The sequence below is a fragment of the Choloepus didactylus genome, chromosome X (genome assembly GCF_015220235.1).
Source record: "Choloepus didactylus isolate mChoDid1 chromosome X, mChoDid1.pri, whole genome shotgun sequence".
NCBI classification, from domain to species: domain Eukaryota; kingdom Metazoa; phylum Chordata; class Mammalia; order Pilosa; family Megalonychidae; genus Choloepus; species Choloepus didactylus.
Window position 1 is genome coordinate 169,990,384 of NC_051334.1, and position 72,089 is coordinate 170,062,472.

Genomic DNA, 72,089 nt, shown 5'->3' on the forward strand with positions numbered 1-72,089 from the left:
CAGCAGATGGGCTTTCTCGAAAGATCCCTCTGGCTGCAGAGAAAGTAGACAGCAGGGAGGAGCCGGCACGTGGAGGCCCCTGGTGGAGCACAGGCAGGAGGCGAAAAGGCCTTGGCTGGGTCTGACGGGGGAGCGGCGACAAGGGGCCAGCTGGTGACACTGTCGTGAAGATGATCCCAGGACCCTGACCAAGAGTGAGGTGGTGCAGCAGCAAACTCAGATGCACACGCACCCAAACCATGACAGGAGTCCTGGCACACACTTTGGAACCGTTTCTGCCCACTCCTGCTACCCTGAGTTTGCCCTCTTGCTGACCTCTGAAGGCCTTCAGGTTGAGTTCTTCTGTAGTGTCTCTGCACTAGCACATGCACATCAACCCCGTAGCTCATTATTTGTGCAAAGATTTCTATACCACGAGGCTCCCCTGCCGTTCTCCAAGGAGGCAGGCCCAGGGCCAGCTGTGGCCTTGAGCACAGCATCCCCAGCAAGGACCCACTTGCTGGGGTGGGAACATATGAACAACTGAGGCAGTCTAGGGGTTAACAGGCTGGACCCAGGACTTCCTGTAATGTAGGAAGCCACCCCAAAAAATAACAGCCCACTATTACAGAGACTCTGTCATTTTGAGCAGTATCAAGTCACAAGCATCATCAAGAGAGCTTAAGAGTGAGAATGTGGGCCCCAACACTTGATTCACAACATCTAGAAGACAGAGCTGTCCACTGCCCCATAAGGTGGCTTTGTTGTGAGCCCCCAACCCCACTCTGTCCAGCCCAGCAAGACTCCAAGGAGCTCCTTGCTAATAACTCAAGGACCTGAACTGAGGGTGTCTTAGAAAGACTCTATTCACCTCCTCATAACAAAAAGGAAATTGAGGTCAAAGCAAGTAAGTGGTCTGCTCAAAAGCACATGGCTAGCTGCTCGCTGAACCCCAATTTGCAAAGAACATGTCCCCTTCCCTTAAAAACAAATTATACTCTGAGAAATAGAAGGCCCACACAAATACACCCAACTGATTTTTGACAAAGTTACAAAAGCAATTCAATAAAGGAAGAAGAGCCTTTTCAACAAATGATGCTACACCAATTGGACATCCATAGCCAAACCAACAAGCCTCAACCTAAATCTCACACTTCCTATAAAAATTAACCCAAAATGAGGTTAAAGCATGGGAACGTATAACACAGTGAATCTTGGGGTGGACAATATCTGTGCTTAACTGTACAAATATTAAAAAGTTCTTTCATGAGCTAGAACAAATGTACGACACTATTGCAGGGAGTTAATAACAGAGGGATATGTGGGGAAAATGTACCTATTGCAAACTATGGAATATAGTTAACAGTAATATTTTAACATTTTTTCATCAACAGTAACAAATGTATTACACCACTATTTATGGGGGCAAAAGGATTTGGTTTTCTTTTTTATTTTTATTTCTTTTCTGGAGTAATGAAAATGTTCTAAAATTGCACAACTATGTATGCACAACTATGTGATGATACTGTGAGCCAGTGATTGTATACTTTGGATGGGTTGTATGGTGCGTGAATATATCTCAATAGAATTGCACTTAAAAAAAAATCAACCCAAAATGGATCAAGGGCTTAAATGTGAAACATAAAACTATAAAATATTTAGAAAAAGAACACAGGAGAAAATCTTCAGGATTTATAACTAGGCAAAGAGTTCTTAGACTTGAAACCAAAAGCGCAATTGATAAAAGGAAAAAATGTTAAGCTGGACCTCATCAAAATTTAAAACTTTTGCTCTGCAGAAAACACTGTTAAAAGGATGAAAAAGCAAGGACTACCAACTGGGAGAATATATTTGCAAACCACATATCTGATAAAGACTAGCGTCTAGAATATATGAAGCGCTCTCCAAAACTCAACAGTGAAAACAAAATCTAATTAGAAAAATAGGCAAAAGACAAGAGATATCTCTCCAACAAAGGTACACAGATGGCAGACAGGCACTTGAAATGATGTCCAACATTAGTAGCTACTAGAGAAATGTAAATTAAAACCACAATGAGACATCACTTCACATCTATCAGAATGGCTAAAATAATAAAACTGAAAACAGAGATGTGAACAGATACTTGTACGCCAATGTTCATAGCAGCATTACTTGCAATAACCAAAAAGTAGAAACAACCCAAGCGTCCATCAGCAGATGAATGGATCAACCAAATGTGGTCTAGCCATACAATGGAATATAATTCAGTCCTAAAAAGGAATGATGCTCTGAAATAAGGTACAATATGGATGAACCTTGAAGACATCATATTGAGTGAGAGAAGACAGGCACAGAAGGACAAATATTGTATGATTTCACTGATAGGAAACACCTAGGATAGACAAACTCATAGAGATAAAGTAGATTATAGAGAGGGAGGGAGAAAGAGAGGGGAGAGGGGGTTGGGAAGGAGGGAAGGAGAGGTGGGTGAACCCAATTCCAAAAACCTACATATTGTGCAATTTCATTTATATAACATCATTGACATGACAAAATTACACAAATGGAGAACAGATTAGTGGTCACCAGGGATTAAGGAGAGGGTGGGGGCTGGAGGGAAGTGGGTGCAGCTATCACAGGGCAGCATGAGGGATCCTTGGGGTGAAGGACAAGCTTTGTGTCTTGACCATATCAATGTCAATATCCTGGCTGCGACACTGTATACAGTTGTACAAGGTATTACCACAGGGGGAAGCTGGGTAAAGGGTATTTGAGATCTCCGTATTATCTCTTACAACTGAATATAAATCTATAATTACCTCAAAATAAAAAGTTTAACTTAAAACAACCAGACAAGTTATATGAGAGCCAGAACAACAACAAAAAAAGCACCTTTTTTCAACTTCCGTGTCCACCTGTGACTAAAATTTGTTGGGCTAGGAATTCTTTCAGCATATGTTCATTCTAAATTGATATTGGCAACTTTATTGGAGTATTAGGCTTTTTTTTTTTTAACTCTTACTGATTTGTAAGTATTCTTTTCTTATTAAAGATATTTTAATATTATTTACTGCTATATAAGTTTCAAATATTTCCCCAAATATTTAATGGACCATTTTACTTTCTCCATCTTTTTGTTAAGATGTGAAAAAGTTAAATGTTTATATAGAAAAAAAATCTAAATTAGTTCACCTTTTTCTACCTTTGCTTGTGTGTTTGGAAAAATCATTGCATATTGCAAGATCAGATAATAGTCACTCATATTTGCATCTAGTTCTTAAATTTTTTCAATATTTAATTTCCTAACCATCTCACAAGTAACTTGTTGTTTCTGTGAGCTAGAAATATTATTTTCCAAAATATCTCATTGTCTAAGATAGTCTTCCTTAGCTTATTATGTTAAATGAAATGCTTAAACCTGTACCCTCTGTAACTGGATCATTTATTGGTACTTTTGATAATATTGAGACTGAAACTGTTCATAGGTTTTGACATGAATTAAGTACTACATCATTATAATTATTGCTTTTTTGTTTTTTTGTTTTTTTTAACATTTTTTATTGTGAAATATAACATACTACATAAAAGAGAGACCTTTCAAAGTACGATTTAACAAGAAGTTAGAGAGCAAATTTCAAAGAATGTTATGGGTTACAGTTCCACCATTTCAAGTATTTCCTTCTAGCTGTTCTAATACTCTAGAGACTATATATATGTATATATATATATATATATATATGTTTTGTTTTGTTTTGTTTTTATAAGATTCAGTATTCATAATCCTTTGTTAGATACTATCTTGTCTGTTGCTACTCCTTCCTCTAGTTTGATCACTGTCTCAATCATCAAGGATATCTGGGCAGTGACCACCTTAACTTGCTCTTATTGAAAAGGAGTGTTGACATGGCGAAGGGTGATGCATCTGGTTGATGTTCTTCAAGAGGCTGCCTCTGGGTTTTGGGACAGGAACGCTCTGGAGAATTTAAGTTTCTGAAAAATAGACTGAGTGAAGCCTTATAGAGTCTCAGATAGGGACTTTGGTATTCTTTAGGATTTTCAGGACTCATACAATCTCCATGCCATTGATTGGGGCTTGGCATACTGTGGCCATTCGGAATATCTGGCTGAATCTTACATAAGAGTAACCCCCAGGTTAGCCTCTCAACTCTATCTGAAATCTCTCAGCCACTGAAACCTGATTTTGTTCCCTTTCTTTACCCCCTTTTGATCAAGAAGGCACTCTATCCCTTGATGCCCAGGCCAGGCTCATCCCTGGGAGTTGTGTCCCACATTGCCAGGGAGACTCACTCTCCTGGGAGTCATGTCCCACATATGGGGAATTATTGCTTTTTTATATTACTTTTAATGTATGGTGGTGCAAGTCCTGTGTTACATATATATTTTTAACAATTTCATGGGTATTTTTCAACCATTTGTTTTTTTCTAAATAATATGTGCAAAAGGTAATAGTTAAGATTGGGTGTATAACATCTCTCCAAAGAAGATACACAAATGGCCAGAAAGCACATGAAAAGATGTTTAACATCATTAGCCATTAGGGAAATGCAAATCAAAACCACAATGAGATATCATTACACACCCATTAGAATGGCTGCTATTTAAAAAAAAAAATGAAAAATAACAAGTGTTGGAGAGGATGGGGAGAAATAGGAACACTCATTTACTGCTGGCGGCAATTTCAAATGGTGCAGCGGTTGTGGAAGACAGTTTGGTGGTTCCTCAGAAAGCTAAGTATAGAACTGCTGTATGATCTGGCAATTCAGCTACTAGATATATACCCAGAAGAACTGAAAACAGGGACTTGAACACCGATATTTGCTCAATGCTGTTCATAGCAGCATTATTCACAATTGCCAAAAGATAGAAGCAACCCAAGAGTTCATTAACTGATGAATGGGTAAATTATATGTGGTGTATACATACAATGGAATATTATTCAGCCATAAAAAGGAATGGAGTCCTGATACATGCAATGACATGGATAAACCTTGAAGACATCATGTTGAGGGAAATAAACCAGCCCCAAAAGGACAGATATTGTTTGATCTCACTGGTTGGAAACAATTAGAATAAGCAAACTCATACAGTCAGAATCTAGAACATAGGATACCAGGGGATGGGGTGGGGATAGGGAATGGGAAGTTAAGGCTTAAAATCTACAGGGTTCCTATCTGGAATGAGAAAAATGTTTTGGTAATGGATGGTGGTTATGGTAGCACAACATTGTGAATGCAATTAACAGCCCTGAAATATATATCTGAATATGATTAAAAGGGGAAATGTTAGATTATATATATGGTATGGTATAAAAAAATTTTTAAATAGCCATGAAACTACACTACACAAACAGTGAACCTTAAGTGAAACCATGGTCTTTAGTTAATAGTACAATTATAAAAATGTGCTATCATCAATCATAACAAATGTTCCACACCAATGCAAGGTGTTGGTGGGGTGGTGTATGGGAATCCTGTATTTTATGCATGATTGTCCTGTAAAACCACAACTTCTCTAATAAAGACAATATGTTTTTTTAAAAATATTGTAAATATAGATTATCAGATTAAGCTTAAAAACTTGTAACTGCATACTACTATTTAAAAGTCACAAACAAGAAAGGTGACCCTCAAATCGATATATAGATATTAATAATTTTGTATCTTTCTGAATAGGCAGTTAAAACAAATAGTGATTATAAAATAATTATAGAAAAAATAATGCATCATGAAAAAACTCTCAAGAATATGTTGATCTTACAGTGCTCAAGAATGTGCTGAAAAATTCTCACCTGAGTTACAAAAGCATATATTCGAATAATGGCAGGAAAGTTCATTGTTTCAAGTTAGAAAGACTTAGTATAATTAAAAGACCAGTCATTTTTAAATTATTCTCTACATTTAATTTAATCTCAATCAAAATCCCAATAGATTTTTTGTAACTTAAAAAAAAAAAAGAAAAATAAATGATTGAATATACCCATGAAATTGTTAACAAAAATATGTAACATAGGACTTTCATGCATTATTTTGATTTTTGTAATTCCTTGCAGTGTGTGTGTGTGTGTCTGTGTGGGCTCATAAGTTTGTTTATACTTCTCTCTGAATAAATACACTGTTTTCTTTATTCTTCTTTCTGTAGAATTCTAGAAGGCAATCGACAGTTTTTCTACTGACGGTCACTTTTATTTTTATTTTTTTGAAGAATACACTTTAATCCGCTGTCTTCACTGGTGATCATAATTAATATATTTTTATTTTTCAACATGTTTAAATTTCCTCACTCTTCCTATTTCTTAGTTATTGCTGATATTCTTTAGGATTTTGCACTGGAATTCTAATTAGGCTATCATTTCTATGGATTTTCAGGAATTATTGTGACATCGTTATTCAGTTTTAGAACAGTATGAATGAAATTCATGTCGACTTTATTCTGTTACAGGTTTTGGTATTTGCAACAAGTCTTTCCTACTTTGACTTTCATATTCTTGACTTTTATTTTTATTTATTAGTAGGGTTGTTAGTGTAATTTATTTTTCATGGATGATGTACTAACCAATCTGTTACATGTTCTGTAATTTGCTTTTGGTTGTTTCCTTTCCTGAATTATAACTTGGATAGGCAGCGAATCATTGGGCCAGGAACTTTTTTCCTCCACAATTTATTAATATGGGTCTAATGTCTCTGGTACTTAATATGGTGGGAAGAGATTTGGACCTATCTGACTTCTGTTCTTTGGTGCACTTTGTTTTTCTGACTAGATTCCTGTCAACATTAGAACAGAAACATTTTTTTAAATTCAATTTTATTGAGATATATTCACATACCATGCAGTCATAAAAGAGTACATTCAGTTGTTCACAGTACCATTATATAGTTGTGCTTTCATCACCAAAGTTAATTTTTGAACATTTTCTTTATCACACACACAAAAATAATAAGTAAAACTTAAAGTGAAAAAAAAACAACTAAAGTAAAAAAGAACACTGGGTGCCTTTTTTTTTTTTTGCCCCCATTTTTCTACTCATCCATCCATACACTGGACAAAGGGGAGTGTGGTCCATATGGCTTTCCCAATCCCATTGTCACCCCTCATAAGCTACATTTTTATACAATCGTCTTCAAGATTCATGGGTTCTGGGTTGTAGTTTGATAGTTTCAGGTATTTACTGCTAGCTACTCCAATTCATTAGAACCTGAAAAGTGTTGTCTATGTTGTGCGTAAGAGTGCCCACCAGAGTGACCTCTTGGCTCCTTTTGGATCTCTCAGCCACTGAAGCTTGTTTCATTTCCTTTCACATCCCCCTTGTGGTCAAGAAGACGTTCTCCATCCCATGATGCCGGGTCTAGATTCCTCCCCGGGAGTCATATTCCACGTTGCCAGGGAGATTCACTCCCCTGGGTATCAGAGCCCACGTAATGGGGAGGGCAGTGATTTCACCTGCCAAGTTGGCTTAGCTAGAGAGAGAGGGCCACATTAGAACAGAAACATTTTGTTAGGAGAGGTGGAGGTGTGGGGTCTTGGGACCAATTTGCCCTGAGTCAAATAAGCCCCTACAACCTCCACGCCATTCTGAATTCCAACGCAGGAACACGTACAATATCCACACCAGCCTTCTCTTCTCTGACCTTCTCATTTCCCTCTTTTTTAACAATATAAATTTATTTGCCATAGCCTTCTCTCTTGAGGGAGAGTTTCTAAACTTTGGCCTTGATTCAATATTAAACTTTGTGGCATTGTTCATTCTGTTTTTTATTTGCGTCTTACAATCCCAGAATGGAAGTAGGAAGAGTGGAGGAAGGGGGAAGGGGGCATTGGAAGAGCACGAGGCCTCTCCAAAGCCAGCTTTCTCACAGCGTTTCCACCTAGTTCCATAAATGTTGCCAAGTCTATGAACCAGAGATAATACGAGTCAGCAGGGTTATTTGATTTATGACTGATTATGGGAATTCCCAGAATTGAATTAAACTAAAGGCCAGCCAGCTAGCTTCCCAGAGTACCAGCCTCAGAGAAATAAAATATCATTAGATTAAAGTGATCAGCTAATTCTGTTTTTTTGCACATTACTTCTTTTTTTTTTTTTTTACTTTTTTTTTTTTAATCATCATTTTATTGAGATATATTCACATACCACGCAGTCATACAAAACAAATTGTACTTTCGATTGTTTACAGTACCATTACATAGTTGTACGTTCATCACCTAAATCAATCCCTGACCCCTTCATTAGCACACACACAAAAATAACAAGAATAATAATTAGAGTGAAAAAGAGCAATTGAAGTAAAAAAGAACACTAGGTACCTTTGTCTGTTTGTTTGCTTCCCCTACTTTTCTACACATCCATCCATAAACTAGACAAAGTGGAGTTTGGTCCTTATGGCATTCCCAATCCCACTGTCACCCCTCATAAGCTACATTTTTATACAACTGTCTTCGAGATTCATGGGTTCTGGGTTGTAGTTTAATAGTTTCAGGTATCCACCACCAGCTACCCCAATTCTTTAGAACCTAAAAAAGGTTGTCTAAAGTGTGCGTAAGAGTGCCCACCAGAGTGATCTCTCGGCTCGTTTTGGAATCTCTCTGCCACTGAAGCTTATTTCATTTCCTTTCACATCCCCCTTTTGGTCAAGAAGATGTTCTCCATCCCACGATGCCGGGTCTACATTCCTCCCCGGGAGTCATATTCCACGTTGCCAGGGAGATTCACTTCCCTGGGTGTCTGATCCCACGTACGGGGGAGGGCAGTGATTTCACCTTTCAAGTTGGCTTAGCCAGAGAGAGAGGGCCACATCTGAGCAACAAAGAGGCATTCAGGAGGAGACTCTTAGGCACAAATACAGGGAGGCCTAGCCTCTCCTTTGCAGCAACCGTCTTCCCAAGGGTAAAACTTATGGTAGAGGGCTCAACCCATCAAACCACCAGTCCCCTATGTTTGTGGTCATGTTAGCAACCATGGTGGTGGGGTTGGCGAATACCCCTGCATTCTCCACAGGCTCCTCAAGGGGGCAATAAAAATTATTTTTTTTTTTTTTCCTTGTTTGTCTTTTTTCTTTTTTTTTTTTTTTTTTTTAACTTTCCCTTCTTTTTTCAAATCAACTGTATGAAAAAAAAAGTTAAAAAGAAAACAAACATACAATAAAAGAACATTTCAAAGAGACCATAGCAAGGGAGTAAGAAAAAGACAACTAACCTAAGATAACTGCTTAACTTCCAACATGTTCCTACTTTACCCCAAGAAAGTTACATAATATAGCAACATTTCAGTGAACTTGTTCCTACTACATCCATCAGAAATTAACAGACCATAGTCATTTCTGGGCATCCCCAGAACGTTAAATAGCTTATCTGTTCTTCTTGGATTATTGTTCCCCCTTCCTTAATTGCTCTCTACTGCTAGTTCCCCTACATTCTACATTATAAACCATTTGTTTTACATTTTTCAAAGTTCACATTAGTGGTAGCATATAATATTTCTCTTTTTGTGCCTGGCTTATTTCGCTCAGCATTATGTCTTCAAGGTTCATCCATGTTGTCATATGTTTCACCAGATCGTTCCTTCTTACTGCCGCGTAGTATTCCATCGTGTGTATATACCACATTTTATTTATCCACTCATCTGTTGAAGGACATTTGGGTTGTTTCCATCTCTTGGCAATTGTGAATAATGCTGCTATGAACATTGGTGTGCAGATATCTGTTCGTGTCACTGCTTTCCGATCTTCCGGGTATATACCGAGAAGTGCAATCGCTGGATCGAATTGCACATTACTTCTTATGTGGCCAGAGAAATGTAAATTGGTTACTCCCGTGAAGTAGATATAGTGGCAATATTAAAAAAAAACACTTCTTCAAGGCTTCTGGCTGACTGTCAAATGTAGGCACTTGACATTCCCCTGAAATATTCTGTTTCAATCATCTGAAATCATTCAAATAAATAATTTATGGGACAGTGTGATTTGCTAGAAACAGATTTTGTAATTCTATCCACTTAGTGAGGATGTGGTTAATTTACCCAGTATTATTCTACCAGAAAAGTTAGAATATTACATTGCATGCATGAAATACATGAATGATAGGTATATGATCACTTGTTCTAAACTATTTTTCTCAGCCTCTATTTAATAAATAGTGGTCAAATATTCACAGAATATGTTCTGAAGATGTAGCAAATTATTAGAATGCCCATGACACCCACATGCTTTGGTTTTAGCTTTAGTATACTGTTTTTCCTCCCTTTATTTACCTCCACCATGTTTCTGTGAAAAGAGTTTCTTCTTGTCTCTTCTGAGAATAGGACTCCATCAAATAGCTTTCAGTGGTAGTATGGAGTTCTTATTTCTCAAAGATATTTCACTGGGATATTTGGAATCATCGGGATTGCAGTTCAAAGCATGACTGCATTCTTCAGTAGCTGAGACTTTGGATGTGCTGTTTTCTAAACCTCCTTTCTATGTATGTGAACAGGCAGTAATAATATCTACATCACAGGGTTATTAGCCCAGTCCCCAGCACTTGCAAGCATTCAATGAATAGTAGCTGTGGTTAGTATTTACAAAGTAAGAAAAATATGTCTCAGGGACTAAAAGCCACATATCCTTTTCTGCATGTACTCTCCCATAGTACTCAATAAATAACTATTGTACTCAATAAATAACTATGTACTCAATAAATAACTATGTACTCAAAAATACATAGGTATTTTTGTATTTTTGTAGGTCAAAATTTGTATTTTTGTAGGTGGAAAAATTTGTATTTTTGTAGGTGGAAATAACTATGTACTCAAAAAATAACTATGTACTCAATAAATAACTATTACATGGAAGATAAATGGGTGAATGAGTGGCTACATTAATAAACAGATAACACACGGCAAGGCATAGTCCTGGTGGGACAAGAGCTGTCCACCTTCCCTCTATGTTGCAAGCCACCTTTTCAATGTGCCCATAAAGATGAATTTCAAATACTCAGTTAAAAAGTAATTGAGTTATTAAAAAGTCATTTACCCTAGACAGTTCCTCCTCTGCACCCCTTCTGGTCCTCTAAACCAGCCAGTTCTTAAACATCTCTTCTTAAAATCTGACCCAAAGTTCCCTGCCTTGAGCCTGTATTGGATCTTTGAGTATTGAACTTTGACTTCTTGGTGACTGAATGTTAACCCTGGTTTTCCCCAAAGCTCCTGGACTTGGCTTAGTCTCAGTGGGTTTTCATTGTGTTAGTTTCCAGGTTGCTATGACAGATACCATGCAGTGGGTTGGTTTAAACAACAAGAATTTGTGGCTTCACTGTTTTAGAGGCCAGAAGTCTGAAATCAAGATGTTGGTAAAGCCGTGTTTTCTCCCAGGGTTGGTAGTGATCTGGTGACGGCAGTCCTCTGTCATGCGGCAATGTCCTTGACTTCTTCCTGTGTAACATTTTCTCCGCTTCACTGTGTCTGAATTTATTCTGCTTGTTAAGGACTCCAGAAATACAGATTAAGGTTTACACTGATTCAGTGTGGCCACACCTACACAGGATCTAAGAAGATCTGATTCACAGGTAAATCCACCCCTTAACTGATAATACATCTTCCACGGGTCCTATTGCAGATGGATTCACACCCACAAGGATGCAGATTAAGATTTAGAACATGTCTTTTTTGGGGTACATAATTCTTCTACCACATCCATGATCTGAAACACAATAGGTCATTCAGCTGAAACATCTGAGATCCTGTTTGTTTCAGAGGAACAATATTTCCTATTTAGAGACTAAATTTTGGTATATAAGCTATGGTATTTCATGCAGGAAGTGTGGTATTATAGGAATTAAAGGAATCTTAAAAGTGGATATGCATTAAAAACCTATTTAATACAAATTTAAATAAAAATCAAAGAAAGCATCATTCATTACTTTGGATCAAGTAAAAACAATTGGGGTTGCTTGAATGGGGGAAAGTAATGCATTATAATAAAAGCTTGACTATTTATTGACAAATAAACTAAGTCAGTTTTACACATTGATTTCTAATTATTATATCAGAATTTGCAACACATGGACTTTTTCTAAAAACTGTCATAAAGGGAATCACTTTGCAATAACAGCAACATTCAGGAAATTGCCATCTGCCCAGCCATCTTAGCTGATCTGCAGATGGGAGTGTAGCAAAGTCCCTCATCTTCACAATTTATTTTCACAGCATCCTACTGCCATAGCTCTTCAGAAAATACCCATTGGTATCTTCTCCTTGGTACTGCTGTGTCTTTTATTTCCAAATTTCACCTTCTGCCTCTACATCTGGACTAACTCCCACTCTGTCAAATGAGTCCTGGTTCATGACAAATAGATTTTCACAATGTGAGAGAGCTTTGAAAACCTTCACTTGAAATCTGCATGGCTTGGCTTGTAGATTGTGGCCTCTGGAGCTGTGACATCATCTGGCAGTCAAAGCTGGAAGATCATGTTGTCAATTACTGTGAGAACTCCAGAAAAATAATTTTCACTAATTATAGTAATATGATGTTTAAATATATTATTTTAAAATATCCTTTTACAATACTTTCAAGTCTCCTGATTTCTTACAGACATTCCCTGTTCCCCTTTGGGTCACTTGAAATCTACTCCTAATCCATTCTCTTGGTGGGTATCCCACTGGAACCAAACCATATTTCTCCCCCAGTGGGGGTGATTTGTGCAGAAGTATAGCTCATGCTTTCTAAACCTCAGCACTGTTGTCATTCAGCTTCAGTATTGTTTTGTTGTGGGGGCCTGTCCTGTGCTTGTGGGATGTTTAGCAGCATCCCTGGGCTTTACCCACTAGATGCCAGGGGCACCTCACCATCCCCCAAGGTGTGACAACCAAAAAATATCTCCAGGCATTGCCTCGTGTCCCCTGGGGGATAAAAATGCCTCTGGTTGAGAACCATTGACCAGTTTAATGTCCTTACCAGCAGGTCTGAGCACGGGCGGCTTGACTGGGCATCACATCCAAATAGAGAAAGTATGCATAGACCGCCCACACTAAGACAAATTTTATTGTTCAATTAAAAATCCCTCCTGGGGTTGCTACAGATAGCTCTCTAGACTGTTTGCTACCTGACCAGGCATGAAAGTTCATGTGCCTCAGCACTCTGTGACAAGCCAAGGTTGGCAGCAACATGAAATTATGTAAAATTAATCATACTTTTTTCTGTCTCTCAATACTATGAGCTCCATATACACATATTGATTTCAAAAAATCAGTTCAAACAAATAAAAGTCTATCTCTGAAAAATATTCTTAAAGGAGATAATTATACCAGTGATTTATCTATCCATCCTTGTTTTCTTTTTTTATTAAAGTTTTTTAAAATCAATGTTCCTTTTGTCCTTTAGGAAACTGCTTCTTCGTTCACACCATTTAGCAACTTCAGTTTCTTTGAGCAATGTATAAATCTTCTTATTTTGCAGAACTAAAGGTTTACTTATTTCCCAAGTTATTCCTAGTGACTGGGTGTATCTACTTTCATTGGCATATCTAAATTGGAAAAACTATTTTTAATTATTCAAAACTAATTTTTCCGGAGTCCTTTAAAATTTCGATTGGTTTAAAAGAAATTTAATCCATGTATAATAGTTTTTACTTAAAATGTTTATATTTTGACATTATCTCAAACTTAAGCATAGATGTTAAAATAAAATACCATGAGCTCTTATTTTCCTAAACCACTTGGCAGTCAGTTGTTGACCATAATTGAGTGTAGGTTTCCTACAAAAAAGGATATTCTCCTACATAATCAAAATACAACTGTCAAAATCAGGAAGTTCACTTTGGAACATTATTATTAGAGACCTCATTTAAGTTTTGCCATTCATATTAATAGTTTTCATAGCAAAAGGTTAAGTGCAGAATGCCTTTAGCTACCAATCTGGAAAAGTTGCTCAGCCTTTCTTTACATTCATCACCTTGACATTTTGAAGAATACATGCCAGTTAATGTTGTGTAATATGCTTTGATTGGATTTGTCTTGTGTTTCCTCATGATTAGATTTGGGTTATGCATCTTTTGCAAGAATATGACGAATGTGATTCTGTGTTCTTTTCCCATCATCATACTTGGTGGTAGATTCATATCTTGATTTATGATTTTACTATTGATCATTTGATTAAGAAGGAATCTTCCAGGTTTCTCCATGTAATCTTTTGTGTAGAGGCACTTGGAGACCGTGTAAATATTCTGTTCCTCATCACATTTTGTACCCACTAGTTTTAGTGTCCCTTGACATTTCTTGAATGATCTAATTATTGCAATGACAGATTCTCTTTTCCCTATTTATTTCTTTATATTACCATGGACTCCAATTCCTAATCTATTTAATGGGTTATACTTTATTACTGTCATTATTTACTGTGATGCTTATTTCCCACTGAACCCAACAATGCATTCATCCAATTCTTTCATGAATTCACTCATTTTTAGGCAACAGCTCTTCTAGATTTTTTTCTCACTTTTTAGTCTTTCTTTGTCTTTTCTATATTATAAAATTGTATGTCTTGCAGGAGTAATGCAATGAATCTCTTCAAATTCCATTACCCTTTCATTTAATGTGGGAGAAGAACAGATTCCCACCCCACCTGGGTTTCTCCTACAGCAGTATGGGGCTGCTTTCAGAACTTACTGATGACCTGGTGATCCACAACCACAGCATCGCAGAAAGTCCCAAGACATGAAGAAATATCACACCAGTTCTCAACATACCATATTCGAATTTCTCCCGGCTTTGTGCCCTGAGACCACTTAATTTTCAGGACTCTCATGGCCAAAGGGTTTCTAGCTTTCCCTCACATCACATGCTCACCCCTACCAGGCTGACCTAGGGCTTTATTCATAGCTATGCTGTTGAGTCAAATATTAACTTGGTAAGGGCTGCTATTTTGGTAACTTGCATGCTTGTTTAAATTTTACATGTTTTTAGTGGCTGGAGCATTACCTCAAGCAGATGGAGCCCCATGAAGCTGCTATAACTGTGGTCAGAATTTCCTTTCAATGATCATTGACTTTAGAATGAAAGTGCTTGGAAGTAAAAGTACCATGGGAGTAGTATGGCAGCTGAGTTGAACCGTCACTCACATTACTTTCAGATGTGTAAGAGAAAAAAGTAACTGTGGTCAGTTCTTGTTATTCACAGTAGTGATGTTCTAGAAAGTCACCGTGAAAACTGAATTAGCAAACACAGAACCATTGCTCCTATGGGAAATACAGGATTTGGTACCTGTGAGTCTGTGGTCACAACATTTTAATCAACCAGTCAACACATAACCATATTTTATGTGTTTCTGTTAAGAGACAACTAACATATATGTGATTCATTAACACTGAACTCACTGCCAACAGCACTATAACCCATGCCTGAATGAATCTTATCTAATACACATATTTTCTCTGTAAGCCTGCTTGTGCTTTGGAACACTAGACAGCACACTCGGGGGCTGTTTCCTTGTTACTAAAACAAATACCATGCAATGAGTTGGCTTAAACAATGGGAATTTATTGGCTCACAGTTTTGAGGCTCGGGGGGGTCCAAGTCAAGGCATCATCAAGGCAATGCTTTCTTCCTGAAGACTGGCGTTCTGGGGCTTGCTGCCTGTGATCCTTAGTCCTGAGCTCCTCTGTCACATGGCAATGCACATGGCAGCCTCTCTTGGCCTCTCCTTTCTCTTCTGGGTTCTATTGATATGCAGCTTCTAGTTGCTCTGTCTGTGGCTTTCTCTCTATCTGTCTGAATTTATTCTGCTTATAAAGGACTCCAGTAATAGGATTAAAACCCATCCTGATTGAGTTGGGCCATACTGTAACTGAAGTAACCTCATCAAAAGTTCCCACTTAGAATGAGTTCACACCCACAGGAATGGACTAAGTTTAAGAGCATGTTTTTCTGTGCTAAGTAGCTCCAAACCACCATGGGGGCCATTTTAAACAATGAAATCATCCACAAAAAGTACAAAAGTGCAAAAACTGTGACACTAAGTATACTATGAAAGGGATACTTGTTTATAGTATGAGTATTGAAACAAGAAGACAGTGTCACCTTGTTCTACCTCAGCTTGGAATGTATGCATCCTGTGATGCAAATTTTTCACTGCTCTGAGAATGTCTGCAAATGAGTATAAAAGTCAAATATGAACTTGATTTGAAGATTACAAATAAATTTCAACAAGTAGGTGAATTTACAAACATGTAAGCTGCAAATAAAGAAGCCGAGCTGTAATTTATTTATCTCTCTCCCTAACCCACCTTGTAGCAGAAGAGTTGACACTTGTGGACCAACAATAACTCAACCTCCTCCTTTCTGAACATTGTCATCAACATAAGTTCCAGTCCAATCATAAACTTATTTTAAAAACATACGACCTTTTAGTTCTCTGTGAGGGATCAGATCTTTCTACACTATAGCTAGTAAACAAAATTTCCAGTTAAAATTATCTTGGTCTCTTCCTATTTAAACAATTTCCTTTCAGTTTAAATATTGAGTCTAGTAAAAGTTGAATTCCCTATCAGACCTGCTTAACAATTGCTCTGGGAGTCTCAGTCCTTTTGATAAAAGCTCAGTTCTTGAGGGTTCCATTCTCCATCATCTTCTCCTAAGATGAGGCTGGATGTATTGTGGGGCCTCGTGTCATCAAGTGGGCTGAGGGTCCCAGGCTCTTGCTGCTCGTTGGACATGTGTGGCTCATGGCCACTGCATGGGCTTGTTTGGGACCCAGCCATAAAGAGGCTTCTGCATCTGGTGTGCAAGTTCATTGCTGACATAGTTCATGGTCTGGACTTCTCTAGCTTGTTCAAGCCTCCTGGTCTTCCCTGTGGTTGTAGGTGCAGCTCAGCTCTTGCTGCCACTGACTGGTCCCCCGAGTTCTGGCAGGAACCCCCTTCTACTCCCAGCCCCAGCATTCTGCCCTGCCACCTGTTGCTAGAGGGGTGACTCTGCCTGTCACAAGCCCTGGGAAGCTGCCAGCTGCACAGCCTGTCATCTGAACTCCACCCCTATGGAGCTGGGGCATGGTTGGAGACTTTTGTGCCAAGTCCGACATGTGTGCTTTTTGCTGCAGAGAAGACACCTGTGTGGTGGTCCCTCCCATCATCCCAGGGAGGGGACAGCACTACAGCCTGCTCCCTCAGCATTGCTCCTGGTCTGTCTGTCCTCATCGCCACCCTGTCACTGCGAGGGAGAGTGAAGTATTCGCTTATTGCCAGCTTGACTCTCATGCACTTCTCCTGCTTACACGGGTCTAGACTGGAAGTACAGGTCATTTCTTCGCCAGTGTGGGTGGTTCTCAAGCTTGACCATGCGCTGGAATCACCTGCACATTAGAATCTCTAAAAACTTCACAAAGTGATTCTAATGTGTGGGCACGGGTTGAAACCACTGCTCTGCAATATATCCTGAGTTCTCCCCATTCTTGGCATAAAATTAAAATCTATTATGTCTGCGTATCTATCCATCTATCTATATCTATTAATCATCTAGCTAGCTCTCTTTCTTAGCTGTCTACCTACCTAACTACCTGTATCTTTCCATCTGTCTTTGTATCTGCCACATATCTATTTAATCATCTATCAAGAGACACCACCAGGGTTGCATTGTGTCACATGGAAACTAAAGAAATTTTGATTTCAAAATTCCTTTTCTTCCTTTTGGTGAAGCATGTTTAGTAAGAAAAACAAATACTCTCTGTTAGTCAACAGTTCATCATGGACCCTTCATTTGCCTTGGTGTTTTACAGCAACAGGACAGCGCCCCCTCCTTTCCTCGCATCCCTCAGATGTCTCCAAATGTTTCAGGGTAGCTAGGGCGATGGATCACTCTCATAAAGGTAAATACAGAAAGTGCATTAATAGAATTTCCAGAATGTAACCTTTATAACACTGCTATTATTGATTTCATAGCGAGTGAGGCATTTCTAGGTCAAATGTACCTTTATTTGAGTTGTATACATCGAGGGTTGTAAGCCATGGATTATAGAACCAATAGGGAGCTAATAGAGAAAGGAAGTCTGTTTCAGAGAGACAGAAAGGTGACAGAATTGACTAGTGATTTGACCAGAGGCACTATTTAAGTGGAAGCCAAGTGGAAGGTCAAGGCAGGGAGGATTGGGAAGTTTACACGGTGACTTAAAATCAGGGGCCTAAATGTCATAAAGGAGATTTCAATAGGACAGAAAAAGAACAAAGAGATAGGACTGTTAAAAATTTTTTTTCTCTAGATGGCTCTGTGGAGGGATCATCTCACCTGACTTCAGACTAATGATTGAAGTACATTAAGGAAGGGGGTGGAGTATCTGCTGATTGGTCAGTGATGTTAATTATTCATTGCTTTGTTTCACCCCCTTCCCTTCTCCCCTGTAGTGAAAATGCATCTGGCAAATCTAACATCGTCCATTTCCTCCCTCCCTCTCCCTCCCTCCTTCTGTCTGTCTCTCTCTCTCTCTCTCTTTCTCTCTGTCTCTCTCTCCTTACCTCCCACCCCTCATATGCTCAGGAACAAAGTCCTGGGCATTTTTCCCTCATGATTTCCCACATCATCTTTTCTTTCCATCACAATTAACCTAAGGGGCTTGTAGGAGGTATACATATTTATTATGCATTACAATGCTTTCAGTGATTATCTTTTGCAGTGACTCTTCAACACAAAAAATGAAAAGAGTCACATATAAGAATAAGCACTATTGCATAAACTCACTTTTATTGTTTTTTATGATTTGAGAGATATTTTAACAGCCACTAGAATGCCCATCAGTGGTCGTCAACCAGAGGTGATGTCCTCCAGGGATTTAGCAGTGTCTGGAGACATTTGTAGTTGTCACATCCTGGAGGAGGATGAGGACAGGGCTACTGCATCTAGTGAGTAGAGTCCAGGGATGCTGCTAAACATCCCACAGTGCCCAAGACAGTCCCTACAGCAAATAGTTATCCAGTCCTAAATGTCAATAGTGTGGAAGTTCAAAAACCCTGTCCTATATAAATAATGTTGTCTTGAGAAAATTTTACATTTCAAAGTTCTTTCCATGTTTTCTGAGGCCTTTCAAAAACTGTTCTTCTTAATTGGTTACTTATGATGCTTTCAAGATTCAAATTGTTTCTGACTCAATTCAGCCTTCTCTATTTCATTGTTTATTTTTCTCTTCCATGACATTCACCATTTGCCCCAGATTCAAGAGGGGGAAAGAAGAGTAAAATGTGAAACTTATTTTGGGTCACTGACTGCTAGGATGGAGGCCCAAGCCTAATTATTAGTTGATATAGGTTGTAGAAATAGTTCTCATGTTGACACTGGCTATATTTATTTAATTTAGTTATTTTGGAATGTGTAAATATTATGCAGTCAGTATGTCTCATAGGACTAGTTCCTTTCACTTTAAAAAAAGTACAACTGAAGTTGATATCGTTTCAGCTTTCATTATCTCCTCTTTGTGTACAGTTGAACTTTCTCAGGAAATACCAAGTGCAGTTGTCCTTTGAAGAAAACAATAGCTACATCCAATCTAGATAAAAATGAAAGCCTTATAGTAGGATATTTTCATGAAATTTATTGTTTTTTACCCATCATATCAATGTATTATGCATAGAAATATGTAGTACCATATGACGCACTTCATGACTTCTTTTGGTATTCCAAAAGGATTATTTTCCTTTTATTGTTTTCTACTTAAATTTGAAGACACTGTGTGTGCTTTGGGGCAGTGTTTTGCCTACAATATAAGCTGGACCTTTTTCTAAATATTCTTATGTTCATTGATACATACAGGAAATATATATACACACACACACACACAGATGCCTCAATTTAAGAAAAAAAATCTGATTAGAAGTAGGTCCATATTTAGACCTTATCTTGATTGTCAGACTCCATAGATGTGGGCTGGTTTCTAGTGCACCCTTACAGAATGGCCGTCTCCTGTTTTCCAGCTTCCCACAGTACACCAATTAATAATTGTGACTTATACTCAAGCAACCAACATCCTTACCTAAACTGTTAGCTTCAGCAACTTTCTCTCCTGTTCTTATTTAAATAGATCCCGTGATTTGGTCTCAAAGACGTAAAACCACCTGGAATCCCTTCCTCTGGACATTAGAATAAAAATCAGTAAAATATTTATCATTTACATGTGATTTTGCCAACTTTGAGTGGGTCAGCCTCTCTCTTGATCTTTGAAGGTTTTGAGATTCCAGGAATGGACCACACAGGAGCAAGATGCCAGCTGACCCTTACTTTTCCCAGAACATCAACGAGTACCTTGCATATATGCATTGTTTTATATTGTATTGAATATGCTACATTGCCTCATTTGATTCTTCCAAACAACTATGGTGCATTACAATTATAATACTAAACATAGAGAAAATATGGTGCAGTCAAGTAAAATCAAATAATAGGAGGTGGGCTACGTAGGCTGGAACTCAGTTCCTCCAAAGCCAACTCGAAAGCACTTTCCCTCTGTCACAGTGCCTCTCTCCCTGAATATTTGCCTAACATAGGGAACACTTAATAACTATTTTTAAATGAATGCATGCTTGTGCTTGCAAGCAAGAATCATTGTGGTTTTGTTGTTCTAGTTGTTTTAAAATAAAAGCTGACTTTGTTTAAGACACATACAAACTGGCAAGAGAGATTAAACTAAGTTTCAAGACAGGTTTAAATCCCAAGCCTGCTGCTAACAAGATGTGCGAGCTCAGGAAATTTCCTTAACCTCTTTGGCACTCACTTTTTTTATTTTTGGAAAAAATAAATTGGGGAGAGGCATTTGAATAGACACCATGCAGGATCGTTTTCTTTCATAAATGTCTAGGGTCTTAAATTTAGCTGAACAGAACAAAGCTTTAATTCAAAAAGTTTTTGTACAATCTTGAAAGGTAATTCAGTTTTGTAATTGTGTTTATAAATCAAGCATTCTTGATTTGCAAATTTCAGACATCTTGTGTGACAGTTTTTCTTGGTAAAATCAAATTAGTTCTTGCTTATAGAAAACTCCCAGGATTAGCAAATGTGCAGTTGATGGTCTGTCCTGATAGATGAATTATGTTAGGTAATGCTGGGTCTTTCTTGGAGACTCTTATTTATGTATTTTTGCTAATTCTGTTCATTTGGTTCTATATATTCAAACTGCAACATTTTTCACTTATGTCTGATGGAATGATTCAGTTATGGGAGAAAAATGTAAAGCTTATCCTTTGATTGACAGTTCTTTAAAATTTTATTTACATTATCCATCCAGACATCTGCTGAGTCCCCGCTAAGGACCTGGCACTTCCCCAGGCTCTAGGAACTTAGAGACAGTCAGATGTGGCCTCTGGCTTCAAGGAGTTCCAAAGAATGAAGAGGTGACTTCTCCCTGGTGCTTGAGAAGATGCTTAGGAAATATTTCATAGCTCAGATGGTATTTGAACTGGGTCTTACCAGACAGAAAGGGTATTCCACATAGCAAGGTGAGTTTGGTATGGATAGCAATATGAATAATGACACGGGTGCATGAAACAATTGTGAATTTAAGAAAAGGGAAGTCATCAGTATGTCACATGCATCAACATGCAAAGGTACATAGCAAGAGAAGAGGCTGTAGAAGCAGGTAGGGACAGACCATAGAGAGCCAAGAATCCATGTTTTATGCTTTAGCATGTAGACCTTGAGGAGCTAGTGAAGAGCTTAAGTTGGGGAGTCCCACTCTCAGGGCTGTGTTTTGCAAAGTCTCTCTACTGGCAGCATGGAAGATGCAGTCTGGAGGCCAGGATACAGAGCCTTGGAAAGCATTTAGGACACTTTTGCCATCATGCAGGATGAGAACCAGAGCTAATATGATAAATGTAGGATTGGAGCAAAAGGGATGAGGTTGGCACATGTTAAGGAAAGTTAATAGGACCCATTTATCAATTGGAGATTAGGTTTTAAAGGAAGACATTGTGCTTTGAGATGGTGATTACTCAGCTAGTAATTTAGATTTTGTCAGATAGATATAGAATGTCACTAAATAGTTAACATAATGTTATTTGAAATTAAAGATAAATCTATATGTACTCTGACTTGGTCATCAAAAGCTGAAGGTCTGATTAAAGAACAAAATGCTTCTCTGTAATATAAAAAGATTTGTTTTAATAGTTCCAAAGGACATTGACTTTAACCTTAAGTCCAAAATATGCTTATCATTCACAATATCTGTTAGAATATTTGTTGCAGAAACCTAGTTTTGGTCACTTCAAATTACAAAACATGTTTGCTCTAGGAGTTTGAGTTGACCACTAACCTTGGAGGTAGTTAAGTTTTTGTTTTTTTTCTTCCCCAAGGGACAGCACTAACGCAGTCCCCCACTACGACAATTATACAGTCAAGTTTCCCACATATGGGGAAATCGCAGGGGTCAGCACATCCAGAATGCAATGGACAAGCCTCGCCCTGGGGAAACCACCTACAGAATCATGGTGTCTCCTACACAGGTAAGTATGGAGATACTTAAGTTTTGATCACCTCACTGATCTAGAAAACTCAAACTAAGCCATTTTTTTGGTAGAAATGTTATTTTTCAGCAAAATTAAGTGATTCTTAAAAATTAACTTGAAAATAAAATACAGAACCTCAATTTTTCATGTCCAGTCCCAACACAAACGAGGAAAATGACATACAAAAGGAATTTCCTGCCCAGAGGCAAAGGCAGAACTAGAACTGTGGCCAGCCACATCTTTAATCATTCATCCTTCCACGCATCCATTCCTTCATTCAGTAATTAAATTTTTGCAATCAGAAGCACATATGATTACAGCAGTGGACCAGCAATTGTGTTAGGCTCTGGAAAGAGGAAGAAAAACGACACTATTTTGTGATCATCAGTTCTAAAGGTGATGCCCCCAGAGGAGCATGCATATGTCATAAAGAGTTCCTCATCAGAATTTTTTGAGACTCACTGCATAATTCCACAAAGAAGCATTTACCAAGTTTTCTTAAAGTTTAAGGGTTGCGTGGGTTAATTTACTCACTTGTTGAAGTGTGGAACTCACTTGGTGAGAACTGGTAAAGCCATAATGAGCCTTTTTATGTTCTGCTCCAGGAGCTTTCCCAGGTAGAGTGCCTGAGAGGCACCTGGCCCAGGGAAGCTGGGGGCCCCTCAGTATCTTTTGGAATGATGTGTTAACAGTCCTTAGCTGCCAAGTAGGAGCCCCACATCAACGACCTGGCTTGAGGTTTCAGCCTCCACTAGCCAAACACCTGAGAGGAGTCTTGAGGTGGTGAGCATTTGAAAGTTCAAAATGCTCATTGGTGGTGAGCGTTTGAAAGAGATGGAGACCACTCTCTCCTCAGGCTTGCTGGAGGAGGAGCTTTCAGTCTGATTCTTGGTAGCTGTTCTGTAAAAGCAGCATGAGAAAAGGAGAGGAAATGCATGGAATAGGGAGTGTGAAAGAAGGTGAGAGCTACAGGAAACTGGGGGGAGAACAGAGGTAATTGAGTATTTCAAGTGAGTAATGACAACTAAAATAATTGAAATTCATTGGAGAATTCACTAGTTCCACAGATTTAAGTATAATTGACAAAACATTTTAGGATAAAAAAATCAATGTCTGTAATATACTCTGTTCCTTTTGAAGCCTTCAGAAAAGATACTGGACTTCCTGTTTTTCCCATATACTACGCAAATGCATCCTAAAGCATTTAATGAGGCAGATATGGAGCTATATAGTTATTAAATATGTTTTTACATTTTATGAAATTATATTTGCAGAGTGAAACTTTCATGGATTTGTAACAGTTTCTTGCTCAGCAGTGTCGGTTCTTAGATAAGTGGTTATCAAACACTATTGATGAATTTCAGTAGATGTTTTAGGGATGACTAAAAAAGTGTCTTTCTTTTCCTTTTGTTTTACTTTGTACTTTTACTTTTAATGAGCAGAATTTCAAAACCTAGACGTCATATATGTAAATACAATAAGTCCTTCATCATTGTCACATGTGAGTTTCTGAACTTACTGAAATCATTTTTGGAAACTCTCATGATTTCTCTAAAGTGTTATTTTAAGAAAAATATTGATGGTCTTTTTTGTATTGAAAATTTTATTATCTATCATGTTAGTCCACCATTTCTGCCAGTGTTGCTTTGCCCAGAATGATTTTTTACTGCATCATAAGATCAAATCCACCCAAAAAGATTGAAGTATGCAACAGTTAATATTCTAAAGAACACAGCTCAGGTAAAGGGCAAAGTAAAAGAGGAGAGCATCTAAAAGTGATTGGCGGGAGGGCAGCATTGTTAAATATGTAAAGCCCTGAAGAGGACTGCTGGAGGGATGTGACTGAATTTGATGTGTAAGATTCAGAGTGTTTGCCAAAAACCATCTCTTTTCCTCCACCTTTGAGACACAGTTTGTAAATGATTTAAGGTCTTGAGTTGTTATCAAGTCATGCTGGGGATAAAAAGAGCAGCTCTTTTAGAAGCAATAACTCTCCTGCTCATACATCAGATTGTATTCTTCCCTCTCCCATTCTTTGGATGTCCACTCAACTATCTTGAGTAGCACCAAGATGGCTCCATGCTGCTCCATTCCATTTCAGGTGGGGAAGGTCTTCAAGTAATGCTTAAGGAGGAGAAGCGGAATTTGTCAGATTGGAGTAGGTCTATTGAAGTGTTACTGAAGCAAAGTGATTTTGGAATGTTCTAACTAGCCAGTGCTGACATTCTCAGTCTCAGTGTGGCACAAATAAAAATTGTGGTGTGTTTAATATAGTACCTTTCAGTCAGGTGTTTAGTATTGCATTTGGTTTCATGAGATTTGGAATTTTTATAGTTATAGTTACAATAAGAGATTTCAAGGGAATCATTTTTATGGTATGTATTTTACTTCTTACTCATAGCTTGGCTTCTAATTCTATTTATAACATTCACTTAGCTTTAACTTTGTGAATAAAGTTGAAATATTTTCAAGGCTGTCTTTGTATTTTAATTGTTCTTGGCTTCAATAGCATATGGCAGAGCCAGGCAGAGTAGAAAAGTAAGTCTTAAATAAAAATCAGAATATATTGGATTAGCCAAATGCTTTCCCCTTCAGTTAGTTAGGAAATATTGCCAACATTTGAAACAAATTTCTATTGTTTTTTAACTACAATCTCTTTTCCATCACTTCATGAAATATGCAACATTCATCACATGCATTAAGAGAGATGGAGATATTTATACTGCAAAAGTAGTCAGACATGCCAGATGGATTTCAAATGGCCATAGCAACAAGTTATAGAATCATATAGGTAGGAAAGCAGCAGTCATAAGTCATGATATTCATTATGCACTCACTAAATGGGGTGGTGGTAAGGGGAAAGGAAAACAACACAAAATTACAATTTTTAATCTTTGGAAATTTATATTTCTTAGAAGGAAAGATTACACAATGCCATTATTGGAAATGATTTTTTTTTCTTCCAATCTAAATTCCTAAAAAAAAAAAAATCCCTACAAAGTCCTTCCTTTGAGAGTTGAGGAACTCATTACCTTGTGAGACAACCATTTCCATCTTTGAACAGCTTTAAATGTAAATAAATTCTTACTTATTCTGAAACAGTCTATCTCTCTACCTCTCTGGAGTTCTTCCTTCTTGTGCTACCCTTTCCAGCAACACTGAAGACTTTCAGAACTTGTCTAAATGAAACAACTTCTGATATTTGAGAATTTTTGTTGCGTCTGCTCCGGGACTTAGCTCTGTTTTCCAGCTCCTCTTCCTAAGGGGAGGTCTTCCCACCCTCCCACTATTGAGCTCCCTTTCTTAGTCTTCTGCACAGCTTGCCAACCTCCACCTCAAACTGCTAGAACTGAGTTCAGCATGCTAGGGACAGTCTGAAGAGGTGGTGTGAATTAGAACTACTAATTTTTTTATTCTGATATTCATAGTTCCATTAACGAAGTCAGAATTGCATTAGCTTGAAATAATTACACTGTTGATTTATAGTTAACTTATAGCGAAGCAATTTTTAAAGTAATTTTTATATGCCATTTCTCCCATATCTAATATTTATGGGTTTGCATTATAAATTATGGGCTCAAGACTTTACACTTTTCTGATTATGTTAACATCATATCTCTGAGTAAAACAATGTTTATTAAAATCAAGTAAAAAGAAAGTAATATAAAAAATTGGAGGGTAGCAGGATTGAGAGTAGCCTTCTTTTTCTTTTTTATTGTTATTTTGGAGTTTATATTACTGCTCATTAATATTTGTGCCCTCACATAAAAAAATCATGCTGGTATTAGGATTTTGATCTAAGTTGTTGAGATCAAAATTCTCTTTTCTAACCCATGGATTATTCTTTCTAGATCTTATCATTTTGAACATCCATATGCATATCCTTATCCACTTTGACAAAACTGTTAAATGGGACCAAATCAAAGAAAGAATCCATGGCCCACCTCTCCACACCTACCCACAAGTCATTGTCAGCTACAGCACTGTGTGTTTATCATCATCTGTGGTTGGGTTAGGTAAATGTTATCAAAATCAACTAACAGCATTTCATAACCAACAGTCTGAGGACTTAACACTGGCTAGCAGGAAATTTTTACAAATCTGTAAAACATTCACTCTGAAAAACATTAGTTCTTAAAATGTATAAACTCAAAAATGGTAACAAAACAATTTCAGACCAACTTGTCTGGGGAAAGCATCAGACCACTGCCAAGGCAGTTGAGTGTGAGGAGGAGGGAGAATGTTTTGCAGGGCTAAATAGTGATGAATTCTAACTTCTGCACTCTCCACATCACCATATCCCAAAAGTCTAAAGATTCTGGGATCAGAAGCTCAGTGCCTGCCTGATATGGGGGTGCCCTAGTCCTCTGATATTCAATGCAACATTCTTTCCATTCTCTCAGATGCCACAATTCCTAAAAGACACACAACTGCTTCAGAACGCTTATGGCCAAGACTTCAGCATTTTGGTGTGCTATTTATCTAGGCCAGGGGATGTGGATCAATTAAAAATAACTAGAAAAACTCTTAAAATAATCTTACTTGAGCCTTCTAGGGAAGATGGTGGACTCACTCCTCCTCCAAAACAGCTGGTAGACAGGCTGGAACTGTATGAAACAACTGTTCTGGGGAGCAGGGTAGAGCATCCAGGAAAGAGTGGGACTAAGAGGCTGAGAAACTGCAGCAAAGAGCTGTAACTAAATTGCTCCATGGCAGCTTCCAGTGCCCATCTGGCACCCTCGAGGCTGGCTGCCTTGGCTTCAGTCCATGGCTGGCTGCTGTGAACAGAGAGGGTCATGGAAGTCCTCTTGCCCAAGAACAAAGTGGGCATGGCCAAGCACTGATGGCGGCTTTGGATCAGTAAATTCTGATCGCTGGGTCCCAGCTCTGAGCTGCTGTTTCAGGCCACCCACAGCATTGTTTCAACCCTGCCCCTGATGGGGCAGAGGTAATGTAGATTTAAAGGTGCAGGGGCCTTTTAGGGCTGTGGGGAACAGTTTGCTGAAGGATGCCATTATGCTGGGCAGGCCAGGAAAGTTGTCAAAAGGCTTTTGGCATCTTTTGTGACCCTCTCCCCAAGACTTTTTGGAGTTGGTTTGTACCCCCTTCGTGGATCTCTGGCCCTGTTTTGGCTGAGAAATACTGACTTGGGAAAGTCCTCTCTGGGGTGACTCTTCTTCCAGAATTTGCACTCCAGGCAAAAGCAGCTAGAGGCAATGAAAGGAGTGAAGGAAAAAAAAAAAGCTATAGAGGCAAAACAGAAACAAAGAGAACAGTTAAAGATACCTGGAGAAGGAATAGAGGAAGCTTTCCCCTGGGGGTGAAACAGTTGCACATATAATGCAATTTTAAAAATTGTACTGCATATTCAGGGCAAGGATCAGACAAAGAAGAGTGAAAAAATCTCATCAGTTGAGAATGGGCAGTTCTAAAGATTTAGAGTAAGTTGAACCAAGTGTCAAAGAAGAACCTTAACACAAAGCCAATCAAAAATAAAACCCCAGACAAGAGAGAGAAACATCAGCAAAAAATTACAAGCCATACTAAGAAACAGGAAGATATGACAATGTCACAGGAACAAATTAAACCTTTGCAGGAGACACAGAATTTGAAACAACTAATCAAAGTTGTTCAAAGAACTCTCCTAAATCAATTCAAGGAGATGAAAGAAAATATGGCTAAAGAAATAAAAGATATTAAGAGGACACTGGGTAAGCATGAAGAATGATTTTAGAGTATAAAAAGAAACATAACAGAAATTATGGGAATGAAAGGCACAATAGAAGAGATTAAAAATACATTAGAAGCATACAATAGTTGATTTGAACAGGCAGAAGAATCAACGAGCTAGAAGACAGTACAGTTGAGATAGACTATTTTTTTTGAAATATAGTAAGAAACCATACAGTGATCCAAAGTGTACAATCAGTTGTTCACAGTATCATCATATAATTGTACATTCATCACCACAGTCAATTTTTGAACATTTTCATTACTCCAAAAAAAAAAATAAAAGTAAAAAAGAACATCTAAAACAACCCATCTCCCCCATTCATCTCCATTATTCATTTACTTTTTTGTCCCCATTTTTCTGCTTATCTGTCCATACACTGGATAAAGGGCATGTGAGCCACAAGGTTTTCACAATCACATGGTCACACAGTGTAAGCTATATAGTTGTACAATTATCTTCAAGAATTAAGGCTATTGGGTTGCAGTTCAACAGTTTCAGGTACTTCCTTCTAGCTATTCTAATACACTAAAAACTAAAAAGGGATATCTATATAATGCATAAGAATAACCTCCAGAATGACCTCTTGACTTCATTTGAAATCTCTCAGCCCCTGAAACTTTACTTTGTTTCATTTCTCTTCCCCTTTTAGTCAGGAAGACTCTTAATCCCATGATGCCAGGTCCAGACTCATCCCCAGGAGTTATGTCCCATGTTGCCAGGGAGACTTACACCCCTGGGAGTCATGTCCCATGTAGGGGGAACAAAATAGACTTTAAATGCAAACTGTTATAAGAAACAAGGACAGTAAAAATAAAAGGGGGCAACCATGAGGAAATAACAATCATAAATATTTATGCACCTAACCATGGTGTCCCAAAATACATGAGGCAAACAGTGGCAAATCTGTAGGGAGAAAGAGATGTCTCTAAAGTAATAGTTGGAGACTTTGATACACCATTCTTATTAATAGATAGAACATCTAGAGAGAGGATCAATAAGGAAACAGAGAACTTGAATCATATTATAAAAGAACTCAAGTGCTCATGGATCTTTCTCCAGGACAGACCATATGTTGGGTCACAAGTCTCAATGAATTTAAAAATATTGAAATTAAATAAAGCACTTTCTCTGACCATAATGGAATGAAGCTGGAAATCAGTAAGGTGGAGAACTGGAAAACTCACAAATGTAGGGGGGTTAACCAACACACATTTTTAAGCAATCTGTGAGTCAAAGAAGAAATTGCAAGAGAAATCAGTAAATATCTCAAGATGAATAAAAATGAGAACACAACATACCAAAATTTGTGAGATGCCACAGAGGAAGTGCTGAGAGTGAAATTCACAGCCCTAGATGCCTAATTAAAGAAGAAAGAGGTAAAATTTAAGACCTAACTACACACCCAGAGGAACTAGAGAAAAGTACAGCAAACTAATCCCAAAGCAAGGAGAAGGATAGAAATTACAAAGATTAGAGCATAAATAAATGAAATTGAGAATAAAAAAACAATAGAGAGAATTAACAAAACCCAAAGGTGGTTATTTGAGAAGATTAATAAAATTGACAAACCCTTAGCTAGACTGACAAAAAAAATGCAAACATATGAAATCAGAAATGGTATGGGTGTTATTACTATGACCCCATAGAAATAAAATGGATCATAAGACATTACTATAAACAACTGTATGCCAACAAATTATACAACTTAGATGAAATGAACAACTTCCTAGAAGCCCAAGAACAACCTACACTGAGTCAAGAAGAAATTGAAACCTGAACAGACCAATTACAAGTAAGGAGATTGAATCAGTCATCAAAAACCTCACAACAAAGAAAACCCCAGGATCAGATAGCTTCACAAGTAAATTTTGCCAATCATTTCAAGAAGAATTCATACCAGTCCTGAGCAAACTCTTCCAAAGTATTGAAGAAGAGGAAACACTACCTAACTCATTCTATGAAGCCAGTATCACCCTAATAACAAGAACAGATAAAGATAGTATAAGACAAGAAAATTATAGACCTATTTCTCTAATGACTATTGTGCTGGTTTGTATCCATTTTGTCCCTCACAAAAGCCATGTTCTTTAATGCAACCTTGTGGGGGCAGACTTGTTAGACTTTTGATTAGGGTGGGACCGATTGATTAGGTTGTTTCCATAGAGATGTGCCCCACCCAACTGTAGGTTAGACCTTTTGATTAGACCATTTCCATGGAGGTGTGACCCCACCCATCCAGTGATTAGTTCACTGGAGTCCTTTACGATTGCTGAGAGCTCACACAGACTCGAATGCTTGGAGATGCAGACAGAAAGACATTTGGAGATGAAGCCCAGAGTTTGTCTCCGAGATGCTAAGAGAGGACCCCATGTTATTTAATGCAATCTTGTGGGGACAGACTTATAAGTGTAGATTAGGTTGGAATTCTTTGAGTGTTTCCATGGAGATGTGACTCAATCAACTATGGGTAATATGTCTGATTAAATTATTTCCATGGAGATATGGACCCCACCCATTCAGGGTGGGTCTTGATATGATCACTGGAGTCCTATATAAGAGCTCAGACAGAAGGAGCTCAGTGCTGCTGCAGCTTAGGGAGACATTTTGGAGACGGCCGTTGAAAGCTGACGCTGACATTTTGGAGAACGCCATTTTGAAATGCAACCTGGGAGCAAGCAGATGCCAGCCACATGCCTTCCCAGCTAACAGAGGTTTTCCAGATGCCAATGGCCTTTCTCCAGTGAAGGTACCCTATTGTTGATGCCTTACCATGAACACTTTATGGCCTTGAGACTGTAACTTTGTAACCAAATAAAGCCCCTTTATAAAAGCCGGTCCATTTATGTGGTTTTGCAAAATGGCAGCATTAGCACACCGGAACACTTCCTCAACATGATAAAATGAGCATGTATGGTAAAAAACCAGCTAACTTTGTACTCAATGGTAAAAGAATGAAAGCTTTCCCTCTAAGATCTAGAATAAGACAGGGATGCCCACTATCACCCCTGTTTATTCAATGTCGTGCTAGAATTTCTAGCTAGAGCAGTTAGGCAAGAAAAAAAAGGCATCCAAATTGGAAAGGAAGAAGTAAAACTTATACTATTATTTGCAGATGACATGAGCCTATATATAGAAAGTTCTGAAAAATCTACAACAAAGCTACTAGAGCTAATAAACAAGTTCAGCAAAGTGACAGGATGCGAGATCACAACATTCAAAAATCAGTAGTGTTTCTATACACTAGCAATGAGTCATCTGAGGAAGAAATGAAGAAAAAATTCATTTAAAATAACAAAAAGAAACAAATGTCTAGGAATAAATTTAACCAAGGATATAAAGGACCTGTACACAGAAAACTTAAAAAACATTGCTAAAAGAAATCAAAGAAGATCTAAATAAATGGAAATGTTCATGGATTGGAAGACTAAATATCATTAAGATGTCAGTTCTACCCAAATTTATTTACAGATTCAGTGCAACCCCAATCAAAATTCCAACAACCTACTTTGCAGAAATGGAAAAGCCAATTATCAAATTTATTTGGAAGGGTAAAGGGCTCCGAATAGCCAAAAACATCTTGAAAAAGAACAAAGGTGGAGGACTCATATTTCCTGACTTTAAAACATGTCACAGTGAGAACCTAAAGTGGTGGCTAGGTGAGACAGGGCAAAAAAAACACCTCCATGAAAAATACTAGATAAAAGCCAGAAAGTGACCCAGAACACCAGTTCCAGCGATGCACCAGCTGGACAAGGTCTGCTAAATCCACAAGGACCATGCATTTGGTGAAACTGGGAGTCTGCATTCTGAAATGACTGAGTAAGCTGGCAGAAAGTCTGGTGGCCATGCTGCAGTGTGGGGAAACTGCAGGTTGGCATTTGGAGACGGACTAGTTCTTTTTAAAAAAACAAAACCCTGGAGCAGCTGCAGATATGGCAGTGAGAACCACGCAGTGAAGCACGGCAGGAGCGGGCCATAGCCAACAGCTCGGTGTCTGGCATGGAGGATAGCCCTCCCCACAGGGAGGTCTCAGGGCCAGGGGGACAGAGGGTAGCCAAAAGGAGAAAGAAACCGTGCCCCTTGCAGCCGTCTCCCTGGCGGACTGGAGACACTTCTGCCCGGGGACAGAGTCATAGCCCAGAGCCATGCCAAGAGTGTTTCCCACAGCATTGTGCACATGCCACAATATTGGCCATGGATAGTGGCCTTTAGTGCACCCCACCCATAGCTAATTGTCCTGGAGCTGGTAAGGTGGAGCTGTGCGAAAAGGGGAAAATTAGCATGCCCCATTCAACCATCTTTAAAGGAGGCTAGGAATGTCCCTGCACGGCCTGGCAGCCCAGGGCTTCCCTGGAGGCCTGCACGCACTTCTGATGTGGCAAAGCCTTCCTTCAGCAGAGGTCCTGGAAGAGCACAGCTGGGAAGGGGGACCCACTCAGAAATCCCAGGGACCCTACGCCAATACCAAGGACTTGTGGGTCAGTGGCAGAGACAATCTGTGGCAAGACTGAAATGAAGGCTTAGACTCTTGCAACAGCCTTAAATCTCTGGGAACACCTGGGAAGTTTGATTATTAAAGCTGCCCTGCCTCCCTAGCCACTCAGACACACGCTCCACATTCAGGGCAGACAGCACCAACAACACACCCAAACTTAGTGCACCAATTGAACCCCACAAGAATCAGATCCCCACACACCACAAAGACAAAGTTGGGGAGAACTCACTTGAGGGGAGTAGGTGATTCGCAGATGCCATCTGCTGGCTAGTTAGAGAAAGTATACACCACCAAGCTGTAGATCTGACAAATTAGAGATGGGCATTTTTTATATCCAGAAAGAACCCTATCAAGTAAAGCAAATGCCAAGAGGCCAAAATCTTAAAGCATATGATAAAACCAGATGATACGGAGAACCCAAACCCAAACACCCAAATCAAAAGATCAGAAGAGACACAGTACTTGGCGCAATTAATCAAAGACCTAAAATCAAATGAGAGCATGGCACAGAACATAAAGGGCATGAAGAAGAGCATGGCACAGGATATAAAGGACATAAAGAATACCCCAGAAGAGCATAAAGAAGAAATTGCCAGAGTAAATTAAAAAAATAGAAGATCTTATGGAAATAAAAGACACTGCTGGCCAAATTAAAAAGACTCTGAATACTCATAATACAAGATTAGAGGAAGTTGAACAATGACTCAGCGTTCTCGACAACCACAGAATGGAAAATGAAAGAACTAAAGAAAGAATGGGGAAAAAATCGAAATGGATCTCAGGGATACGATAGATAAAATAAAACGTCCAAATTTAAGACTCATTGGTGTCCCAGAAGGGGAAGAGAAGGGTAAAGGTCCAGAAAGAGTATTCAAAGAAATTGTTGGGGAAAACTTTCCAATCCTTCGACACAATATAAATACATAAAGCATAAATGCCAGTGAACTTCAAATAAAATAAATCCAAATAAACTCACTCCAAGACATATTCTGATCAGACTGTCAAATACTGAAGAGAAGAGCAAGTTCTGAAAGCAGCAAGAGAAAAGCAATTCACCACATACAAAGGAAACAACATAAGACTAAGTTGTGACTACTCAGCGGCCACCAGGGAGGCGAGAAGGCAGTTGCATGACATATTTAAAATTCTGAGAGAGAAAAATTTCCAACCAAGAATACTTTATCCAGCAAAACTCTCCTTCAAATTTCAGGGAGAGCTTAAATTTTTCACAAATAGCAAAAGTACATGAAAAGAAAACCACAATGAGGGATTATTTCACACCTACTAGAATGGACACTATTAAAACAGAAAACCACGTTTGTTGGAGAGGACGGGGAGAAATAGGAACATTTATTTACTGCTGGTCAGAATGTAAAATGGCACAGCTGCTGTGGAGGACGGTTTGGTGTCTCCTCAGGAAGTTAAGTATACAATTGCCATGTGATCCAGCAGTTCTGCTACTAGGTATTTACCCAGAGGAACTGAAAGCAGGGACATCAACAGACATTTGCACCCTGATGTTCATTGTGGCATTTTCACAGTTGCCAAAAGACGGAAGCAGACCTATTGCCATCAACTGAAGAATTGATAAACAAAATGGGGTATATACATATGCTGGAATGAACTGATTCATTTAACAACATGGATGAACCTTGAGGACACTGTTGAGTAAAATAAGCCAGACACAAAGGGACAAATATTGTATAATCTCACTGATATGAATTAATTATAATAAGCAACTTAAAGAGTTAGAATGTGGATTATAGGTCATGAGGAGATAGAATGAGGCTACATAGAGAATGGGGAGCTCATGTGTAATTTGTGTAGAATTTCTGTTTAGGTTATTGTAAATGTTTAGAAATGGATAGAGGTGATGTAGCACATTATTGTGAATGTAATCAACAGTGTTGAATTATGTGCATGTATGTGGTTGAAAGGGGAAATTTAGGGTTATGTATGTCACTAGAAGGAAGGCTAGAGTATGGAACATGAGACTGTATAACACAGTGAACTCAATCCACAGTGGTGGACGATGACTGTGGTTAATAGAACAAATATAAAAATGTTCTCCCATGAACTAGAACAAACATACATCACTGTTCAAGGTGTTAATAATAGGGTGGTGTATGGGAAAATATATACGTAATGCAACCTATGAATTATAGTTAACAGTAATATTTTAATAATCTTTCATCAGTTTTAGCAAAGGCGCCACACCATTGCAAAGTGTCAACAGTAGGAGGGTATGAGGGTTGTGGGGTTTTTCTTTTTGGAGCAATGAAAATGTTCTAAAATCAATTGTGGTGATGAATACACAATTCTGTGACTCTACTTAGAGCCAATGATTGTACACTTTGGATGGACTGTATGCCATGTGAGTGTATCTTGGTAAATCTGCTTAAACAAATTTAAATGTACGGAAGCAGAAAGACTAGGGCTCACCATCCAGGGGCAGGGAAACCCACTTGCAGTGCCTGAGCACATCAAAATTACTGGCTGTCTACCATGCATGAGTATGCACAAGATGTGCACCCCTAAGCCACAGAACTTTCCAGAAAGTTCTTTGGGATCCCTAGAGAGACAAAGCCTAGAACTCGCAAGCAAACCTATTTCAGAAGGCCATTGCAGTGAGAGACAGATTTAAACAGGGAGAATGGCGGTGCTGTGAGCTGGTCCACACTCACTTTGCTGGCTCCTGCCTTTCCTTGCCTGGAGGCTGGCTCTCACTGTCAGAAGCCACTCTACCTGCCTGGACGTGCTGAGGAATTAACGTACCCAGAGGCAGCTCTCCATCAGTGACTCATAGCATTGAAGGCTGTGCAGAAATGCTCCATCTTCCTTTGCCCTCAGCTGGGATAGCTGTGGTGTGTTCCACTCTGCCTTCACTCCACCTCCTCCATGGGGAGTGAAACTTAAGTCACCCACAGGGGTAGGGAGGTCGGGCAAGGGGGTGTAATCCACTGGATGGCAAATGCTGTATTTGCCACCTTCTTTCCCCTCTCTCAGTTCACACTCCCCTATCTCTGCTGCCCGAGGATGCCCTCCCAAGTGAACTGTGTGCACTGGAATCCTTGTGTCAGGGTGTGTCCATTACCTGGGGCTGCCATCACTATGTACCACCCAAGTGAGTGGCTTAAAATGTATTGCCTCACCATTCTGGGGACCAGAAGTCCAAAATCAAGGTGTTGGCAGGGCCCTGCTCCCTCTGAAGTCTGTCGGGTTTGGCAGGGGCAGGCAGTCCATGGTGTTCCTTGGCTGTGCCATGACCCAACCTCTGCCTCTGTCTCATGGCTGTCTTCTCTCTTCCCAAATTTCCTCTGCTGATAAGGATGCAAGTCATATTGCATTAGGGCTCCCCCCAGTCCAGTTTGGTCTCGTCTTAACTAATCTTCAACGATCCTATTTCCATAACTGTCACATTTGCAGGGCCCGGGGTTAGGACTTGGAATATCTTTTTTGGGGAGGGGCACACAATTTAATGCATAGCACAAGATTTGCTTCTGGGGGAGTTCAAAGCCAGACAGCAAATCTCTGCAAACAAAGCAACTTAACAAGGTTCACAACATGGTAGACACTCGGCAAATATTTGTTGAATAAGTGTGTTTTAAACTAGCCTATGCAAAGCCTAGTGGCAGGGAGGGGATGCGGCCTCTGGTTCTGCAGTGACTTCAGCTGGCCTGGAGTGCATTGGTGTGCTTGGGAGAGAGCAAGCCACGAGTCTGAGGAGGCTGGGGACAGGGACAGAAGCATGACAGGAGTCTGACAAAGTCTCCCGTGAGAGGATTGTGCAGATGTAATTAAAATCCCCAATCAGTTCACCTTAAACTACAGAGATTATCTGGGTGGGCCTAGCCTAGTCATGTGACCCCTTTAAAAGCAGAGAGCATTGGCTGGCTGGTGGCAGGAGAGTCAGAGTGTTTCCTGTTTCAAAGCATGAGAAAGACTCAGTGCACCATTGCTGGCTTAAAGATGGAGGGGTCCTCCTGGGGAGGGGTGAATTTAGACGGTCGGGAATTTGTTGGGACTATCTAAAACAAATAATAGCTATTTTACTATTATTTTCCACCCCATCTGCACTTGGAGAAATATGTATTAAAGCAGAGCTAATAGTGGAGTGGGAAAGTCAAAACAAAGGGTGTCAGTAACTGAGGGATGCTACTCAACACCCATATTCTCTTCTTAAGTTTCACTTCTTGGGCTTCCTGGGACATAGTAGTGGCCATATAAACTAGCTCTGAAAAGTGAGATGAAACACAATTTTCTAGGTGGGGCTTGTGGAAAATCTCCCTATAATGGACAGACTCAGCTAAGATACATCTTTTTCCCTTTGCCCTCTTGATTTTTCCTGCCTGGAACATAGACATGATGCCTGGAAGTGGAGCCATTAAGCTGAGGCCAAGAAAGTTGCAGAAACCTGATCCTGACATCTTTGAGTAAGTGAACTAATCCCAGAAACCAGTTATTTCTCTAATTTTTCTTACATAACACACAATTAACTGTTATATTCTACTGCCAAAAAAAAAAAAATCCCTAATTGATAAAGCAAGTTAGGTAAGATTATTTTCTAAAGCAGTTTCATTGAGCTATATTCACATACTATACAATCCATTCAAAGTGTACAATCAGTGGCTTTTAGTATAATCAGAGAGTTGTGCATTCATCACCACAGTCAGTTTTAGAATATTTTCATTACTCCAGAAAGAAACACCCCACACCCCTTAGCAGTCAAGCTCAATCCCCCTACCCTTCCCCAGCCCTACATAACCATCAATCTAATATAAATCTAATATAAATTGATTTATATTTACATTTCATATAAATGGAACCATACAATATGTAGTACTTTGTGTCTGCTTTCTTTCACTTAGCATAATGTTTTGTTTTTTCTTATTTGCTCATTGCTACTGGGGTCTCTTTCCTTCTAGCCCTTTCAGTGGACAGAACAGAGAGAAATATGTGTGTGTACTTGTAACCATCTATACCTATCACAATGTGTTGTTTTAATTATTATTTTTTTAATTAGAGAAGTTGTAGGTTTACAGAGAAGTCATGTAAAAAATACAACATTCCCATATCCCCCCTATTGCTGACACTTTGCCTTGGGGACTTACCTTTGTTACAACTGAACGTCTAATGGGTCCTGGAGCTCCGTACTCCGCCATGTTCCCCGGAAGTCTCCATTAAAATTTTGAGCCCATTCTTCTTTTTTTTTTTTTCTTGATATGAGCACATGCAATACTTCTCATGCTTTAAAACCTCCTACCTTAATTTATCCCTGCTTGTCAGTCTCTCTCTGCATCTCTTTCTCTCTCCTCCTCACCTCTTTTCCATTTCAGGTTCCTGCCTTCATAATTCATGATCTTTGACAAATCCTTGGATTAGTGGAAACGAGACTCTGGGAAACATTGTGCATAGGGTGTGAGAAGTTTCAAGATAGCAAGAGGTCAAGACCCTGAAGAGGGGGCAATATTTGTAGGGCAACAACTTCTCTGAAAACTGGTCAGAACCAGCAGGTAAACTGCCTCCTGGGGAAACGGTGAGCAATTCAGCTGCACCATCTGGACTCAACCAGTCAAGAAGCTCAGCTTATAAATCAAGTGAGGTACAAGCTCTGACCCCAGTTGACTTAAACAAATCTCCTTGGACTCCCCACTCTGAAGCCCCAACCCACAGAGCCCCCACCCCAGCCCTCTGATTGGGGTAAGGTTCCCTTCACTCTGAATTCAGCATCTTTGTTGCAGGTGGACAGCTGGTTGGTAATTTCCGTGAAACCCAGACCATCTGGGGGGTCAACACTCCATTTATGTCCCAACACTTTTCATATCCTAAATGCATCACCTGGGTGTTGATTGTCTACTGTGGAGCAAAACTGAGTCTTCCTGGGTCCTTCCCTGAGAGACCTCCTAAGCACAAGCTCAGGTTACCTGCTGAAGGAAAATCCATTTTCCCTTATGTATTTCATAAGTCTCAAATATTAATCAGTGTTAATTGAATTTCAGACAATATCACAGAACAGCTCTTTCATGTTTTTCTTCCCTACATCTCTTGTCTGCCCTCCCCAGTCATGGTTGCACCAGAAACACATGTCAAAAATTCTTCACCTTGTAGTCAAATCACCTCTCTCAACCTTCCTGCAGCTAACAATTTGTGATTTAGGTAAGCTGATTTGCCTCTTCTTCACTCGAGGTGAATTCTTTCCTAATCCTTCATGAAAACAGAATTTTGCCTACATCTGTCCGCATCCCAGTTTTTTTCTCAGGCAGCAGTAATCCTCTGTCAACCCCATACATTAAAACTCATTTCTTGGAGGTTTTGGGGGATTCAGATTTAATTTCTACGTCTTCCTAATGTCGGAGGTCCTCTTTTCCTTATTTTAATACATGCCTTAATAAAAACAAAAAGAAATGTGACCATCTGCATCTTCTAATTTGGATGAGCCAGGTGTTTTTTTATTTCTAAGATGTAGATTAAAAGGGCTAGAACCCATCCTGTCTGAAGTAAAATGTGAGGTCACCTTCATCTCCACTTTCGCACATTCGAGTGCTGTGGCTTCTGTTCTCAAAATGCAGAGTTCTGGTTCTTTACTGCTTTTATTTCCATATTAGTGCAACTCAGCTCAGCTCTTCACTGGATTTCCACAAAAACAAATGTCCTCGTTGATGTCACCTGCATAGTAAGCACACAGATATCCAAGTGGACATTCTACTTCCCATTTTCTGTCTCTGGAATTTCTTTTTTATGTTGGTTATTACCTCTCTTTCCTTACCATTCACATTTCCCTTCTTCCTCTGAACTGAGGTTTCAATCCTCATACTCAAGTTGAATTGCTTTTTGGAGTTAACTACCACTTCTATCTAACAAATTTAAATCTTTCCATTTCATTGTTGTTGTTTCTTTTTTATTTTTAAACTGCTGAATAAAAGAATGCTGGGTGGACTCAGTAGAAATAATCAGAGTTGAATGGCTCATTGAAAAAGGAGTTTCAGTGTTTCTGCTTTTGCACATGTGTATTAGCACTACGTTCTGATACCTGCCCTGATCTATACATAGTTGCTACGCACACAAAATCTAATGAAAACACTTTTGGAGTGTTGCAATACCTATAACAAATAGAAATACAAGCTAAACAGATTATATAGTGTCCTTCACTTCCCAAATTCTTGTTAGTGGAATTATTGCATCCAAATTCATGAACTGAATGGATTCAGATAATTTTTGAGATATGATTAGTGGGAGAAAACTTTCAAGTAGATATTCCCTTGGACAAGCAAACACTTAGTATCTGAACCCAGGAACTGAGTAGATTTGGAAAAAAGAATTCCTCTCTCATCCTTCTTCAGAGATACACCATCTCCTTGGGCATAAGTAATTCTTTCAGAATGTACATTTTTAAACCTGAAAGAAAAATCAAAGTTAGCAACCCACAGGTAATTTACTATAAAGGCCAAAGGTGAACTAAAGGAGTCAGTGTAAAATTATAAAGAATGCAACTTTTTCACATGGATAAGCCTATCTATACCCTGGGAGAATTTGGTTTCAGTGAGTATAATTTTAGCACCAAAAGTTCCCAAATACGTGAAACCAGCTTCTATCTAATAATACAGCATAGTCACACTCAATAAAAGGCATTTCTGACATTTAAGAATCTTGAAAAGTGTTACTATTCATTTTATGAACACTGGCAAGAGAGATTCTGCTAGAAAAATGTTTCAAGTCATTAATTCAGCATACCATCGATGTTGGTTTTGGCACAAGCTCTTGTAGAAAATCAAAAGTGTCTTAGGGGTGTTCCCCCATTCTTTGTTTTCAAATCTGTGATCTAGGAAGAATGATCACATGAAGAATGATACTAATTATGTTATACCAACCATAGTCAAGAAGCCGTCAACTTCAAAAGCATCTATTAGGTAATAAGGACACTTTAGAGACAAAGTTTTATTTCTGACCATTGTGCATTGCATATTTTTACAATTTCTAGTGCTTTGGTTTCACCACCAACAAAAAGTAAACAGTAAAATCTTACACATGGCAAGTTTTTACTCATTTTCCTTAATTGAGAATGAATGGACAAGAAACAATTTTAATCCAATGAAATTATGGGAATTTGCTACAATGAGAAATTAATAAAAGATCTGCTCTGCCAGGGGCTATTTGAATGAAAAGAAATGCTATTGTTTATGACTTTGAAGTCAAATGTTGACTCAGATCTGTTGCTCTTTTAGTATTTGAACAACAGAAGAAGCCTAGTACGCCTCTAAAATCCTTAAATAAATTCTGTTCTTGTGGAAAGCAAAATGATATGAAAACGGTTAATCATCTATAGATTCATGATTTAAAACAAAATGATTTAACACTTGAGCATCCATCCTGTTTGTAAGCCACAGTTCAAGACATCCTGGTTTCACTTCACTGAGGTAAATGGCTAGATTTTTTTTTTTAACCAAAAAGATTTCTTCAAGTTTTTAAGATTATATCTCAGAAAATATTCCTGCAATGTACAAATAGAGACATGTAGATGTTAAATCCAAGATTTTTCTTTTTCTGATATTTAGGCACCTGGAAAAAGCAGTTAATACCGCAGGTCATTAGAGACTGTTTGCAGTGAAATTAAAAAGTGAAAAAAAGGAAAGAAACGGCTGGTCTATTTGACCATCCTAGTTTACAGCCTCCTAAGAGAATGATGAAGCCTTCCCACATGAGTGAATTTTATAGAAAACAGAAACCTTTTAAAACACAAGTATTTTTAAAGATGGTTTATACATTTTCTCAGGAAAAAAAGGTACTTATAAAATATGTTGCATATCTCCTTGCCCCCATAATAGAACCTGGAGACTTTAATTTCTGTGTTGGTCAAGGATCCCAGATCACCTCTGTGAGCCTTGGGTTCTGTTGAAGCCTATAATGCCGAGTTCGTCCTCGCAGTTGTTATCCAGTCCCATAACAATCCTGTGTATGGGGCTGGATAAGACTGTTTGACCTCACATGAAATGCCCCCCAAAGGCCTTGTTTGTTGAGTTCTTGGTTTTGTTTTATAGTTTTCCTGTTTCCTGCTTCTTTCCACCCAGCAGCTGCCATATTTTGGCAGCTGATAGAAGCTGCAAGCTTGTGTGACATACAAATTTTTTTCACTGTTTATCCAGAATTCAGATTTAACTGGGGTTCTGTGTGTTGTCTGGCAGTCTGACCCCACCCCTTTTCAGGAAACCCTAAATATAGGAACCCTACTTCACCAGCCATTCCCAAGGAACATAACAGGCAGCAGCGTACCCTGTCTGCCCAAGACTCCTGTGCCCAGTGCAGAGAGGACAGAGGGGTCCTGGGTTCTCTGAGCTGTGATCACCAGCAAGAGTGACGCCTCCAGCCTTGACAGAGTCACAAGGATGGAACTGGATGTTTCTAGTAACCTGCTGGGTGGACTTACATCTAACTCTCAGGGCTTCTGTGTCAATTAGGATTGTATAACCAGAAGACAGAAATGGTAGTAGCTTGAAGAAGGAAAGGTTCATATTGACTCACATGAAGTCTAGAGGGAGGCAGTGCAGGTTTGAAAGGGTAGGCTCACAGAATCAAGGACCCAGCCTTCTTCTGGCTCTCTACTCCACTGTGCCTCATGCTCCAAGATGACTGCTGGAGCTCCAAACTTCACATGCACTTGCCAGAAAGCAGGATGGAGAGGAGAAAGAGGAAGGATGACTTCATCCCCCAGCCCTGTAAAGCTATGATATAGAAGTAATACTTTGCTTCTGCTCCTTGGCCAGAACCTGATCATGCAGCCTCATCCATTTGCAAGGGAGGCTCAGAAATGTCACCTCTGGTGGGAAATTTTGTGGGCATACAGAGATTCTGTTACTAAAATTTGGGGAAAGATTACCAGAGGTCTCTGCCTTGTCTTTCTCTGTAGTGGTTTTGCAATGTGTCAACTTGTCTAGGCTGAATTACATTTCCCATTTCCTTTAACTGTACATCTCTCATTAGGGTTGTCCACAGAGGGGATTCTTGGAGAATCAGGAGGTAGAAGGCAATCAGCAGGCAATTTTTAGCTAAGACTCATCATCGTTGATCTGCTGACTCACCTTGTTGGTAGGAAGCAGTAGCTGGTTTGCAACTGTTCCACCTTCCCCTGGCTCCTTCTTCTGCTTCTTTAACTTGTCTGTGTAGCTCTGTGATGAGGCCCTGGATTCTGCAGGATACCCTCATCACCAAGCTCAGAGGCAACAGGAACGGACAGAGGCTTCAGGCCATCCCAGGGCGGCCCCAGCTCCTGCTTGTGGGTTCCAGCCTGCTCATGCTCTCTCACACTTTTCCTTCATCTTGCCTTCCTGACCACCTGCCCTGTGGACTTCAAGCTCCATCATCAGAAGCAGGGACAGGTCTTACAGAGACTGCTTGACCAGCAAAATGAGTACATCAGCCAATGCCAGGTAACAATCCTTGTGACTAAATATAACCATATGGTCACTGTAACCAGATAGACAGATGATAGATGACAGATGGATGATAGAGAGATAGATAAATGATAGATTGATGATAGATATAGAGATGGATTGATAGATGATTGACAGGTAGGTAGATGATAGAAAGATAGGTTGATACATAGATGATATCAATTGATATATACAAATACATATATATGATTGTATGAATATATGATTTGAAACTCGCCTGAAGTCTGTGCATTGTGTGTGCATGGTGCAATGTGATTTAATATTTGACTGTTTACTTCTTATGTATGTTTTTAAAGAATATCTATAGCTGGATCTCTTTCTGTATAACATCTATCTATATATATTACTATCTTGTCTATCTTTCTGTCTACTTGAAGAGGATGCCATATATCAATCTTTCATGCATCCTTGCCTTTCTCTCAGTATCAAGTTTATATATCACTGAAATTTAAAAGACTTTCCATTTTACTAAGGATTTTTATATACTGAAGGCCAAACTATCAAGAAATACTTAGACGCTTACAGTAGAATCAATGGAAACAAATGTAGTTAAGATAGTCCTGGAGAATGTAGAATTTTAATCTCTTGCCTGAATGTACAGATCCCAAATTTATTTATGAATTTTAAAAATACTTAATTTTGAAACTGGCCTGAAGTCTGTGCATTGTGTGTGCATGGTGCATGTGATTTAATATTTGACTGTTTACTTTGAAAATGGATTTTGCCCACCAGCCTTCTAGCCACCTGGATGGTCCCCTGTTACAGGGAAAAGTCTGAGACCCAGACAATTGTAGACACTTCCAAAGAGCAACCACTCTGCTCCAGGGAAACACAGCAGTGCCTCTGTCAGTCAGGCTCGGAGCACCTTATGTTTCAGCCACAAACGGATTATGGCGCAGCTGCTCCCAGGTGAGAACCCTCCAGGAGAGCAGAAAAGGTGTCTCCCTGCTCCTGTGGGAGATTTATCTTGGTGATGGGCAAGTGCCTGTACACCATAAGCTCAGATCAAACCCAGCGGAATGCTGGGGGACTGTCAGCCACTTAACTATTTGGCAGATGAATTAGTAGTAATTATTGTCTAATTAATTAATTAGTTATCAATTCATGGATTAAATAAAACTCCATATATGTAGACAATTTTAAGTCCACTTCAGAGTTCTGAGTAATAATACGGGTTTCAGTTTTTTTCATCCCTTTCTGTAAATAGAACCCGATGATTTGAACATAGAAATTTCTTCACTTTTTACATTATTATCCTGGAAAATTTTAATCAAATTTAACATTATTGAACAGATATTGATAGATAGACAGATACATAGATGGACAGACAGACAGATGGATAGGTAGATAGCCAGCCAGCCAGCCGTATGGCAGAACTGGTTAAATTGTACCAGATTGCATTTGAAGGCTGTTTCCCATGGTCGTGTGTGTGTGTGTGTGTGTGTGTGTGTGTGTGAGTCTGAGTTTCTGCTGACTTCTGCGTACAGTGTGAGGGTGCTGAGCTGTAAATGCATGACCGCGATCTCATTGTCTGCTTTCTCCTGCAGAGCCTAGGACTTGGCAGGGGTGGTGGTGAGGCCATCGATGGCCTGTCTCAGGCTGCTGCCTGCACCGAGCCACCTGCTCACCGGGTCCTGCCTGACAGGTGTGTGCAGACTGGCTCCCTCCTGAGGCCCTGCGTGGGGAATGCTCCGTCCCTGACAGCCCTCATCACAGAAGGGTAAGTTTACAGATGACACCAGCCCCCAGGCAGCTTTTCTAGGAAAGATGACAGAAGGGTTACATTTTGGGAGCTGGAGGCCCTGTGGGGACATCTTCCATCCTTCTGGGGTTACTGAGAGGAACCACTGAACAGAAGAGCCAAGAGCCCTCCTTCTCTTCCACCCACCGGTGCTGATGAGACCTGCCTGGAATTCCGTCGCGGTCTTATTTGGGGCGATGTTCTCCTTCAGAAGCCGCAGTCAAGGGAGGATGGGGTGAGTTCACAGCCCTTAGGAACAGTAAACCAATCCACAAACAACTCGATTGAACCCTGCACGTTATATGTTGCCTGCTCATTTGAGACACAGTGAGCACAGCTTCCTGTCCAAAGCTAAGTCAGATTGATTAAAATAAATACGTGTAACAATGTGGCCCAAAAAATCCAGAATATTTAAAGTTCAGAGCTTGATAACGATCCATGTTGGTTAATCCAAAAGTCTGTCTGCATATCTTGCCCAAAGTTTGCAATTGCTATAGTTAAACTAAGCCACATGGTTATGTTAGTAACGCTCACTATTCAGAGAAGTCATTTATTCATTTCTTAGAAGTTGTAGAGCTAATACAATATAAAAATGAGATACTGAGCTAATGCCTGAAATTGAATCTAAAAAAAACTAACTTATTGGGTCTTGGAAAGTTAAGATCAAAGTAAAGTGTGATGGGGAGTGTTCTGAGACCTACCGCTGTGTGAACTCGAGGAAGACTCTTTTGTTCACTATTGTGTTTCAGTTGTTAACCCTGTGTCTAACACATCGCATACTTGGATAAATATTTGTGGTGGAAAAGGGTGGGGGGAACAGTGCCCCCTTTATCTGTCCTGTCATCTGTGTGGGAAACCCTAGTCTGGAACGTCTATCTGAACGGGTCCCAGTCAGAGCATTACATTTGGCCTTTGCTTATTGCAGGCTGATGTACCCCTTCTGAGACATGTCAGGCTCCGTATCCATTCAGACCCTGAAGCAGAGACTTTTCGCTAAGTGCATTTCCATAGCTCTGTGCATGTGTGTGACAGTTTGGAGTGCAGCTGCCTGCTACAGCCAGGGAACACTTTCTTCCATTTCCTGATGGAAGATGGAAGAAGAGGTTGAGATTATGGAGATGGAGGATTTATAGAACACCCTTCCTTTTTGAAGAGAGGAAACAACTTGTAGGTTGAATGTCCCCTAAGAAGTATTTTCAGATCACTTCAAGAAAGGATGTTGCAGGGTGTTTGCTGTGTCATCTCATCATGTCGCCCTTCATTTTCCAGTCCTTGATCTGCCTGCCACAAGCCTTAACTATCATATGGGTTTTAAAGCAGAAGCAAAAGGCATCTTAGTTGTTAGTTTTGAGAAAAAAATTAGAGAATGTATCTGAGGATGCATGTTTCATGTTCTTGCTAGATATTAGGGCTTCCCAAGTTCAAACCACATAAAGGTTGGAGGCAACATCCTTGTCAGAATGACATATGCCTTATGCCTTTGAACATGAAAGGTTTTTTTACCATGGAGAGAAAAAAACAGATTTATTTCTTAAACAATATAATAACTGTTATGGGGTCAGTTTTCTTCCTAGCTTCTCAGCTCTCCAGTAATGCTGGCAAGTCAGTTGCTGGGAAACATCAGTTTAATATAACTGAGACATTTTGCCCTCAAAGATGGCCCCTGTACATCACAGGAAGAGTATCAATGCCTATGGGGTTGGGAGAAAATAACAATGACAATAACAATTATCAGGCTAAGATGTCTTACAGAGAGTCGCCTGTTGGCCGAGCAGTTACTTTCTTGGCAGTGACTAAGAACGGACACGACCTTTAGGGGACAATGCACACACCCTCAGCCTCCAGTCTCCCCAAGGGCAAGGCTGGTGGAAAGGACCAGTTAGGTCATCTTGTAAGGTAGCAGCTAAGGCTGGTAGATCTGGGAACAGTCCACAGAGAGGTAGGGACAGGCAGGTTTAAGAACCTGCTGTTCAGAAGAGAGGGTAGGAGGTGTGTATTTGACTATAACAGTTGACCAGCATGCACCTACACAGAATAAGTGGTATTTATTTGGACCACCATGCACGTACATGAGCACATACAAAGAAGTACTGCTAATTCCTTTCAAAGTCTGGGGAAGTGGCCAAAGAGCATCCTATCCTAGCACAGAAAGCTGACTCTCTGAAAGCTGAGAGGACATCAGAAAAAGTCATCTCCACCTTCCCCTGGGGCAGATTTTGAGCAGGAATGGTGATTTAAAGAGATAGGGCCAAAGACAGTGATGGACGAAAACAGACAGATATTTTGGCAATGTCACAGGGCTCCAATCTGGCAATCATCTAACTTAAGTTCATCCTGGAATAATATGAAATTAATTCCCATTACCCAGAACTCCAAATCATACCCGCTGTTTTCCTTTCTTAGACAAGGTTTGCACATTAGGGATTCTTTTGAGCCTCTCCTGAAAATTTAAATTCAAAGAAATTATATATTTATTTAAAAAGGCATATCTAAAATGTCATTCTCAAGCCTACTCTTAAAATTTTGGAAGAAGGTTATATTTCCTTGCTAGTCCACAGATAGATCATTTTTATTACTAATTACTCTTGAATTTTGCATGCTTTGGACACCTGCTTTATTAGGCATCCAAGGAAATCTTTGCAAAAAATGCATGATAATTGTTTGGGTGTGTGTATCATGGTGGCAATTTTAATATCTACTGTTCTAAGCTACCTCAACTAACCACATGCTTAAAGAACCTGATTGCTTGTCACCCCATTGGTGGGAATCGGAGACAGAGGAAACATGGGTATATGTGTCAAATAGATCTCTGTTGGGTGCCAGAGGTCCCCCTTTCTAACTCTGTGATCAAATTTTAGCTTCTCTGAGCATTAATTTCTTCAGCCATGTGGCAGTTGTTGAACGAGTACATACTATTACGCACGAAGCTCGTAACAGTGGCTTCCAAGTACCACCCCCAATCATCGAGGAATTCAAGTGCACATTTGCTAAATATATGCATCCAGAAAGCAACCCAGATTTTCTCTGGGTTTTCTTTCCGTAAGTGTAGTTTCTTGTTAGTGATCAGCTGGATCAGTTAAACAGGTTTGAAGCAAGCGTAAGAGGTATGTAAAACATGGGATTAATTGGTTTGATAGGAAAATCCACGCCCTAAACCCAGCCCTAGTCATGACTGAAATCACAGCTTTTCAGTAAAGCCAGAGTCAGAATTACTTTTTTCTCGGTAAATACATTTCCTTTGTTTTGTGTTAGTGTTCTGTTCCTCATTCGTTGAGCAGTGTGCTATATTTTTCATGATATTCCTCCTGTTTGTAAAGGTATCCAAGAGAAAAACTTAACCTTAAGTGTTTCTGTCTCTAGAGAGGATGGAGGTTTCTGCTAAATTAATCTCTTGAAGCCTGGTTTGGAGAAAGGAAACGCTTTTTAATCCCTATGCCCTGAACTCTTTGGTTAAGGGCTTCTAAGCAGTATCTTTGTGACAATCAAGAGGGGTCATACCTGTTATTTTTCATTGGAGTAAAGAGCAAATTCACAAAGAGGGGTCAGAGGCCCAAGGAGGCTTGTTACGTGGCGCTAACAGGCGGAGGTCAAATGCTTTTCCATAACAAGCTCACGGCCACGTTTCCAAAAGGGTCCATCAATGCCAAAGTCTAATCAGGGCTGCTCAGCCTTTTAGGGAATGCCTCTTAGGTTTAAAAGACTTGGGCATAAAGGGACCTGACACTCTCTAGGTAGCTTATAATTCAAGCCAGTTTTCCCCATGAGATCAGTGCACATTCTTTAATGGAGTTCTGTGAAGCATAGCATGGGGAGAGAGGATGATAAAATCAGAGCTGGCCTCCCTCTAATTTAGAATGCATAACTACTTTTGTGGGAATGCAGAAAAATTGGCCTGCCTTGATATTCTTTGGGTTAAATGTGTTTTGTTCCAAACAGTACCATGGGGGGATAAAATATTAACCCATTGTAATGCAGCAATTTTCTCCAATTAGCCTAAAAGGTTTCTGAGGATATGTGAAACTTGTTTTCTCTTTATATACGCTTCTTGCTATACCTGGAGTCAACCAGCTGCAGCCTGAGGATCAAATCCAGCAGGTGGCCTTGTTTTGTAAATAAAGTTTTATTGGAACACAGCCACACTCATTCGTTTGTGTATCATTTACAGCTGTCTTTGCCGCAATGGCAGAGTTGAGTCGATGTGACAGACTCTTTGGTCCTCAAGGCCTGCAATATTTACTATCCGGCCTTTTGTAGAAGAAGTTTGGTGACTCCTTGGCTATACCATCCAAAGAAGCCTCATACTCCCCAGGGTACCCATTTTTCTCTCTCGTTGATGAGCCCCTTCTTGACCTCACCTGGTGTGATAGTTAATTTCATGGTCAACTTGATTAGATTCTGGTGTCCAGTTGTTTGGTCAAGCACTGGCCTTTTTGTTACTGTGAGGGTATCTTGTAGATGGAATTTGCATCTATAATTAGTTGGTTTCATCTACAACCAACAAAGGCAATCTGCTCATCCTATCATCTGGAAATCTTAAAAGCCAGAACTGTGAGTTTCAGTGGTCAGAAGAAGAATTTCTGCATTAACTTCAACATTGACTTTTGCCAGAATATCCGGTCAGACAGTTTCCTGTTGGGAACTTGGACTGAGGTTTCAGCATCATCTTTATCAGAGTTTCCAATTTGTGGCCTTCCCTACAGAGTTTGGACTTGCCAGCCCCACTGTTGAATGAGCCAGTTCCTTATAATAAATCTCTTAAGGGATTGTCTTACATGAATGTGTACACACACACACATATCATTCATATATATATATAGATATATGATCTCCTGTTAGATCTGTTTCCCTGGAGAATCCTGACTGATCCACTGGCATCTCTCTTCCAAGGTGTTTTCATTAACCACAAGTGGCTATAGAGCACTTGAAATGTGACTAGTATGACTGAGGAACATATTTTTAAGTTTTATTTAATCATAATTAATCTAAATTTAGATAGCCACATGTGGCTACCGTATTAGACAGTGTGGGTGTAGAGCTAGTATGGATGCACAAAGCGGGGCTTTAGTTGCATCACAAGCCAGGGAACAAAGAGGTCTGACGATCTCTTGTCACATCATAATATTCCTTTTCTAAATTTTTTATTGTGAAATATAACACGCCTTCATATGCGCACACAATGTAAAGGCACATAATTATACTTTATTTACTTAATGTCTATATGATTATCCAGGATCTCAATTCCTTTTTGTGTTAGTTTGAAGGTTTTTAAAGCAATTTATACAATTTAAATTTTGAATTTGGGGGCATAATATAGTTATTTCCCCAGGTCATTTCTAGTGTCATCTATTTGTGCTTTCTTTCTTGCTTTCTAGGTGGATTTTCCTGATTGTTAATCAGTTCTACCTCTCTTTTAAGAGAAGCAGCCTTTAGCTTTGCTCTATTCTTTTGTTTCTTCTCTGTTTCAATATATGCTGTATTTATTACTACCATCCTTCTCTTTCCATAAGTCCTTATGAGAGATTTTTAAAAATATTTTTAAGTACTTAGTCTGAGTTCTTGGCACAAGAATTTTTAACAGTTTTTGTTTGTTCGTTTGTTTGTAAGCTATACATTTTAAGCTCAAAATTTCTGGCTTTAGTTTTATCCCATATGTTTTAATAGGTGCATTTTCATTTCATTTTAAGTGGATTTCCAGCTTCCTTTGTGATCTTTTATTTCATGTATGGGTAAATTTGAGTTTTGAAACAATTTTCATGTATATACCTTCTAAAATATATTCTTCATTATTGATTCCTTACTGAATTACCTTGTGTTTAAAAATTTTGACTTGTGTGACTCCAGTGCTGTGACTTGCTTTATGACCTAATGCATGCCCAGGAATTTTCTTCTTGTCCTCCTTCTCCTCCTCTGTCACATTCCCTGTGTGCTTCAAAATAATTTTTAATTATTGGAGATTATTATTATATCATTTATTTATGCATTTCATTTGCCAAGCAAGTTTTTTTTCTTCTTTGTTTCCTGCTTCTATTGAATGGATAACTTTTTTTTTTCATTATCTACTTTGGAAGCTAGGCTTCTTAATTCTTCCCCCTGTCCCCAGTGGTTATTCTTGAAGTATTAATTTGCATATTTAACCCAAATCTAAATTAAATAAGTATTTTAAATTTAATATTTCCTTCCAACAATGCAATGTCTTTATTTTCTTGCCTGCTAGTTTTGTCCTTTCTTTAACCTCTACCTATATATTTTGGAAGTGTACTCATGGACTAGCCATCTAGTTATTTATTTGTTTAATTTTTAAATTTAGATTTTCCGCGTGTTTACCAATTTTCACTCACTCAAAACATCTAGAATCTCATTTATTCCTTTTGGGTCTTTTCCTTACTCCTGAACTATGTACATCCTTTGAAGTTTCTTTGTGATGTCTGCTGCTGGCAAAGTGCTCCAGGTTTCTGCTTATTTCAAAAGTAATTTCTTTCTCCATTTTTCTTGACAGAAAGTTCTACTCCATATACTATTTTAGATTGAGAATTTTTTGACTCCACACTTTGAAGTCATTCTTATTCCACTTTTCCCTGGCTCCCAGTTTGTAGATAATTCCTTCAGTCTACTTATCATTTCTGCGTAGGTTATCTGTCTTTTCCCTCTGGCTCCTTCTAAGACCAGCTCCCTGCTTTGATATTATTAGTCTGACTAGCATGCAACATGGCTTCTTTTCAACAATCCTGCTTGACATTGTTTGATCTTTCTGATCCTGAACATTTGCATCTTTCATACCTAGAATATTCTCAGCCATTTTATCTTTTAATGCTTCCTCTTCTACATTCCCTTTTTAAAAATCTCCTCGTGTTCCACCTAGATCTATTTTGGACCTTCTTATTCAATTGGTGAAACCTCAAGCCTCTATTTAGTTTTTCCACTTCTTTGCCTCTCTGTCATCCATTCCGTGTTATTTCTACACATCTATATTATATTTCACTAATATGCTCTTCAGTGATGTTAGTCTGCCTATAATCCTTCCACTGTGTTTTATTTCAATTATTCATTATTATTATTTCTTATTTCTTCTTATTTATTATTATTTTTTCCATTTTGGGTCTATCACCAGGATTTCTATGAGACTTGGGTTGAGGATACTTTCCTCCAGGGAGAATTTGAGATTGCTTCAGATAGGAACCTAGACACATTGCAGGACTGAGGCCCTATTAGACAGAATTTCTCCTCAGGGTTTTTGTAGCCACTCAGAAATGTTTCTGGCTAGCTTTTACAGGGGAGCTTTCTTATATTGTGTTTGTTTGTTTGGTTCTCATTGTTGTTGTTTTTATTTATTTCACCCAGATCCCAGGACAGGTGCTCCATAGATTAGAAGCAAGCAGCCCAGGGAGGTAGGTAATTATCCTCTATGTGATGGTAAAATTATCCTCTATGGAGTAATTTCACTTCTAGTGCAGGCAAGAGACAGATGTGCAAGAAAATTTGGGTGGTCTTCAAAAAAAACCCACAAAGCCTGCCCTTTCAAACACAGACAGACACACGCCCACACAGGTTTGTCATTTCTCAGCATGTGTGTGCTTTGGAGATGTCACTTACTTGAAGTTTCAGTGAAATGAACAACTCATCTAATACAGATGCACTACAGTCAGTTTTAAATAAATGGTTCATCATGAAGTAGTTCCATGGTTTCCCCGTAGGTTATTCAAGATTTAGGAGAAATACAAAATGATGTCATAAGCAGTTTGCTGGGTGGGGTGGGGGAATTTTTCATTAAGGTGGCTTTGGACCTTCAAACTGAGAATACATGGTTGGTGCAAAGAAACAGATTGGGAGGCTGCAGAGAAAAGTTTGTGTATTTTTTTAGAGAGAGACTACTCTCCAAACTACTTTAAAATGTTCATAAAGTTGGTCTAGCAATACGCAGTATCTTCTATCCTGATAGTCTTTCTCAAATCAAATGGTATTGAGCTTAAGGAGAATAAGAAGGGTGACTTTGCATGTCTTTGCTAAAGCTGCAAGGTTTTTTAAACATAAGTTTTGGGCAGTGGAAAATTTTTATCATCCTCAACCTTACCAAAGTATCACTTTTCCTTTTCTTAAATGCTTCAAGTCAGACATGGATGAAATTTTACAAAATGACCTATTTGCCTGGGAATATCAGTCTATATAATGAGGGTCTTAGAGAAACAGAAATACATCCTGAAAAGCATTCCAAGTGATACATTAAATGCAGGTATTAAGGAGAGAATCTCTAAGTGCAAGCTATTTATTTGATTCCAAACTTCTTAAGCACCCACCTTTGCATTTACCATATGACTATATGATGACAGAGAGGTATGTAAAATACGGTTGTTCTCTTTTTTAAGGAATTTCAAATCTCAAGCAAGGACTGGAAAGTTGGAGAAGGAACAATTTAAAGCATTCTCGACAGTCGAAAATATGTCAATTGTCCAAATTAAACTTATAAATGAGTATAAGTAATAAAAATGAATGATGAAATTGTAAGATGTTAGTAAAACAATTTCATTTATGAACCCAGATGCAAAATTCTAAATAAAATATTAGCAGATATTATCCAGCTCAAACTCAAAATGATCACATGAAATTCATTCCAGAAATGGAAGAAGACTCAACATCAGGAACTTTATCAATATAATTAATTATATTAAAAATTGAAAGAGAAAAACCATGTAACTTTATATGGCATCAATGAATACCACATAGGCATTTCATAAAAGAAAACAGCCCTTTCAGATGAAAAATTAATATAGGAAAAAACTGCTTAAATATAAAGATTATTTACTCCAGATAACAACCATCAAAATAATGGTGAGATGCTGGAAACTTTTTATTAGATAGATACAGAACTGCAATCTTACTTTTCATCACTATTATTAACATCGTTTTGTTTAATGTGGATAATAAAACATAAAAGAGGGTGATAAAATTTATTTGGATATTAGAACATGAGATATTCCGATTTGCTAAAGCTGTCGTTATGCAAAATACCAGAAATGGATTGGTTTTATAAAGGAGGGTTATTTGGTTACAAATTTACAGTCCTAAGGCCATAAAAGTGTCCAAACCAAGGCCCCAACAAGAGGATCCCTTCACTGAAGAAAGGCCAATGGCATCCGAAACACCTCTGTTAGCTGGGAGGGCACATGGCTGGTGTCTGCTGGTCCTTTGCTCCTGGGTTGTGTTTCAAAATGGCTTTCTCCAAAGTGTCTCTGGACTTCTATCTAGCTCCTCTCTCTCAGCTCTCTGCTTGGTTCTCCTGGGGCATTTCTCTCTAAGCATCTAGGGATCCTCTCTTAGTTTCTCCAGGGCAAACTCTGGGCTTCATCTCTTAGCTTAGCATCTCCAAACATCCTTCTGTTCACATCTCCAAACATCTCTAAGCATCTCTGTCAGGCCAGCTCCTGTCTCTCTTCCTGAGTTCTCTTAAAGATTCCAGTGTACTAATCAAGACCTACCCTGAATGGGTGGGGCCGCACCTCCATGGAAATAATCTGATCAAAAGGTCTCACCCGTAGTTGGGTGGGTCACATCTCCATGGAAACAATCAATCAAAAGTTTACACCCTGTATTAGTTAGGGTTCTCTAGGGAAACAGAATCAACGAGTGGTGTCTCTGACTATCAAATTGTAAAAGTGACTCATGCAACTGTGGGTATGCATGAGTCCAAATTCTGTAGAGCAGTCAGCAGACTGTCAACTCCAAGGAAGATGTCCGATGAACTCCTCAGGAAATGAACTGGCAACTTTGACGGACTCCTCAGGAAATGAACTGGAATCTTTGACGAACGTGTTCGATGAACTCCTCAGGAAATGAACTGGCAGCTTTGACGAACTCCTCAGGAAATGCTTCACTGGGCAGCTGAAGAAGAAGTGAAGGTCCTCTATCTGCTTTGCTTATAAGTCTTCAACTGATTAATTGGATTAAATCCAGCCAATTGCATTCTCGCATTGTGGAAGGCATGCCCTTTGGTGAGTCATCAGTCACAGCTGCAGTCAATTGACTGAGGATTTAATAAACCAGCCTGTTGGTTTATTAACCAGCCACAAACATCCTCACAGCAATTGTTAGGCCAGTGTTTGCTTGACCAGACAGCTGGGTACTATCAACTGGCCAAGTTGACACGTGAACCTAACCATCACAGTCCACCCCTTGTCAACTTGGCAGTTATATACATCACCTAAAACCATACTTTATCTCTAAGTAGATAACAATAACAGACATACACTTTGCCTAACAATACTCTGCTGTGCAGCATACATCTGGAAACACACTAAGTCTCTCCAGAATAGGGTGCAAGTCCTTGGGTGACATTAGCTCTTAAAATTGATTTCTTTTAGCTTAAATACAGCAAAATGAACATTACAGCTTATGCCATATGATAATACAGAGAAGAAAGAAAAGATATTTGCTTTACAGACAAATACAAACATAATCATAACAAAACAAGGAGGAAATATTCATGTCATCATAGTCCTCGTTTCTGTAACTGGTCATGTGGCCGTAGTTCATATTTATCACGACCTTCTTCCACTACCCATTCCATGTTCCCTTTACCCTCAGCAAGCACTTCAGCTGGCCGTGGTTCTTTGCCTGGTGGGGTGACCCAAACCTTCATTCCTGAAGTTTCTTGGCCCTTGGTAGTCCTGCCTGGATTGGGTTGTTGCAGTTTTCATTGACTTTAATCACAGGGCATGGTAGTACTAAGAGACACCCTAGGGGATCTCCTGTATTCCCGGAAAACTCTTCTTTACTTCCATCATGTAGTTGCAGTGCTATTGCCCCTTGATAGTCAGGATCAATCACCCCAGCCAGTACAGTAATCGCCTTCCTTGCCTGTTGATTCAGAGGCATAAGAAGACCAAAGTGGCCAGGTGGCAGTCTTAACTTCCAGTTCAATGGGATTATTGTTGTGTTTCCTGGTGGAAGCACTCCTCCTTTTGGAACCAAGACCTGTAGACCAGCAGAGTTTAAGCTTGCAGGGACAGGAAGCAAAAATTTCCCCAGTGGATCACTAGGAGTGATAGTGAGTGGTGCCACTCCTGTTTGCACCCCTTGATTCCTGGACCCATGAATCCTGGCTATGGGAGAAACAGCACCATAGAGTGGATGCTGAATCAGTGCATACACAGCCTCCTGGAGAACACTGCCCCAACCCTGCAAGGTATTGCCACCTAGTTGGTGCCATAATTGAGTCTTCAACAGGCCATTCCACCGTTCTATCAACCCAGCTGCCTCTGGATGATGGGGAACATGGTAAGACCACAGAATTCCATGAGCATGTGCCCATCCCCTCACTTCATTTGCTGTGAAGTGGGTTCCTTGGTCTGAAGCAATGCTGTGTGGAATACCATGATGGTGGATAAGGCATTCTGTAAGTCCATGGATGGTAGTTTTGGCAGAAGCATGTCATGCAGAGAAGGCAAACCCATATCCGGAGTATGTGTAAATCTGCTACTCGCACAATGAGAGCCTGCATCTGGTTTTCAGAAACTTCCAGTCTGCGGGCACAGGAAATAAGATTTTCTTTCAGGGCACACATCGAAACCTTTACATCTGTCATACAGTGTTTAAGTTTTGAATTTGAAGCCTTTAGCTCATCCCTTTCTCTTACAACTTTATCCAAAGTATCTAAGAGCAGCCAGCCAACATCATTATACCCCTTAATTCTGCAAAACTCGGTGAAGGTGTCAAAAACACTGTCACCCAGAGCCTTGCTTCATACTAGAGTATGATTAGGAGAATCAAATGGTGCTATTTGTGTATCTCCTTTGCTAACTCATGCCTTGGACTGTCAGTGACCCCACAAGATTGCATTAAAGAACACGGCTTTTCTGGGGGACATAATATAGCCAACCCGGCACATGAGACAAACTTATTTCTGTTTGTAGACCATTTGAAGGCTAATAATAAAAACTAGAATTAAGTAAATTTTGTCACGTTAAATAAACAACATCAATACAAGTTAAACTTACAGATCAGTAGGCCTTTTCTCTGAAGTGATAATACTCTATAGAAGAAAAGAAAAAAATGAACTAAGTGCTGAAAATGATTAATGCATAGAAATACATTTAATAAGAAATTAATAAAAAATATTTAGAACTTATATACAGAAAATTATAAATCTTGCTAAAAGTGAAATACAAAATCTGAATATATATATGTAGGGATAGTCCATTGTTATGGATTAGAATATTGAATTTTATAAAAATACAAATAGGTAAATTGAATGCATTCCAACAAAAATCCCAGTGAGTGGAGAGGAGGGGAGGAAAGGATTAAATATTTTCAATGTTCCAATAATTGCCAAGGATATTATGGAAAAGAATAGTGTTTTTGCAATGGCGTATTCGTGTGTGTGTGTGTTTGGAGGGTTGTAACTAACCAGAAATTAAAATTTACCATTAAGTTCATGAAGTACCTGTTCATAAAAACAGATAATATTTATGAAGAAATGGATAAATATATTGAGGGTAATTATATATGTATATTATGTATATATACACATAATGTATTGTAAACAAACATACATATTAAATAGATATGCAATCAAGGCAGCATTTCAATTCTGTAGAAGCAAACTGATAAGACTGATTTATCTAATAAATGATGCTGGCATGATTAACTATGTGGAATTTTAAAAAGATGCTGCTGCTTATGTTGTCAGAGCTCTTCTCTGTTTTGTGCAAAACCTCTCCACTAAAACTTCTGTTGATGACCTTGATGAAGTTGTATGATAATGATGGATGCTTAAAGGCTCTCTAGGTGCAGATGCAAGAACAACAACTAACATTTAATCCCGGACCTGTGCGAGGCACTCGCAATGCTATGCAGTTACATGTGTGTCTTAGTTAATACTCATAACAACCTTATTAGGCAGACATTGTTATTGTCCTGGTTTTACAGATGACAGTGGGGTCAGAAGGTGAAGAAACATGGTGGGCGTGGTTACACATTTGGTAAGTGGAAGAGCTGTGAGTCAAAACCAGGCATCCTGGCTCCAGGATCAGTACTCTTAACCATGGCACTCCACTGCCTGTGGCCACTGCACTACACAGAGAAACGTGGACCCAGGATTTGAACCCAGGTCTTCTGCCTCCAGAATCCTGCACACTTAACCACTATGCTCTATTAGCACTGTCATCTATATATCAAATCATTTCCATTATATTTCTAGATTTGGATTATCGTGTACCATATTTTCCTCTGATGGGGCTCATTTGTAGTTTGTGTTTGCTTTTGAGACTGAATAATGTAACTTTTTGTTTACCCATCTCATAGGTGACACCAGGTTGAAAACTGTGCACGGTGCTGTGACAAGGTTCTGCGGTGATTATGGCTTTATTAATGAGTTGATCTACTTTAGTAATGATGCTGTGTCTGGCAATGTGCTTCTGAAAGTTGGACAGAAAGTGACTGCACTTGTGGATGATGACAAAACATCTCGTGAATTGAAAGCAGTAAAAGTAAGATTTGCATGAATTTGGGGACAGACTCTTCCTGGTGGGCTTCCAACCTTGCTTCTAATTATTCAACCTGCCTGAGTTGACCTGGTATAGCGGATGTGCTAATTTGTGTAATTTGAAGTCCCACTCACATGACTGTGTAGGGATTTTGGTGTTATCTTTGTAGAGGTTTCTGTCTATAAAATTATAAATTGTATATCCTTCTAGTATTTAAAAATGTGATTAATGGTGATAATTATTGGACTCTATACCATCCTACAAGTTCTGTTTGTCAGGTAAGAAGCCATTTTCTGTAGTATGCATTCATAGAAGTAGAATTGCTAGGTCAAAGGATGTGCAATTTTTACACAGCTTTATAGGGGTATTATTTCCATACTATGAATTTTTCCCTTTTTAAGAGTACAATTCAATAAAATTGAAAAATAAATTTGTAGTCATGCAACCATAACTTCAGTTCAGACATTTACCATTTTAATGGGTTTCATCAAATTATCCTTCAGCTCTATTGTACTAATTTACGTGGTCAGCAGCAGAGTGTGACACTGTCAGTATTGTCAAGGATGGAAATATTATCATCTTTGAAATATTTGCCCATTTGGGGTGTGAAAAGTAGCAGCCGCGAATTTATTTTGCATTTCTTTAAGTATTAGCGAGAGTAGAGCAACTTTTCTTTTCTTAGAGCTATTTATATATTAGGGACATTAGAAAGTTTTTATGCTAAGGAAATCAAAACTTTGTTAGGAAAATTATCACATGAAGGTTTTGCAACCATTTCCTCTAAGACTTTCCATTAACTTTGTTTTATGAAGTTGAAATTCTAGTACTGTAAATGTGTCCATCTTGTCTGTGTATCTTTTGTTTTTGGAAAATGCTCACAGAGGCTTGTTTCACTTCATAATTCACACAAGTATTCACATAGGTTCTCCTCTGAAAGTTTATTTATTGATGTCTAAACATCCATTCTTGCCTGGAATTGATTTCGTCATAGAGAGTAAAAGAAGGATCCAGATCTTGTTTGCTAATGGTTACCCTGTAGTCCCCATACCTTTATTTTACTAATATTTAATTTAAGTAACTAAATAATTAATTTCCCTATGGAGTTGAAATGCCACTTCTATCATATACAACATTCCCACAGGCATTTGAAACCATTGAGACATCCTGTTGTGTTCATTTGATTTTATCTTAGTCTCGTGGTATGATCAAATGATTTGAATTGCCAAAGCATTTTGATGTTTGGTAGCCTAGTTTCTCTCTTAAAACTTTTATTTATTTTTTTGGAATTTTCCTGGACATTCCCACCTGTTAGTTTCTCTGCATAAATTTTAAAATCACTTTGTAAGCCACACACTCCCAATAACAAAAACAATAAGAATAAAACTTGTTGAGATTTTTGTTTAGGATGACATTGAGTTTATAGATTTAATTCAGGAAGAACTGAAACATTGATAATGGCCTTTTCACCAACAAAGCATGTCTCTCCTTTTATATGCTCCTGAACTGTTTTATAGTTTTCACTGAATAGATTCTGCACATTTCCTGCTGTTTTTTCCAAAATTTTAAATATTTTGTTTCATTATCAATTTATATTTTCTTTACATTATTTAAGTTTTTAAAATAAATTTCTAATTTAAAATATTTCAAATCATTATTACTGTATTTTATATTGTATTTTCAAACTACATTTTTCTTCCTGTATAGGAAAGTATTGACTTTTGTTACATAACTTGGTGGATGATAAACTTAACTGAATTCTTCTGTTTTCTTTTCTTATATGCTTGAGATTTACTTTATTTCTATTGTTTAGATAGCATCTGCAGTTCTTTAACTGCTTTCTGGAGCTTTGAGAAAGTTGTTTCTGCCTGTTTTTGCTGTTTGTTCAAAGATTCTGTGGTGGGACAGAGCCCTGAATTCTCTCACTGCACCATCTTTATTGGAGTGGGTTCCTTTGTCTTCATATACTTTTTTTTCCTTTGAGCTATTAATACAGAGAAAAATATGAATTATTTTCCTAATATTGAGCCATCCTTACTTTATGGGAATGATCCCCCTTTGGTTATGATGTATAATTCTTCTAATGTACTACTGAATTTATTTGCTTACTTTTTGTTGAAAGATATTTGCATCTCCATAAATGAAATTGACCTGTATTTGTCTCTCTTTATGCTAGTTTTATCAGTTTATATAATCAATATTATACTGAGTTTATACAAAGAATTGGGTGCATTCCTTCATTCTTTATGTTTCTGCCCAATTTAATATCAGGATTATATAGTCTGTGAAGTTTATAAGGCACTTCTCAAGCTGAGGTAGCTTTTCCTTTCCTTTGAAAGCTAGTAGCTTTTTAGGTCTTTTCTTGTCGTTTGTTTAGCAACATAACCTGCAAACCTACCAACATCTTCGTCTATCCCCTCCTCCTCCCAACCTATTAGAATGGAAAAAATGTCCCTGCACCAAGGCCAATTCTCAACATCTGTGATTCAGATCTCATTCCCTTTGCTTTTGCAGAACCTTTTCTCATACTACTGAGTGTTTCTGCTCTGGTATTTTTTAGGATCTCCCTCTTTAAGGACCACTATCCATCAGCATTTTTTTTCAATGCCCTATCAAATACCTATAATTATATTTTGCAAAGGATTACACATCCAATGAATTCACTAATGATGCAAAGACTTTACATCCTCCCATACTGACAGATAAACACACATACATCCTCTAAGCACAAAACTTGTATTCACAAATAACTTTTTGCTTAAAGACAAAGTTTCAATTAATGATCACAATGGAAATTTAGTTATTTAATGCAAACACTAATCTAATGCTGCCAATAAAATCTAAGCAGTTATATCACAAAACCAGGGTTATATTCAGTGGACATGCATTAATAATCTATACATCTTAACATACCAAAAAAAAGGAATTGAATACAAAATTTCCCTTACTTTTTGGTGGTTTTGAAAGACCATGTACAGATTACAAAAAAAACTAAAAATAGATTTTAAACATTTTCACTAAAATGGTAAAAAAAATTGAATAAGCCTTTGAAATTTTCATGCTGGGCTGAAGATTTAAAACATCAAGCTGTCCCCAATCTGTCAAAATTGACAGATAAATATTTACAGTGACTAGATAGACTTTAATTACAATGATACTGGAGGATTAGTCCCTCCCATCAAAAACCCTTTAGGGGTTAATTTTCAATGCAAACATATCTTTGTAAATACTGTGGTAATATAAACTTGGAAACATACCATTAGAATCAGGACAGAGATGACACATAATACACAAGTCAATCTTATCTGACCTGCCAGGATAAAGCCCTCTGGCTCCCAAACACCTGAAACTGTCCCCCCCCACCCCGCCCCAGCTTTCATCTCCATATAAAATTAAATTATGAAGAGTTGATTGACTTTACCCTACTGCTTGGCATTCTTCTACAGATTATCTTTCACTACATATCAAGGCAGGAGTCAAATTCTGTTAACCTCCTTCTCTTTAGAGTATAATCAGCAGAGCATCAAATTTATAAACTGATATGGCAACCCAAAATGCTGAACACACTTTTCAAACAGAAGTGAACTTTTTCCCCCATTGTTGCTTCTATGTGCCATGTTATTCTGGAAACTTATGTGGCTACCAATAAGAAATGAATAGGGAAGTTGTGAACACATCTTGTACTTTTTATCAAGGCTAAAGTGCAAATCTCCATATCTCTGGTATTTTCAGGGGCAAAAACATCAAACACACATAATTAAGGAACTGAAGTGACAGTAGAATACAAAAAAAAAAAAAAAAAACCTCTTTGGATACACACGTGAAGACTACATAAAACCAATTTAATTTTTCTTCAGTGAAATCTGTAAATGAATGTGTGGATGCTCCTCCCCAGGACCAGAAATTTCAAAATTATGACAAGAAAAAAATGGAAAAAAGTAACATTGCATGACAATGGACATAAGTTCAGAAAGAACCTCTTTTTAAAATGAGATATTATGGAAGAAAATACCATGAAATTAATAATCCTATGAGAATTGTTTTTAAGCACAGCAAATTTGAGCCTTGGTGTTCATGAAGATACTATAGTTTATTTAGAAAACTATAAATGTACAAGACTCTGGAGGAAAAAAAGTCAGAATACATATTATTTAACATTCCGTAGGCCTAAAATTCTTATTTTTAAGGGCACAGGGAGAAGGATGGCAAACTGAATTTTCACTTAAGAATAAAGAACTATGAAAAATTCCTAGGTCAGAAGAAGGTTCTAAATAGAACCACACTCTGAAAATACATAACTCAGATTTTTTAGAGGAAAGAAAAAATACAGAATAAATGCAGCCTCTTCCAAAAAGAAAATCTTAAATTGAAAGGAAAAGACTCTAATAATGGAAACAAGTCTGGCTCAGAAAGAAAACTGAACAACATATCCAAAATTCTGTCCATAAAAGTAATGACTGTACATCTTTAATATCAAAGAAACAGGGTATTAATATGTTCATTCTCAGAATTGTTTTTAAGTAGACTTAGCCTCTCCTTTGCAGTAACAAACTTCATAAGGGCAAGCCCAAGATCAAGGGCTCAGCCTTCTAAATTGGTAGCCCCCAAGTTTGTGAGAGTATCTTTAATTCCCCAGGCAGGGAAATTTAATATTGCCACATTTCCCTCCAGTCCCTCAAGGGGGCTTCACAAATACATTTTTATTCTCTGTCCAAATTACTCTGGAATGTATTGGGGATTCACACTAACCTGTACAAACCAACCAGATTTCCCTCCCTATACAATGGTCCATGTAATTATGTTGTTTGAATAAAATGATCATACAAGCTACAGAAAATAGATTTTGCACCTAATAAACATGTCTTCCTTTGGTCTCAGACAGAAGTTGAAGTTTTAAAAACACAAGTCAATATTGTCCTTTACCCTTTGGTCTGGTTTACCTTAGTCCTAACCAAGTCTATTCTGTTCATATCTCTAACTGAAGTCTGATCTCCTTTTTTAGATTCTAACAGTTGCTGTGTGGGGTAAGGCTGACATTCATAGCTGCCGGACTCTGGCTCTGAGTCTCAGATGTCACACAGATACCCAAAGTTTCAGGGACCAACCAGATTATATACAAAGAGCTCAGCATCTCAGAATTTAGAAATAGCCATTACAACCCAGGAATAGATGTAATTGCTGTAAGAGCTTACAGTCCAGGAGCCTTTACAATAAGCCTTCCCCTGATAACCTACAGTCTCAGACTCAATTCTCAGAGATTGCATGTTATGGTTAGTCCAAATTAGTGAGGCATTATGTTTTTCTTTTCATTTCCGGTTTATTTCATTCAACATACTCTCCTCAATGTCCATTCACCTCTCAAATTCACTCCTTCTTGTAGCAGCTCAATATTCCATTGTATGTATACACCACAGTTCGCCATTCCATTCATCAGTCGATTTACCCTTAGGCCACCTGCATCTGCTGCAAATCGTGAATACTGACACCATAAACCCCACTTTGCAAATTTCCATTCCTGTCCCTCTTTTCAGTTCTTCCAAGTATATGCCCAATAACAGACTTGCAGAACCATATGGCAACCCCATGCTTAGCTTCCTATGGAACCACCACACTGCCCTCCAGATGGGCTGCACCATTCTGCTTCCCCACCAACAGTGATTAGATACATCCCTTTCTCCACATTTTCTCCAGCACTTGTATCCCTCTGTTTATTTTTTAGATGGTTTTATTCACACACCATACATTCCACCCTAAGTAAACAATCAATGGTTCCTTGTATAATCAGTTATGCATTCACCACCACTATCTATATGAGGACATTTCCATTTCTTCCACAAAGAAAGAGGAAGAGGCAAAAAAAAAAAAAAAAAAAAAAAGGAAAAAAAAGACAACTAAAAAGCAACCAAAGAAAAAATAAAATTAAAATAAAATACAATAAAAAAATCAGACCACCACACCAACACCAAGAATCCCACACCTCTCACTTATATTCCCCTCTTATGGACATTTAGCTCTGGTATATTGCCTTTTCTTGAAATACAGCCGTTTTCCAGTATTCTGAGCACAGCCATCTCCAAAAGCCTCTGTTTTTATTTATTTATTATGTTTTTCTGTCAGTCCTGCCTCCTCTCTGCTGGGAGAGACCTAAGGGTTCCTTTCCTGCTAGCCCCGGGTTTATCTGTGCTTGTAGCTTATATTCAGTAGTCCAAATTTGTTAATTAAAACTGCAGTTGGAGCTTGGTTGAGTTCCTTTCCCTTGCTCCAGGTAGCCTACTTCTTTTTTCAACAGGAAAGTGTTGCAGCTCAGTCTGCCGTGCTGTTGGGGGAAGGGTGCCAGCTCAACAGTTTGGGGAGATTTACTTTCAGTTCTATGCTGTGATCTCAGCCATTCCACCTTCCCAGGCTGGTGTACACTGTGTGTCCAGTTACAGACGTCCCCCAACAGTTGTTTTGGACTATATGCTAGTTGTTCCTGGCTATTTACTAGTTGCTCTAGAGGACTAACTAAATTCCACACATCTCTATGCTGCCACCCTGTCCTGCTTCCCTGTGTTTGTTTTCTATGCTAGCAGGGCATTGTGGAACTGGGGACAGTCTTGAAGATTATGAGCAAACTCAAGCATGAAGTAATAATCACTGCATTTATTGAAGTCTTTTTATTTATCAGGCCCCATGCTCTACACTATTTGTAACATCTCAGTAATCAAAACCCATATTGGTAGATATCTTAAATAATTTCTTGCAAGGCCCATACCTGGTATGCTGAGCCCTATATGAAGACTATGTCTGGTATGTGCCAGACCACACAGTAAACTCTGAACCAGTAAAATCTGCTGTTTATGACAGTAAGATTGTCATGACAGCAGGATAAAACATCCTGAGCCTCTGGGCCACTTTGGGGCTGAAGCAATGAGTGTCATTAGCTACCAGGGAGCTGGGTAGTCTCCTTGAGGCCCACATCTTCCTTCCTACCTTTGACTCTGCACTTGGGCTGTACTCCTTCAGCCACTACTCCTAGATTTGAACTTATATTTTGTCTTCAAAATCCATTCTCCCTCAGGCCTTCCTCCCAGTTATCTGATTAGAGAAGTCCCTAATAAGCTAATAAGCTAATTGGTGTGTGATTGATTATAAGGCTGCAGAAAGACTCCATTTTAGTAGGCTATGGGCCCAAAGGTCTGAATGCAGTGGGGGGAGGTCAGTCAGCATGAACGGTTAACATGAGAATTTAGGGATTCCTGTTTGCGTCTGCATGTGTGCTTCACCCACGCCCTATCTGAGTGTTCACTATCATTCCGTAACGCGCATTGCAGAGATATCAGAGAGGTGGATGTTGGTCTGAGTCATACCTTTGAGTTGAAACCTTTTAATAAGCTGAAGGGTATACACAGTGGGAAGTAGCTGGTGGGGAGGCAACCAAGGACAGAGATATCCGGTGTGGGTTAGAGGGATTGGGGAGAACACAGAGTCCTACAATCTCCCCTGTCCTGTCTACTACTTTCCTCATGCTACACGCGGAGTCTAGAAAACTTGCCAGCTTAACTTTACACGGCCAAGTGGAAGCAAAACCAAGAGCACAGCTGAAGACAAGCCAGTGAAATCTCAAACTCATATGTCTCCCTAATTGCAATGGTCACAAAGCCTGTTTCCCACGTCTGGTGGCCCCTTTGCTAAGCAATCAGCCCTCATCATCTTCCTGCCTGCTCATGGTAATCTGAGAAGCCAGGGACTACTTGCATTCTCAGAAAGGTAAGTAACTTGCCCAAGGACACACAACTAGTGGAGAAATTGTCCAGCACTGGAACAGCCAGTGATGGCCATAGCATGAATTCTGGAGCAGGTGATGGGACTCCAGTAATGACTATTTGTGAAAATCATTTAAGGTGGGTTCTACTTCTAGAGTGGCAACATTAGGTGTTGTGCAGACCTACTCCCCAATGATACCAGTGAAAGAGAGAGAGAAAGAGAGAGAGAATAACAACCATTTGAAGTCTCCGGAAATGGTCCTAAGGGCATACAGCAAATTAAGAGACATTTGGCCAATATAATCTACTAAAACTCAGTAAGAACAGTGAGAGTATATGGCATTTGAAACACATCTTGCTCCCTCCCATCTTCCTCTCAGCTCACTGTGATGGAAACTTCTCTAGATGGAGATGAGCCAAAAACACAGGGATCTCTCTGGCCGCAGACCCCTGCAGAGGGATAGGGCATCTTCCTGCTGGTGAAAAGGGTAGTCAGGGTGGTTTCACTCTGCCATCAGTTACCTGTTGCCAAGGTTAAGGTCTCGTTTGTTCCTGTGGTGATGACAGCATATGAGAACTTGAATCCCCAGCAAATGAGGAGAACTGAATATGGCAAATAAGAAGGCTGACATAACAAACCTATACAAGTCTCACATCAAGAGCTAATGTGTAGTAGTTCCCATTTTCTGATTAGTTGTCTCTACCCTTATTTCTTCCTACAAGCAGGCCCTTAGGAAATGACAAAAGCCAGAGATGTCATATGCATATATGCATCTGTGTGTAAAATCTCTTCAGAGAATAGAAAACTATAAATATTTTCTAGTGGGGTTGTGAAAGACCCAAGCAAACTTCTATAAATGGAAAATGCAACACCAAAATTTCAAATTCTATGGACAGGTCAGGCAGCAGATAGGACACAGTAGAGGAGACAATTAGTGAACTAGAAGATAGAAAAAAATTATTTAAAATGTAGCAATTCAAACTGTGGGTCATCTGACAGGATGCAAGGAGAAGACTGCAGGATTATTTCTGTGATATTTTTGCCAAAAACATATAATCTGAATCTCATCATAAGGAAACATCAGAAAAATCCACACTGGGGGACATTCTACACTACTGGCCTTCAATTTTCAAAAGCATCAAGGTCATGAAAGTCAAGGAAAGACTAAGAAATTATTCCAGACTGAAGGAGACAATACAGACACAACAATGAAATGCAATCCATGATTCAGAAATGGATCCTTTTCTTTCAAAGGGCACTGAGACAAGTGGCAAGACTTAAAAGGTCTGAGGATTAAATAATAGAATGTATTAACATTAATTTTCTGATTGTGATGGTTATACTGTAGTTGTGTAGAATGTCCTTGTTTGTAGGAAATACATACTAAAGTAATCAGCAGTGATGGGCATCACACTGGCAATTTATTCTTTCAAATGTTTCAGGGGGAAAAAGCCCTTTGTATTAAAACTTGCAAATTTTTCTCTAATTTTAAGATGTATGTTTTCAAAAAGTGAATAAAAAATAAATAGAAAAGGTGAAAAGCCTTAGGCAAACCTTATTTCTCCATGAAGAAATATCTATAAATCAAGGTTTACAATTATTAAAATTATTTATAAGTTTGATGGCACCATAACAATTTTAATAGTTCTAAACACTGACAACTGACACAGCAGTAATATATCAAAATGATGGCTAACTAAATCTTTATAGTTATATAGTGATAACTTACAAATAAATACATCTTGCAAATGAATCTTACAAATACATCTTACAAATGAATCTTACAAATACATCTTACAAATACATCTTACAAATGAATCTTACAAATACATCTTACAAATACATCTTACAAATGAATCTTAAAAATACATCTTACAAATGAATACATCTTACATGTATTTATCTTACAAATAAATACATCTACTGAAGTATTAACGATAACTTGTTTAAACAGCTGGAATTTTGGCTATGTAAAACTCAATAATGCTGGTTTTCATTTGCAAAATCCACTTAAAAGTTTCAGATGCTGAGAAACATAGTTTGAAGTAATTTATGTAAATTATTATCATACATATATGATACAAAAAATATTTTCCTTTAATATTTTCACATATCATACAACAGGAAACCATTAGAATATTATGTAAACAGCCTAGTAAATAAATTCTTATTATGTATCTTTCAGATCATATACTTTTTCTTTAAAATCTCTACATATTCTTGTGATGTTTTTAAAATTAGATCTTGATTTTGATTTGACTCATCAGTAGATCCTAGAGAAACTCTATAGGATCCAGATTCAAAATCAGCAGCAGCTAGAAAGAAAAAGAAAGAATTAAATCTTTAATCTAAAATACTTAATAGTTAAAACTAAGTAGAAGTCAGTAAAGAAAGTCGAGAACTTTATTAGTGTTAGTAAGAATGAAAAATGTTTGTACAGCTACAGTTCAAAATACAATTACTGTTACGTATAATTTGCCCATATTTACACATTAAATTGTCACTGTGACTAAATATCAGGGCTTCTGATTTTCTTATTCTTCGTTTATTTATTCAACAACCTTTTGCTATGGTATTTTGACAAGCACTGGATTATAAGATGAAAATGACAAAGTCTACCCCTCCACAATTGTGTACTATAACCTTAAAAATGAGATGAACAGGCCACTTTCATACAAAGTCACATATATAACAGGTACAAAAACAGAGTACTATTGGAACACATGGGAGGAACATCTATCCCAATTTTGTGTCAGTATCACAGGCCTTTTAGTGCAGGTGACATGTAAGTTGCTACCCTAAGGATAAGTAAAAATTATGTCAGGAAGAAGCCTTCTGGAGTTATATAAGTAGTCTAGTTTGGTTACATGCCAGAGCAAAGGGAGAGAGTAGGGGTAAGTGGGCAAGCGATAGCGCTGAATAACTTAGCAAGAACCCTATCGATTTTGAGTGTTTTTATTCCATGCTAAGGAATCTAGAATTATCCTGAGGGCAAAAGGAAGGCAATGACAAAGTGAATGACTGGAGATTTAAAATGTCACTAGTCAAGTGACAGCTATTTGAATAGAAATTGCTTGACTAAGTGTCACGAGATTAGTCTGGTTTTTTTTTGGCCTCCTATTGCTACTACAGTAAAGAGAAGTGGCTAATGCTTTCCTTCTGTTTCCTTGAGAAGAGTTTCAGTGGGCAGGCTGACAGTTCCCTAGGTATGGCAGAAGTGAAGGCAGGCTATAGCCAGAAATAAAAAGGGATACGTAGACTTTCTGAGATGTTTAAAAGATATGGAAACATGATGATTAAATGAAGAATAATTATATTCTTCATTATGAATGTTTATGCTTTAATGTCTTTCATTAGATGTATATAAGAAAAAAATATTTAACATTGCATCTAATATCCAAACTATAAAAAGGGATGGCATTTACTATTTATAGTTTATTTCAGAAATCAATGCTATCTAAATTTAATTAGTAAATTTTATCAACATACCTTCCCATATTTCTCTAGTTATATTTTTTTGCAACTCCTGCTGCAGCTGTAATTAAGTCAAATATTATTTATGATGTTTAAGTTAAATGAGAGACAATATAGTAAGAATGGCACATATCTTATGAAATGTGGCCTTTAAATACTACTTTTTAGAGACTAGACTTAACTTGGGGATTGCTTAAAGAGAAAAATAATCACATAAATTAAATAAAACAAGTTTTACTCATTTTAAGTTTAGATAATAGAGTGAGATATATGTATATCTATAATGTTATTAGATTAATCTGATAAACAGTACAATTAATCATTGGTCTACTGAATAAACATCATTTCAGAAGGGCAATATTTGATCTTAATGGTACAAAGAAGGTTGAACAATTCAAGTCATGTTTAGCACTGAATGCATTATTTTACAGTTCTTAGTAAACTCTGTTCTTTATAAAAAGTTGAAACCAGTTTTTTACTTTTATGAAATTTTTCCTTAAAATAAACTCAGGGACAGGGGGAAATGGGGTATTGATGCTTAAAAGGTACAAAGATTCTGTTTTGGGTCATGAAAAAATCTTGGTAATGGATGGTGGTGATGGTAGCACAACATTGAATGCAATTAATATCAACAGTGTACTAAAAATTGTTGAAATGGGAATTTTTATGTAATATATATATAGTGGATATATATCTCTATAATAAAAATAAATTAATAAAGCAAACTTTCCATTCTGTACTTTTAGAAAAGAAAGTATATTCTATGTGATTAATTTTTCAGCACAGAATCATAAATACAGAAAATGAAGAAAGTGGTACTGTGTCTTAATATCATGTGAAAATTCTAATGGCAAAAAATTAAGTAAACATATTATACTACCTATATCATGATTGAAACATTCTTTATTCATATGAACACAAAGAGTTCAGAAAATTTGCTTGAAGGAAGGATAAATTTAGGTTAGAGATAGTTTTCGAACTTAGTTTCTTTGATTTATGACTTTCTAGAATTGGGAACAAGAAAACAATGTATAACTCTAATAGTAACTTTGTTTTCCTTTACAGAAATTAGGACCAATTTTTTGAAACAACTAATTGTAATTATAGTTACATTTACCTACATAATTATGAAATGTGTAGGAATATTTCAAACTATATTGCAGTGTTCCCATCTAACAGAGTCTAAAACAGTATACTGATGTCTTAGTTTGCCAGGCTGCCATGACAAATACCACAGTCTGTCCTCATATGTCAAAAGACATATGAATGAAATATATTCATTTCATCACAACATCCCAAAAGCCTTAAGTTACATTTTAGCAACACCTACGGATAAAGTCTCATCAAAATCCATGACAGGTGTGGTCCTTCTTGGGCCAAAAGTTCTTCTCTGTGGACCTGTGTAACTTTGAAAACAACTTATCTGCTTCCCAGACCATGGTGGGTCAGACATAGGATAGATATTCCCATTCCAGAAGGGAGAAACTAGAAGGAAAACAGGGGTCAGAGGCCCCAAGCAAGTCTGAAATGCAGCAGTGCAATCTCCAGCAGATTCTCAAGTCTGAGAGTCACCTCTGGATTGGTGCTTGTCCTCTGTGCCTGCTGGAGCGGCAGCACCACACCTTCCCAGCACTGGGGCAGAGACCAGGGTCTTCCTGAGTGGGGGACAGGCTCCCCCTGAATGCAAGGGCCTGGGCCCCACCCTGAGCACTGGGGAGACAGCCACACTCTTCCTGAACATTAGGGCGGAGCCCCCCACCTCCCCTCCAAGCACCGAGGATGGACCTTCTCTCTTGGCTCAAGGAGGTCTCTTTGGTCCAGCCCTAAGCTTCCAAGGTTGTACCTTCCATCCAATATCGGAACAAAATTTTGCCATGTTCATTCAACAATTATTTATTGACAGGCTATGGTTAAATTGATATTTTTAGATTAAAATCTGGTATCAAACAAGTTTGCCCATTTAAACCACTGCAATTGAATATCTAACAGTAAAAAGATGAACGTTTCAAGAAAATTACACTTAGTGTGTAAATATGAAATACACATACTTTGCTACAGAGAAAAGAACTGCTGATCAAGGAGCTGAAGAATTAAGTAACAAAGCCATACGTATATTTAAAGAACTCACAGTAAAGTGAAAAGATAAATGAAAGAAGAAGAATTGGAAGAAGAATATCTTTCAAAGGATAAAATGACTACTAAGCATTTCTCTAAGTAGATAAAATGAAGTGGAATTATATAGAGCATATGATTGAAATAAGAAACAAGTTTATTAAAACCCAGTCATTACCTTATGAGTAGTTAGCAAAACTATTATGATAGTTTGGTTAGAGTTAAAATTCAGAACAGACAGGCATTGTCTTGGTGATGCAAAAAGGGGGTTTATTTTTAGTTGGGAAGAAATGTGACTCAATATTCTGCTGAGATACAATGTTCTGTCATGTAAAAAGTTAAAGTCTTCTGGCTATTAATTGTTTTAGCTTTGATGTATTTGTATAACCACCTTTAGAAAAAGTCACTATATTGAATGGACACTTGACAATAGAGAAATTACTCAAAT

At 38.4% G+C, this 72,089-nt stretch overlaps 1 non-coding gene across 1 annotated transcript; it reads right to left on the reverse strand.

Moving 5' to 3' along the window:
• Positions 1-22,265: 22,265 nt before the first annotated feature.
• Positions 22,266-22,427, reverse strand: LOC119523892. The gene has a single exon (XR_005214696.1). It is a non-coding gene; the product is annotated as a U1 spliceosomal RNA (small nuclear RNA).
• Positions 22,428-72,089: the final 49,662 nt, after the last annotated feature.